General features: G+C 39.6%; 1 protein-coding gene across 2 annotated transcripts; it reads right to left on the reverse strand.

Moving 5' to 3' along the window:
- Positions 1–11393: 11393 nt before the first annotated feature.
- Positions 11394–56695, reverse strand: SKOR1 (SKI family transcriptional corepressor 1). Of its 2 annotated transcripts, none has more exons than XM_056569237.1 (9): positions 56427–56695; positions 49526–51110; positions 34171–34273; positions 32950–33060; positions 20953–21021; positions 19488–19562; positions 14443–14517; positions 13617–13682; positions 11394–12185 (listed from the first exon to the last, which is right to left on the reverse strand). In XM_056569237.1, exons 2-9 carry the CDS (start codon positions 51095–51097, stop codon positions 12076–12078), a joined length of 2181 nt encoding a protein of 726 aa, XP_056425212.1. In that variant the 5' UTR covers positions 51098–51110; positions 56427–56695; the 3' UTR covers positions 11394–12075. The 2 variants fall into 2 exon arrangements, with proteins under 2 accessions (XP_056425212.1, XP_056425214.1); XM_056569239.1 differs by lacking the exon at positions 56427–56695 and adding an exon at positions 51238–51309.
- Positions 56696–72089: the final 15394 nt, after the last annotated feature.

Raw genomic sequence — 72089 nt, forward strand, 5'->3', positions numbered from 1 at the left:
CTTGGCAACTTTTCTTCTGGACAGGTTTTGATAAATCTCCCACCATATGAACATCTAAATTCTAAATGTAGCTCAAGAAGACTAGATAATTGATTTCTATCTCCTCCAACTATCGCTCTCTCTTCTGATTGATAGATAGATAGATACATGCACGCTCACTACATGAAGACACTCACACTCACCACATTTATGCTTCCTACACACAAACATCCATATGTATACAGGATATATGGGCTTATCCACATCATCCCTGCACAAAGTACTCAAACATGAACAGCTCTACATACATGCACTCACATGCTCACTACATACATAGTAAATACATAAACTCACATACTCACTACATACATAGTAAATACATGCACTCACATGCTCACTACATACATAGTAAATACATGCACTCACATGCTCACTACATACATAGTAAATACATACACTCACATGCTCACTACATACATAGTAAATACATACACTCACATACTCACTACATACATAGTAAATACATGCACTCACATGCTCACTACATACATAGTAAATACATGCACTCACATGCTCACTACATACATAGTAAATACATACACTCACATGCTCACTACATACATAGTAAATACATGCACTCACATGCTCACTACATACATAGTAAATACATGCACTCACATGCTCACTACATACATAGTAAATACATGCACTCACATGCTCACTACATACATAGTAAATACATGCACTCACATGCTCACTACATACATAGTAAATACATGCACTCACATGCTCACTACATACATAGTAAATACATGCACTCACATGCTCACTACATACATAGTAAATACATGCACTCACATGCTCACTACATACATAGTAAATACATGCACTCACATGCTCACTACATACATAGTAAATACATGCACTCACATGCTCACTACATACATAGTAAATACATGCACTCACATGCTCACTACATACATAGTAAATACATGCACTCACATGCTCACTACATACATAGTAAATACATGCACTCACATGCTCACTACATACATAGTAAATACATGCACTCACATGCTCACTACATACATAGTAAATACATGCACTCACATGCTCACTTCATACATAGCAAATACATACACTCACATGCTCACTTCATACATAGTAAATACATGCACTCACATGCTCACTACATACAAAGCAAATACATGCTCTCACATGCTCACTACATACATAGTAAATACATACACTCACATGCTCACTACATACATAGTAAATACATGCACTCACATGCTCACTACATACATAGTAAATACATGCACTCACATGCTCACTACATACATAGTAAATACATGCACTCACATGCTCACTACATACATAGTAAATACATGCACTCACATGCTCACTACATACATAGTAAATACATACACTCATATGCTCACTACATACATAGTAAATACATGCACTTACATGCTCACTACATACATAGTAAATACATACACTCACATGCTCACTACATACATAGTAAATACATACACTCACATACTCACTACATACATAGTAAATACATGCACTCACATGCTCACTACATACATAGTAAATACATGCACTCACATGCTCACTACATACATAGTAAATACATACACTCACATGCTCACTACATACATAGTAAATACATGCACTCACATGCTCACTACATACATAGTAAATACATGCACTCACATGCTCACTACATACATAGTAAATACATGCACTCACATGCTCACTACATACATAGTAAATACATGCACTCACATGCTCACTACATACATAGTAAATACATGCACTCACATGCTCACTACATACATAGTAAATACATGCACTCACATGCTCACTACATACATAGTAAATACATGCACTCACATGCTCACTACATACATAGTAAATACATGCACTCACATGCTCACTACATACATAGTAAATACATGCACTCACATGCTCACTACATACATAGTAAATACATGCACTCACATGCTCACTACATACATAGTAAATACATGCACTCACATGCTCACTACATACATAGTAAATACATACACTCACATGCTCACTACATACATAGTAAATACATGCACTCACATGCTCACTTCATACATAGTAAATACATACACTCACATGCTCACTTCATACATAGTAAATACATGCACTCACATGCTCACTTCATACATAGCAAATACATACACTCACATGCTCACTTCATACATAGTAAATACATACACTCATATGCTCACTACATACATAGCAAATACATGCACTCACATGCTCACTACATACATAGTAAATACATGCACTCACATGCTCACTACATACATAGTAAATACATGCACTCACATGCTCACTACATACATAGTAAATACATGCACTCACATGCTCACTACATACATAGTAAATACATGCACTCACATGCTCACTACATACATAGTAAATACATACACTCACATGCTCACTACATACATGGTAAATACATGCACTCACATGCTCACTACATACATAGTAAATACATGCACTCACATGCTCACTACATACATAGTAAATACATACACTCACATTCTCACTACATACATAGTAAATACATACACTCACATGCTCACTTCATACATAGTAAATACATACACTCACATGCTCACTACATACAGAGTAAATACATACACTCACATGCTCACTACATACATAGTAAATACATGCACTCACATGCTCACTACATACATAGTAAATACATGCACTCACATGCTCACTACATACATAGTAAAAACATACACTCACATGCTCACTTCATACATAGTAAATACATACACTCACATGCTCACTACATACATAGTAAATACATGCACTCACATGCTCACTACATACATAGTAAATACATACACTCACATGCTCACTACATACATAGTAAATACATACACCCACATGCTCACTTCATACATAGTAAATACATGCACTCACATGCTCACTTCATACATAGTAAATACATACACTCACATGCTCACTTCATACATAGTAAATACATACACTCACATGCTCACTACATACATAGTAAATACATGCACTCATATGCTCACTACATACATAGTAAATACATACACTCACATGCTCACTTCATACATAGTAAATACACACACTCACATGCTCACTACATACATAGTAAATACATGCACTCACATGCTCACTACATACATAGTAAATACATACACTCACATGCTCACTACATACATAGCAAATACATGCACTCACATGCTCACTACATACATAGTAAATACATACACTCATATGCTCACTACATACATAGTAAATACATGCACTCACATGCTCACTACATACATAGTAAATACATGCACTCACATGCTCACTACATACATAGTAAATACATGCACTCACATGCTCACTACATACATAGTAAATACATGCACTCACATGCTCACTACATACATAGTAAATACATGCACTCACATGCTCACTACATACATAGTAAATACATACACTCACATGCTCACTACATACATGGTAAATACATGCACTCACATGCTCACTACATACATAGTAAATACATGCACTCACATGCTCACTACATACATAGTAAATACATACACTCACTTTCTCACTACATACATAGTAAATACATACACTCACATGCTCACTTCATACATAGTAAATACATACACTCACATGCTCACTACATACATAGTAAATACATACACTCACATGCTCACTACATACATAGTAAATACATGCACTCACATGCTCACTACATACATAGTAAATACATGCACTCATATGCTCACTACATACATAGTAAATACATACACTCACATGCTCACTTCATACATAGTAAATACATACACTCACATGCTCACTACATACATAGTAAATACATGCACTCACATGCTCACTACATACATAGTAAATACATACACCCACATGCTCACTTCATACATAGTAAATACATGCACTCACATGCTCACTTCATACATAGTAAATACATACACTCACATGCTCACTTCATACATAGTAAATACATACACTCACATGCTCACTTCATACATAGTAAATACATGCACTCACATGCTCACTACATACATAGTAAATACATGCACTCATATGCTCACTACATACATAGTAAATACATACACTCACATGCTCACTTCATACATAGTAAATACACACACTCACATGCTCACTACATACATAGTAAATACATGCACTCACATGCTCACTACATACATAGTAAATACATACACTCACATGCTCACTACATACATAGTAAATACATACACTCACATGCTCACTACATACATAGTAAATACATACACTCACATGCTCACTACATACATAGTAAATACATGCACTCACATGCTCACTTCATACATACATAGTAAATACATACACCCACATGCTCACTTCATACATAGTAAATACATGCACTCACATGCTCACTACATACATAGTAAATACATACACTCACATGCTCACTACATACATAGTGAATACATGCACTCACATGCTCACTTCATACATAGTAAATACATACACTCACATGCTCACTACATACATAGTAAATACATACACTAACATGCTCACTTCATACATAGTAAATACATACACTCACATGCTCACTTCATACATAGTAAATACATACACTCACATGCTCACTTCATACATAGTAAATACATACACTCACATGCTCACTTCATACATAGTAAATACATGCACTCACATGCTCACTACATACATAGTAAATACATGCACTCATATGCTCACTACATACATAGTAAATACACTCACATGCTCACTTCATACATAGTAAATACATACACTCACATGCTCACTACATCAATAGTAAATACATGCACTCACATGCTCACTACATACATAGTAAATACATACACTCACATGCTCACTACATACATAGTAAATACATACACTCACATGCTCACTACATAAATAGTAAATACATACACTCACATGCTCACTACATACATAGTAAATACATGCACTCACATGCTCACTTCATACATACATAGTAAATACATACACCCACATGCTCACTTCATACATAGTAAATACATGCACTCACATGCTCACTACATACATAGTAAATACATACACTCACATGCTCACTACATACATAGTGAATACATGCACTCACATGCTCACTTCATACATAGTAAATACATACACTCACATGCTCACTACATACATAGTAAATACATACACTAACATGCTCACTTCATACATAGTAAATACATGCACTCACATGCTCACTTCATACATAGTAAATACATACACTCATATGCTCACTTCATACATAGTAAATACATACACTCACATGCTCACTTCATACATAGTAAATACATGCACTCACATGCTCACTACATACATAGTAAATACATACACTCACATGCTCACTTCATACATAGTAAATACATGCACTCACATGCTCACTTCATACATAGTAAATACATACACTCACATGCGCACTGCATACATAGTAAATACATACACCTACATGCTCACTTCATACATAGTAAATACATGCACTCACATGCGCACTACATACATAGTAAATACATGCACTCACATGATCACTACATACATAGTAAATACATGCACCCACATGATCACTACATACATAGTAAATACATGCACTCACATGATCACTACATACATAGTAAATACATACACCAGGGGTGTGGAAATTTTATAAAAAACTACTTGTCCACGGGACTAAAATGGAGCAAAATCTACTTGTCCCTCATGACGATCCACTTGTCCGGGCCAATTTTCGCTTTTACGCTCTCGTTTTTTTCCTCCGCGCCCTATAATAGCCATAACTACCTACTATAATGATACCTTTTAATTTTTCAATAACATATTCTCCGAACCAAATATATATATATATATATATATATATATATATATATATATATATTCAGGGAAGTGAAATTGAAATAGTAAAAGATAATTTTGCAGATTTGGTGGTTTACTTTTCTGCGCCATTTACCTTATGGTTGAGGTAACATGTTAGTTTTATACTTTAGGCGCCTGATTACAGCAATACCAGATTTGTATCGTTTACGTCATGTTTTACTAATTCTGGACTTTTTCAAATTTTTTTCATTGCCATTTTTTAACCCCTGTAGCTTTATTTTTTCCCGCATACCAGGCTGTATGAGGGCTCATTTTTTGCGCTATAATCAGTTTTTTGTATCGGTACCATCTTGGTATTGATCTGACTTTTTAATCGCTTTTTAACTTTTTTTTCTGGGATATTATAAAAATTGCAAATCTGTGGTTTGGTATTTTTTTTACATTTACCGTAAGGGATACATGATGTTATATTTTAATAGGTCGTACAATTACGCACGCAGCGATACTAAATGTTTATTTTTATTATGTTTACGTGTTTTTATATAGGGAAAGGGGGTGATTGAAACTTTTAACATGGAAGGGGTTAATGCAGCGGTCTTCAAACTGTGGCCCTCCAGATGTTGCAAAACTACAACTCCCAGCATGCCCGGACAGCCAACGGCTGTCCTGGCATGCTGGGAATTGTAGTTTTGTAACATCTGGAGGGGCACAGTTTGAAGACCACTAGGTTAATGTGTGTCTTTCAAACTTTTATTAAAACTTTTTTATTTTATTTTATTTATTTATTTTTTTACACTTTATTACACTTATAGTAGGAATCATTAGATTCCTCAGACAGATGAATAGACAGATGAATAGATTCTATTGAACTCTATTAATCTGTGTGCTCTGTGATCCATTGATAGAGCCTGGTCCAGCCAGGATCCATCAATGACAGAGCCGGGACAGGAGGAAGCAGAGGTAAGTCCTCCGGCTACCTCCATAGTGGATCGCCGCCCTGCGATTGAGCTGCCGGGGGGCGATCCACCCTACTAGCCCACCAGGGAGCATTCACATCTCCCTTTAGACGCCGCTGTCAGCTTTGACAGCGGCGATCTAAAGGGTTAATAGCCAGCCGCGGCGATCGCCGCATGCTGGCTATTAGCGGCGGCCCCGGCTACTGAGAACAGCCGGGGGCTGCAGAGTATGGAGCGGGCAGGAATCCCGAGCCCGCTCCATACATACTGCAGAGCGCCACATGCATCTCCCCGTGCAGACGCGCCTCCTCCCCTCAGCTCTCCGAAGCTACAGCTGGGGGGAGTGAAGGCAGAGGACGCAGGTCTGCACAGGGAGCAAGAAGCCACGCCCCCTCATCTCCCCCCGCACGTCTGCAGAGCAGGGGAGAGAAGACAAATACACGGCTTCTCATCTCCCCTGCTCTGCTTTGGAGGACACAGGCTGCAGAGTATGGAGCGGGCAGAAGCCGGGCTAAGGGCCGGACAAATTCACCTGCCCGGCGCCCAAAACTGCTAGTCCCGGGCGTCGGGCGATAGAAATTCCACATCCCTGATACACTCACATGCGCACTACATACATAGTAAATACATGCACCCACATGCTCACTTCATACATAGTAAATGCATACACTCACATGCTCACTACATTCATAAGAAATACATGCACTCACATGCTCACTACATACATAGTAAATACATGCACTCACATGCTCACTACATACATAGTAAATACATACACCCACATGCTCACTACATACATAGTAAATAAATGCACTCACATGCTCACTTCATACATAGTAAATACAAACACTCAAATGCTCACTACATACATAGTAAATACATGCACTCACATGCTCACTTCATACATAGTACATACATACACTCACATGCTCACTACATACATAGTAAATACATGCACTCACATGCTCACTACATACATAGTAAATACATGCACTCACATGCTCACTACATACATAGTAAATACATACACTCACATGCTCACTACATACATAGTAAATACATGCACTCACATGCTCACTACATACATAGTAAATACATACACTCACATGCTCACTACATACATAGTAAATACATGCACTCACATGCTCACTTCATACATAGTAAATACATGCACTCACATGCTCACTACATACATAGTAAATACATACACTCACATGCTCACTACATACATAGTAAATACATACACTCACATGCTCACTACATACATAGTAAATACATGCACTTACATGCTCACTTCATACATAGTAAATACATGCACTCATATGCTCACTACATACATAGTAAATACATACACTCACATGCTCACTACATACATAGTAAATACATGCACTCACATGCTCACTACATACATAGTAAATACATACACTCACATGCTCACTTCATACATAGTAAATACATGCACTCACATGCTCACTTCATACATAGTAAATACATACACTCACATGCTCACTACATACATAGTAAATACATGCACTCACATGCTCACTTCATACATAGTAAATACATGCACTCACATGCTCACTACATACATAGTAAATACATACACTCACATGCTCACTACATACATAGTAAATACATACACTCACATGCTCACTACATACATAGTAAATACATACACTCACAAACTCAGTACATATGAGCGCTCACACATATAAATGTGCACTACATCTCCCATTCCAGCTGCTGTTGGATTTGTAAGCAATTGTCCTGCAGATTTGCTTTATAAAAAATAACAATATAAATAAAAATGGAATCAGCAAAGTGCTGTTCTAGGCACGAAACTATTATTGCCTTGTTATAGATAGGACACTGCTCATGTGTCTCTGTACAGTGCCATAAAGCACATATATAATATTGCCATACACTGCCAAAATAATAATGATAATGCATAAAAAAAATACTGCCATAAGGTACATACATAACACCATTGTGTAAACATTACACCTTACAGTGCACAAATTAGCAACCGACTTACTACCAGCAATGCCACTTTATTGAAGAGCCGAGGTAGGTGCTCTTGTGTCACCCAAGTGCAAGTAAAAAGTGTAAGTGTTCACACAAAAAAATGTGCATGAGGATGTGGTCCATCGCAAGCCCTTCTCCAAAAGGAGAGAGCCCCCCCCCCCCAACAAACCAGACCCTTCACCTCTGGGCCAGAAGGCACCTACAAGGTTCCAGGTACAATGTCCCCTTTTGCTGAAGCTACTCAGGGACCAAAAAGTGTTCCAGGCGAAATACCAGCAATGCCACTTACCTCAGCTTCCAGTATAATGGAGTTCTTTCTGGGTCCCCCACAGACAAAAGCTGCAGTCTGCTACCTGAGGCTATCCAGCTTCTACTGTCCACAAATCTCCATTGCAAGTTTAGTTTTAATATATGTTCACATGTAGCAGCTACTGAAATGATTCCTCTATATGCTATTTAACCATGAGATTGTTATTTTCTAATACTGAAATTATTTATTTTTTATTACTTACTATTGAAAACTCACATGATGCAGTTTCGAACTGCAATGCAAATGCAACACAACCTGAGTGTGTTTTTTTTCCCCCCAGAATATCCATTGCCTGCCTTATTGACAGTCAGCTGGAAGCTGAGCCCTGTTTTTCAAATAAGATTTAGAGGGATGGGAAGGGGAGCAAGGAGTTCCAGTCCTCAGCACTTCAGGATCTTGTAAACGCCTCTTTGACACTTGACACCACATAGGATATTAAGCCATTACTTATTGCCCAGTTATTATTAAAGGAGTAGTATTGTGAAACATTGTTTCATTCTATTGTGCCTGAGCTGGAAAAAAAACATTAACTCCCCTTCCCCTGTTCCCTCGTTGCGCCGCTATAGCTCTTCGGTGCAGTCTCCTTCCTTCTTCCGTGTGCACGGATCGTCACACTGCAGTCAGCATACGCTGACTGCAGTGTGACGATCCGTGCACACGGAAGAAGGAAGGAAACCGCACCGGAGGACCGAAGAGCTATAGCGGCACAACGAGGGGAATGGAGGAAGGTGAGTTAATGTTTCTTTTTCAGCCCGGGCACAATAAGGTGATATCCCAGTACGGCATATAGTCCCGTACAGTACTTAGGCCCTGTCAGGTTGACTCCCTCTGTGTCCTAGGGGCTCTCCTGCAGCGTCTCCCCCATAGTGTTAGTCACATGATAATGTGGTCACATGTTAAAGTCACTTGTTTTGTTACCCAGAGAGCACCAGCTGACCAGGTGACCTGCAGCTTGACCTATGGGCTCCTTGCTCAGCCCTATTTATAAGAGGGGGAGGTTCTACATTCTCTCTCTCTTTCTCTCTTCCACCACACTTTCTGCTGAGGTCAAGTCCAGTCCAGATGTCTCAGAGCCAGTGTCCAGCACATCTGGAGGCCTCAAGCCTAAATTACAGCCACAATCCAGTAAGTCAAGTCATCTCTGTCTGCTGTCACTGTCTTCAGTCAAGTCAAGTCTATTATAGTCAGCGTGGCTGTCCTAAAGTTTGTCAAAGTCACTACAATTAAAACAAAGGAAAGCGCTCCATAGTGTGAAACCGTATATGTGAAATTCGGTAAACGGTAATGAATAATGCTCAACCGCGGTGGTTGTACTCAGCCAAGCACAACAATGGTAAAGGCATGTAGAGAAAATGAAATCTCAGATCAGGCAGCCGCTCCCAGGATAGTGCAAATATCACAGAATTCCTCCAAGGTGAACCACAGGATTAAACAGGCGCCAAGACCTTGTGCAGAGCAATCAGTTTATTTTACCCACAATGCAACGCGTTTCGCGGTGAAGACTGCTTCATCAGGCTTCATCTAGTCACTACAAGTCCCAGCAAGCTGCGAGGTCCCCTCCGTGTTACTGGCCACCTCTCTGGGATCCTGGCCTAGCTGTAAAGACTGTACCATCTGTCTACCTCAGTAAAGCTACCGTTAACCCTAACCTGGCCTTGGACTCTTATTTGCCCTGCCTAACTAGGACTAGCGGTGATACCATCAGGTGGTTCTCGGTAAAACCATGCCCTGACGTCATGAACATTTAGGGTTTAACACCATCTGCCTCTGGGCTACAACATCTGCCCCATTGACTTCATCTTCACACCCCGTGGCGCACCACAATAGGATGAAAAAAATGTTCACAATACTACTTCTTTAACTGCCTTGATCACTAAGATTCATAAAATGGATGGGTTCCTTGACTCATCTTTTGTAGGGAACTACAAAACAAAGGTCTTTGCACTACAGGTATGGAGGGGGGTGCCTATGTGCATGAGAAGTGCCTAGAGAGCATCGGATGTCCCAGAGGTTGTACCCCCCACTGATTAGATTGGTATGGCATACATAAGCCAGAAAGAATAACATTCTAAGATGGATATATCAATCAATTTCAGTGTCACAATATTATTACAATTCTGTAAATATACAGTATGAAACATACAAAGAACACTGCAAAATCTTTATGATGATTGGTCTCCTACAAAAAAAAAACATCTCTCGTAACCTCTGAGGTACAAATGCATAATATGCAGCAAGTTTGATTTATTTAAGAACAAAATTTACTTATACAGATTTTTTTTTCCTTTAGAACAAACTGGGTTTTCTGTTTTGTACACAAGTTGGCGGATTTCTCCTTAAAGTGCTGTTATTACATCATCCAAAATACAAAAGATGGTGAAATCAAACAAATATAGAAAATAATTCAAATAACTTAAAAAAATACTGCTTTAATAAGAATCACAGTACATAGATATCCATTGCACGTGGCCACTCTACCACCGATAACCTCTAGTGTAACACTTCTGGTGCCGGGAGGACACCCCACACTGGTTCTGCTGAGGTGAAGTGGAAACATCCAGAATAAGAAATAAATTGTAAAACAATTAATACATTGGACCTTTTTTTTTTTTTTTTTTGCAAGAATTGTTCATATATATATATATTTATATTTATATATATTTATATTATATATAGGTGTTGGATATTCACAAAAGCCGTATAATACACCGTCGATCTATGGATCATTCCTGGCTCAGATTCCTCAGTGCACAGACATCCTGTTGCTCATTTTACAATATATACAAGTTCACCTATTGTCCCGGGGGAGAAATCTCCCATATGGTGGCTCATACTTGTGCTTTCTTTCCAATGGAAACAGGGAATGGATTGATTTCTCAGAGGCTATCCCCTGTGCTTCTCTCATGGAGCTGGAGGGTACATTAGTTTCCTTGGTGCCCAGATATAGCTAAGTGGTGTGGGATTAGAAGTCTGAAGGAACAGTTCTCTGTGCAAGGTCTTGGTGTCGGCATCTTGAATACAAAAAATACAGCAAATGTTAGAATGTACAATTACCTGAACAGACACCACGTACAGTAACAAGGTGGCACTTTTGCCACAGGAGAACCTGAGAGCAATATGTATCTCTAGGGTTCTTTAGCCAGACTGCATATTAAATTATTCAGCAGCTCTTGGTTTCAGTTTAATAGAAAGTATACAACATTGTAGATAATGGTTTCTGGACCAAATGTAGGTTTAAAGCAGCGCACGAGCAAAAGTGTGCAGTGCGGACACTGAGTGTCTTATAGGGATCCATAGAGATAATAACTTCCAGTCCACACAGCAGTTGTTGGAACCAGACAGAACATGAGTGGTGACAACAGGACCAGTATGGCATTATATTAGGGAAAAGCCGGTAAGAGAAGGATCATCATGGCTATTATAATGTTACAACAATCCCTAGATATCTTTATGCAATACTGTCAGCAGAATACGGCATGTCTCTAAGGCTTGTTCCTCCAGGGCATGGATATGTCAGAAAAATGTCAAAACGGGAAGGAGTTATCTGTGTACAGACATATATTGGTGCAATTGATTCCAATGTATTAAATGTGGTCAGCTAGAGACTACATCCAAGTTATTTTCTGAGCATATACATATTTTGTCTCAAAAGTGCAGCAACGCTCCGAGACATAACACACATATGCTTGGTAATTGACCTGAACATATCCTCTAGCTGTGACAATGGGGCCCGTGCCTGTCTATTCATGGACTCGTTGGCATCCCCCTTTTGACATTTTGCCAATGTATATGTGCCATGGAGTGTCCAATCGTAATGTGAATCTAACTTAAGTCTGAACTGTCCCTGAAACAGCTCCAATCTGATAATGGTTTCGGAACTTTCTTCCTCAACGAACAAACAACATCTGTTCATAGAGGGAGCAATTCTATAAATAATACTGCATATTAGGGTATTCTATTGTAACCATACTCCTTGTAATACATATACCCAGTGACATATTTAGAGGGCTCCCTGTCTGGTACTTCATATTATCATTTCCCATGATCAAAGGACAAAAGACATTGCACCCCAACCATCTTCCCATCTTCTTCCTATTCCCTGTATCATGACCCTTTGGCTATTAACCCCCCCCCCCCCCCCCCCCCCCCCAAAATTGTTTCCTTATGTTGCTATGATAGAAAATAGGCGGGTGTCCTGCAATTTTTCCCCAAACCTGGGACTATTGTGGGCTGAACCCCCTTTTTAATGGGACTCATACAGATGCACTGGTTATATCCATGTCATGTACACCCTTGTACATGCCCAATATTGCTCCCTCTCTAGTAGCACAGCACATATGCTCAGTATCTATACAGCCACTCTTGTTCAATCTGTATACACAGATTTTATTCCGTTGAAATTGCTCGGTGACACACTTTTCTCTTGTCTCCTTTGCTAATACCTTTTAATTTCTGCTGGATGGCATAGCGTGCTTTCCTCTCTTGATCCAGTTCATTACACAAGGTGTCTGGGGAAAGAAAGGAGACTTTAGCTTCTCATGCTCAATGACAGGCTCTTCTCCAAATGCTCAACCCATTCCTTGCCAGTAAGGACACTCTCCTTAATTCTACATCTACCAGTCTGATCGGAGCCCCTACACCAGTGTCTTTAAGGGGTGCACTAAACCTCTTCACTGCTAATCAAATACAATCGTCATTTCTGAACAATTCCAACATTCAATTCATATTTCTACATATGTTTTCAAATATGAATATTATATTAATATCTTTATAATTATTTATTATCTATAATACATTTAGACCAGGATGTAGATGTGTAATAATATATTATAACATAAAAGAATGCAAAAAAATGCACAAATGTGCACGTTCACAGCCATGGAGGAAGACACCGGCGCAGACAAGACTGGGTTAAAAGCAGAGCAGTTTGTTAGAAGTGAGTTACAGTAAGGACACTGCCTGTGATTTTGCGCTGGGAGGCAGATGGATACGAGTAGAATTAAACACAATCGTAGGCATTAACACGCAGGTAATTTTACGCCTCGATTTTTAATTTAGAAACCCATGCAAATTAGTGTGCAGAGGAGTTCAATCACTGTTTGGTAATGGTGCCTGCAAGGCCCGAGCGAGGCTTGTTTGCTATGTTCAGGCTAATCAGAGGATATTAAATAAAAAAAAATAATTGTTAAATTACCTTGCGTTTAAACCTCGGCGACAGAGCCGATTGTAAAGAGCGTCAGATGACGGCAGAACGGCGGGAGAGCTTACCTCTGACAATCTGCAGCTGCTGGACCATCTCTTCTCTGTATGCCAACTCTCTCTTCATCTGGTCCTGGAAATTGTCTAAAAAAAATACAGGGAAATTAAACAAACACATATTTCCCAGCAAAAACAAGCGCAGGATATCAGCAGAATGACTACATTATTCCCATGCCAGTGTGGAGCTGTAAGCCACCTGACACTCCTAAGCTGTTCCAGTCCATCAAGCCACTGCTTTCTAGGAGGCATAAAACCATAAGGTCACATTGTAAAGGCGATAATCGCACCTTTTACTTCACCTTGTCTACGAGATTGCCAGGGGATGTCTCAATTACATTCTTGAAAGTCTGCTTCTCAAGTCAGATTTAGCATTTTAGTGGCCTGACTGTGATTTCCGTAAAGATACCAGGTAAAGAAGCCACCATTGTCATATTCACTACCTATTATGGCAACTACCGTATATACTCGAGTATAAGCCGAGTTTTTCAGCAGGATTTTTCGTGCTGAAAACGCCCCCCTCGGCTTATACTCGAGTGAACTCTCCGCCTGTCAATCCCTTCTCAGTGGTCTTCAACCTGCGGACCTCCAGATGTTGCAAAACTTCAACTCCCAGCATGCCCGGACATGCCCATCGGCTGTCCGGGCATGCTGGGAGTTGTAGTTTTGAAACCTCTGGAGGTCCGCAGGTTGAAGACCACTGCGGCCTTCGTCATCATCCAGACACCCCCTTTAGTTTTCTACTCACCTCCCCTTGGTGGGAAGGAAGGGTGAGCTGGTCCGGGCCACCTATGCTGCAGGGATCGTCCGGTGGGGAGGGTTAGTCGTTCCAGGCTGTCCATTTTCACCGGGGGAGCCCTCTTCTCCGCACTCCGGGCCCGGACCTGGACTAGTGACGTTGCCTTGATGACGATGCACAGGGGGGGGGGGGGGGTATGATGACGGGGGTCTGGATGATGATCAAGGCCGCAGTGGTCTTCAACCTGCAGACCTCCAGAGGTTTCAAAACTACAACTCCCAGCATGCCTGGACAGCCGATGGAGCTGATGGGTTTTGGTCCGGGCCATCTATGCTGCAGGGACCGTCCGGTGGGGAGGGTTAGTCGTTCCGGGCTGTCCATTTTCACTAGGGGGGGGGCCTCTTCTCCGCGCTCTGGGCCTGGCCCTGGACTAGTGACGTTGCCTTGATGACAACGCACAGGGGGGAATGATGACGGGGGTCTGGATGATGACGAAGGCCGCAGTGGTCTTCAACATGCGGACCTCCAGAGGTTTCAAAGCTACAACTCCCAGCATGCCGGGACAGCCGATGGCTGTCCGGGCATGCTGGGAGTTGTAGTTTTGCACATCTGGAGGTCTGCAGGTTGAAGACCACTGATGAAGGAATTGACAGGCGGTGATGATGAAGGGGGGGGTGATGACGGGGGTCTGGATGATGACAGGGGTCTGGATGATGACGGGGGTCTGGATGATGACATGAGGGGATGATGTATTTCCCACCCTAAGCTTAAAGTCGAGTCAATAACTTTTCCTGGGTCTTTGGGGTGAAATTAGGGGCCTCGGCTTATATTCTGGCCGGCTTATACTCGAGTATATACGGTAAGTAACTGGCCTTTAAACCAGTATCCTCCAATCTGTGGCTCACCAGCTGGTGTAAAACTACAACCCCAAGTATGCACTGAAAGACATGATAGGAGCTGAAGTTTTGCAACAGCTGGGGAGCAGTTTTGCAATAGGCTAGGTACAGCAGAATAGGCTCAGTTTTTATTGTGTATTTAAAATCTAAAAAACTGAAGAAACTTTGTGATGGTCTTCACTAAAAATGTTATTTTAATTAAATTGTGTGTTTTTTTTAGTTTGAATGCAGATCTATGTGTCTCCATGGTGACAGACTACAGTCAATTGTAGTCTGATCCTACAGTAATACTACCTCCCCACTGGTTTTGCTAATATACATTTTGAAGGTTACCAAAAAGCAGGAGACAAAAGAGAGAAAAGAATATAACTGAAAGATCAGACTACAGTGGTGTAGATATAATTATAATTGTTATTTTTATAATTCTTTATTTTCCACTATATATACAAGCAAATAACAATCTCCCTCTGCTTCAGATTCAGTAGTATGGAAGTGCCATCCGTTTTATTATGTGAGGCTTACAAATCCTAGTTTATGGCTGTACGCTATACCACATATACTTTTTGTCAGCATTTGTTCATTTCTAACCAATTGTAATGATAACTGGCCATATGAGCACTAAAACTCATTTATTGGTGTTCTTGATCACACTGTCATAAAAACCTGGATTACTGGTAGAGCAATCTGTGTACGTAAATTTAGCACATTTACGATAAGCATTACTGCCCAGCGCAAGAGCAATTGCTAAGTATGGCTATGACTACATGCCCCCCCCCCCCCCCCCCACACACACACACAAAAAAAAACTGATATTGGCACTAGCCTAAGTGTTAATGGGGAGATTACATATTTTATTATGTAATATATTCCTTATAATAAACAGGAGAAATGTATATTTGCCCAGTGACTTTAATAAGATCCGTACAGCATACATACAGATTACAGGTCTTGAGGGACAGATTAGCTGCTTGAAGTTTACATTACAGCCCAGGCCAGAGGTGATGGGGCCCATGTATACAACATAAAACACTTCTGGGATATAGGCCGCATTTATCATTGTAGGTGTAAGTGAAGCATTTTTCACACTTTTTTTTGTTTGCTGGTAATGTGTAGGAGCGCCCAATGTATTAAATGGTCACAGAGCATTTGATACATTTGATAAATTTCTCTCTTCACATACACCATAAAGCTAAGATAAGTCTGGGCTGGTGTAGTTTTAGGAACTTTTCAGTGGCTTTGCGCCTTTTTTGCGCCATTTCCCAAAAAGGCGCAGTTCATGAAACCCTTCCAGATCATGTGCATTGCCAAAAACAGTGGATTGCCACTCAAATTCAGCAAAAAATGTGTAAACCAAAAGGCGCAAATAAACCCTGCTTGCGCCATTTTTGCGCCTTTTCTAGACACAAGAAACTGTCTAAAGACAATGATAAATGTCGGCCATATTGTCATATACATAAAGTTTCAATAGATAATTGTCGTGTACTGGTTTTGGCCCCACTGCAGGTACTGTTGAGGGTTTTACCCCATTGTCACTGCAGTTTAAAAAAAAGTTTAAAAAAAATCTACAACCTCAGACACCAACTAAAAAGCACCTAAAATGTGATCACTGCAGAATGAGAATGGTAAGGCCTCGTTCCCACATTAGGGTGCGTTCACACTGCGGAATCTCCGCTTGCTGAACAGCGAGCGAAGATTCCGCAGTGTGAACGCACCCTAATGGAATTTCCAAGCAGAATTTTTCCGCCTAATTCCACTTGGAAATTCCGCCGTGTGAACGAGGCCTTACCATTGTCATTCTGCAGTGATCACATTTTAGGTGCATAGTTGGTGTCTGAAGTTGTAGATATCGTCTGGCGGCCGCCGCCGAAAATACTTTGGCGCTAGGGCCGCAGGGCACTGAGCCGTCACCATTGACGGCTATGCAGTGCTTGCGGAATCCACGCAAAGAATGAACATGTTCTTTCTTTGCGTGGAACAGTTTCAGCGGCGCCATTGTCTTGCGGAGACCCATTCCGCGGGAATTCCGTAGTGTGAACGTACCCTTACATTGTTTTCAAAGGGATTCTGCTGCACTGTGCACACAGCTACATTTTTGCGGTGGAAACATCTGCCACAGAAATTCCAATTCCAGCCTCCGCAGAAAGAATTGAACAGTCATTTTTTTCTGCGGAGTCTGCTCTGAAATGCATTGTTGTCTAGCGATATGGCACATTCATGAGCAGTCCTAGCACCTTCATGTTCCACAGTGTTGGGCCGGAAATTTTTCGGGCGAACATCCCGCCAAATGAACATGGTCTAATTCATAAATTCCTTTTCACTGATAAATACTATATAGATTTATTAAAACCTGTGTAGAGGAAGAGTGGTGCAGTTGCCCATAGCAACCAATCAGATCGCTTCTTTCATTTTCCACAGGCCTCTTTAAAAATGAAAGAAGCGAGCTGATTGGTTGCTATGGGCAACTGCATCACTCTTCCTCTACACAGGTTTTGATAAATCTCCCCCATTGAAGGGATAATAACAGCAGTACAAAACTTCCTTGTAAGCAGGAACCACATCTTGCAACATACATTCCCTACAGACTGGCGGGTAAAGACTGTGGCATTCAGTTTTGCAGCATTTGTCTAATAAATGACCAAAACCGCTCTAAAAATGGTGCATTTTACCTTGACTTGCATAATTGTTGTAAAATTGTAAAATGTTTACAGCAAATTGTGAAAATCACGGTAGAAACACGGCGGTACTGCAACAGTAACGCTAATAAACGCCACGTGTGAACATAGCCTAAGGGTGCATGCACACCACGTTTTTGCAATACAGTTCCCGTATCAGGTTTTTGATGAAAAACGGATTCCTCAAAAACTGACTAAACTGTCTCAATAAGTGTGTACAAATTTTAACCCATACACAGTTTGAAAAATGATGTCCGGTTGCATACGTTTTTTAAGAAAAAAAAACATACGTTTTTAACTTTTCACTCCATTTTGAATAAAGTTTCACTTGTTTGATTGAAATTCCAAGAAAAAAAACTGTGCAAAGTCAAAAACCGTAAGGTGAAAACCTGATGGAACCGTACACACATACAGTTCTGTACAGTTCCCATTGACTCCCATGTTATAAAAAAAAAAGGTATACGGTTTAATACAGTTTTTCACCCGGACCAAAAAACGTGTTAGACTACAGTTTTGGGTATGGGTAAAAAATGACAAATCCGTACAGGATGCAAAACGGACTAAACCGGATGATGCATTTGACATTCGGTTTACAATGTTACATCAATGCATACAGTTTTCTATACAGTTCCATACGGTTTTTAACTTGAAACCATATACGAGAACTGTATAACAAAAACGTGGTGTGCATGCAGCCTAAGAGATGAGGAAATGATGACAGGACGGGGGTTCCATCCTATAATAGCATACCTTTCAGGCTTTGAAATTCCCTTTCCAGCTTTTTCCTCAAATCCATCTGTTCCACTAATAGTTTCTGCAGCTCATCTGTAGGAAAAATGAGGAATTATAGAAGAAAGACCTAAACACATGCATGCACAACATTAAAATCCCGATATCAACCTATGACTGTCAGCGGGGTCTCCTAGCAACAGACACCCCATACCATTCCCCCTCGCCAAAAAACGAACATGATACATCTGTCGCAAAAAACAAACAGTTGTATTGTTGGTCACAGGTCGCAGGTAGCACTTGACTTTTCCAGTACTGACTTCCATGTGAGTTGCGTGCAACCTGCTCGTGACTAGGGATCGACGATATAGATTTTCTAGAGCCGATACCGATAACCTGTGAACTTTCAGGCCGATAGCCGATATCTTATACCGATACTCTGTGCATTTTAATATACCCCCCCCCCCCCCAAATATCCTTGGTAAAATGAGGGTGCGTGTGGTGCAGGTAATTATAAAACTGGGGATGGGGGAGGCAATGGGGCAGCGGCGCCGGCGGTCTCTGGCCAGAGGATAGGCAGGGGGAGGCAATGGGGCAGCATCGGTGGTTGGACTCAGGACCCCAGGACAGGCAGGGGGAGAGAAGCAGTTGTCGGTGGCGGTCTCTGGCAGCTGCAATACATTGATTTAAAGTGCCCGCATTATCGGCAGGTTAGTTGCCGATACCGATAACTTAGAAAATCGTGAATATCGGCCGATAATATCGGCCAATCCGATAATCAGTCAATCCCTACTTGTGACTTTACTATTTATTCGCAATTTACTATTATATTTTACAGCTAAATTGCGCACCAGCAAGTGGCACAAATATATGTGATTTGTTGTAATGTAACCCCTGCCTCTGTGTAGCCCTAGCCAACCTGTCCTGGGGAAAAGTCTGTAAACTTGCATTAGTATATTCTGCATGCACCTAAAGCAGTGTTTCCAAACAGGGTGCCTCCAGCTGTTGCAAAACTACAACTCCCAGCATGCCCGGACAGCCGAAGGCTGTCCGGGCATGCTGGGAGTTGTAGTTTTGCAACAGCTGGAGGCACCCTGGTTGGGAAACACTGATTTAGAGCAATGTGATCAATTGTGGATTTGTTTGTGTCCCTATATACGTATATTTTTCTCATATTATTGCCACCTCTGTGTATCAAAGTCTCATATAAGTATGTAAATTAGCTAAGCTAAGGAGAGCTAATTTGCATAGTTTTATTTCCCATGGAGCCCTGTCTGGAAAATAAGTCTCTATACACTACTGATCTCTTCAATAAGAGTCAGTACCGTTCCTAAAAAAAATAAAAATAAAAAAATAAAAATAAAGACTCTCTTCTGGTTTACATGAACGCAGTCTACGTTTGGTGTTTCTGTCATGCGAATCACATCAAGACATCATGGGTTAAAAAAAAAAAAAAAGATGGTGATCACCAGAAAACTGCACTAACCTTTCGCCATGTTCTCAATGTCTTTTTCTACAAACTGGGTCCCGGTGACATCGATTGGACTGTCTTCCCCTGTTTGTAATAAGCAAGAACTGTAAGGCTAATGCTTCCCATAAAAATCACCTTTATGATCCACATAATAATACATGGAAGGAAAGAACAAATGTAATTGTATCCCGCAGCACATAATAAAACACAATATTCCCTCCTCGGTTCTTCCAATGCATATTAAGTGGAAGCTATAGCGTCTTAAAATAACTGTGGGAACTGATTAATAGTGATGTGAATGGGGATTCGTCCCAGTCCCCAGATATGGGATAGACGAAAACCAGCTATATTTAATAATACATGGTAACATTTGTATATACACATAGTAACATCATGATGCTACACTGAGAACGTTTAAATAGAGGGCTCAGAAATGGACAGGACCTAATAGACTAAAAGGGGTACTCCGGTGGAAAAATTTTTTTTTTTTTTTTTATCAACTGGTGCCAGAAAGTTAAACAGATTTGTAAATTACTTCTATTAAAAAATCGTAATCCTTCCAGTACTTATTAGCTGCTGAATACGACATAGGAAATTCTTTTCTTTTTGGAACACAGAGCTCTCTGCTGACATCATGACCACAGTGCTCTCTGCTGACATCTCTGTCCATTTTAGGAACTGTCCAGAGTAGGAGAAAATCCCCATAGCAAACATATGCTGCTCTGGACAGTTTCTAAAATGGACAGAGATGTCAGCAGAGAGCACTGTGTTCCAAAAAGAAAAGAATTTCCCATGTAGTATTCAGCAGCTAATAAGTACTGGAAGGATTAAGGTTTTTTAATAGAAGTAAATTACAAATCTGTTTAACTTTCTGGCACCAGTTGATTAAAAAAAAAAGTTTTTCCACCGGAGTACTCCGTTGGAAAACTATATATATATATATATATATATATATATATATATATATATATATATATATATTTTTTTTTTTATTTTTTTTTTTTTTTAAATCAAATGTTGCCAAAAAGTGAAACAGATTTGTAAATGACTTCTATTTCAAAATCGTAATCCTTCCAGTACTTATCAGCTGCTGTATGCTCCAGAGGAAGTTGTGTAGTTCTTTTCTATCTGACCACAGTGCTCTCTGCTGACACCTCTGTCCATTTCAGGAACTGTCCAGAGCAGAAGCAAATCCCCATAGCAAACCTCTCCTGCTCCGGACAGTTCCTGACATGGACAGAGGTGCCAGCAGAGAGCACTGTGGTTAGAATGAAAAGAACTACACAACTTTTGGCGCATACAGCAGCTAATAAGTACTGGAAGGATTAAGATTTTGAAATAGAAGTAATTTACAAATCTGTTTAACTTTCTGGCACCAGTTGATAAAAAAAAAATGTTTTCCACTGGAGTACCCCTTTAAAAGAGTACTATTCCCTATCCAAAATATAGGGCATAAGTGTCTGATCGCTGGGGGTCCGACCGCTGGGACCCCCGTGATTTCCTGCCCGACACATTACGCTCCTTATACAAAGAGTAGTCTCGTCTCTATGTAAGGAGACTGTCCACCCCAGCACAAATCAGTGGTCAACATTCCCATAGAGATGAATGGAGGGGGCATGGAGGCCTCTGCTTCGTGCGGGGGTCGACACTACTCCGTTCATGAAAATAGCAGGGCGCAGGAGGGTCCGAGCCGTCAGACCCCCTCTCCCCCACGATCCGACACTTGGATAGGGGGTAACTTGTTTAGCACCACAGTACAACTTTAAGATCATATATTTATTATTAATAACTAATAATGTGTTAACTTTACTTATATAGAGACAACATAGTATGCCCCACAAGGGGTGTGGTCACTTTAATAGGACGCTGGCTAACCTAAGCATGAATTTGGAGGAATCTTGGGAGAACCCATGACATCAAAGTCAATTTCACATTCATGATCCCAACAACGCAAGACCATAGTATTACAGAACGGCCCTACTGTTAGATTTAGATGCCAATTGCAGCCAATGGACTGGGCAGGTAGTGGGGGAAGATGTATTTTGTATTTGGCACCTGAGCACAGAAAATTGCGTAGGGAACAGATCTACTGAAATAAAACTGATGGTTTATTTTATGGTCCATTAAGACATTGCAAAGAAGCCCATACACCTTAGACTAAAGATGTCTGAACATGCCAAAGTTGGGTGTCTGGAGTGGATGACAGCCTCCTGCTTCAGTTTTTTATATATCGTCATACAATGTCATAAAGTTATAGGATATATTCAAAGAAACGCATCGTTTTAACCAGGATTCGTTGCGCTGAGTGGAGCAAGGAATCACAGAACCAGGATAAAATCCATCCGATTTAATACCAATAATGCAACGCGTTTCGCTGCGCATGCGCAGCGAAACGCGTTGCATTATTGGTATTAAATCGGATGGCTTTTATCCTGGTTCTGTGATTCCTTGCTCCGCTCAGCGCCATGAATCCTGGTTAAAACGAAGCTTTTCTTTGAATATATTCTACACGTGTCCAGGAAGGCTGCAGACGGTTCTTATCCAACTACACACCTTTACCATTGTTGTGTATGTTGTTGCACAACCTCCTCTGGTAAGCAGTATTGAATCTGCCTCTTTCTTTACCCCTACCATCTACGTTACTCCACAAGGAGTGCCTTTTCGCCTTTTTTTATTTCATAAAGTTATAGGTTAAAGCCTGGAACTGCATCAGAAAGCAATGGCAGACACTCCAACACGCATGCATAACTCGTGTCTCGAAGTTCACAGCCGTTTGTAAACTTTATCACACCGGCACCAAAGCTGCAGCTTACCCCTCCTCTCTTCATAGAGAAGTCATGATTGTTTGGCTATGCCCAATGTTCATGTGTATGTGGAGGTCGGGAGACATAGCTATGGGCTAGGAAAATGTTTGGCCGACAGTTATTGAAAGTGTATGGCCACCTCAGAACAGTAAAGACAAAGCTTATCCGCAGCATACGTCTTATCATAGAGGAACTTAAGGTGTCCATACACATGACACCACCCAATTTCAATGGGACTGGTCAACTGTCTAATGTTTGCAGGGGACTCCCAATTCTCCCCAACAGATGATGTTGAGACCCAAATTGATCTCAGTTTATCTCCCCAGGAGCAGAAGGATCGGACTGGTAAAATCCAACATGCCCAATCCTTCTGCTTTTGGAGAGATAAGCTGCTGCCAGAGGAGTCTCCATGCAGAAAACATGGATGCTTGGTGAAGCCAAACATTCCAATGTATGGGGGAGTATCAGAAAACAAAGCTAATGACTGTTGTATGTTCAGTGACAGCTATTGTATGTACATGTGGGATGATGTGCCAGTCAGTTTAGTAACCAAAACAAAATTAGAAGTATTTTTTCTGTTTTTAACATCAGCATATTTGTCAGGAAGGCATCATCAACTAAAAAATATTTCCCAATGGAAAACAGTTTGTATCATCTGTAATACTGTACATGTGCATTGCCCCTGAAGTATTTTTCGTCTGACCACAGAAAACTAAATGCTGACATATAACCATCTAATGTTACCACTAAGGGCAATGGAAGTTTTTTGAAGCATGTACTATATATTTTACAACCAATGGAGCACAGTTGGAATCAATCACTTATGTACAATTGACATTACAATTATCATTAATAATCATAAAATGGTTCCAACTGTTAATGATAATCGCTCAGTCTATGGCCAGCTTATGACTCAGTCCTCAGTTTCCTGCCTTTAATGTAGTGATGGATGTGTTACTTCCTGATACATCGCATTCTCATACAAAAATTAACTCTCCTCCTTTAGAAGGGAGAAAACTCTACAATGCCACCTACTGGAGGTAGCCACGCTGTCAGTCAATGTCTGACCCACAAAAAACGATTGAAACGTGACTAAGGATTATCAGTGAAACTAGAATCTCTTCTGAAAGGAAGAAGAACCATCTGTGGTGGCCCCGTACCCTTGCTGTCCTGTCAGGCAGCCTCCCTGCAGTGTCCCCTGCCCCCCCCCCCCCCTGCATCTGTTCTACTGTAATTCTATATTATCCCCTATGTTATGTATATAAGAATGTTGTATCTTTAAGAAAGGCTAACATGTGATCACCAGTTGTCATGTGAGTTGTCATGTGATTGTTACCCAGGAGGTATCAGTGACCAGGTGACTTAAGGGTGACCAATGGGACCCCACCAGGGTTTCCACCATAAAGCCCTGGGAGGAGTCTCTTCTCTCTCTATGTGAATGCAGCCTTAGTCCCTGAGTCTTTGCTGAGGTGCAATCAAGCCTTAGAGTGTGTCTGGAGTCATAGGAGGCCTCAAATCAGTCCTGCAGCCACAAGTTACAAGTCTACAAGTAAGCTAAAGTCACAGCTTAGTCTCTAGTCAAGTCAAGTCAGTCACTGTCATCTATTGTCAAGTCAACGTGGCCTGTACTAAATTGTCCAAAACCACTGCAAGTCACAGCAAGCCCTAAAGGTCTCTGAGTTACTGGTCACTTCCGTGGGCCCTGGCTGAACTTTATAAACTTGACCATCTGTCTACCCTCAGTAAAGCTACTGTTATCCGTAACTTGGCTTCGGAGTCATTATTGCCCGCATGCCTAGCCCAAGATCTAGCGGTATACCTTTGGGTGGTATCAAGGATAAACCAAGCCCTGGTGTCAAGAATACAAGGGGTTAATGCCAAGTATTGCCTGTACATGAAAGGGTTAAAGATGTACCAGAGAAGCGCGTGAAAATGTCCATTGCCGGTCAGCGTCCCGCCCCTGGGCGTGGAAACCATGTCCTGTATTGATGCAGAAGTGGAACTGTAAAGATCCGCCCCTTGTTGCTGGGAGACTGGAAGTCAGTGCGGCACTGCTGACTCACTTACGGCCAGCGGCCATTTTCCTGAAGCCCTGCATAAAAGGAGCAGCGCCGCCGGATCCTCTCAGTTTGCTGGAAGTCTGCAAGTGGAGCAACATGGTGGAACAGACAAGCACAAGGTCGGAGAGTCCCAAGATGGCGCCAGAAGGCCCGGAAAGTGGCTGCAAATGTTTCAGGAGCTGGCAGATCGTCTACAGTGCATCTCCATCAGGGCTGAAGAGGCCTGCTACCAAGTCTCACTGCCCAAGGACAATGGAGACTCGCCAGCAACCCCGGTGGAGGGAATGCCGGCATCTTCCCGAGGATCATCGCCGGTGAGGCTGTCCCCTCACCACCAGACCAGGGGATGCTGGGCCGAAATCCATACAGAGGAGTCAGAAGTGAGTACTCCAGCTGAGGCCACTTTCTCTACCCCTCCTTCTACCCCTAGCCCTGAGCAAACCAACCAGGTCCAGAAGTCTGCAGTACGTCCCCGGTCACCACCGTTACCCCGGTGGCTATTTGGCGATGAGCCCGGACTAATCCAGTATATGAGGGAGCACCTTCTTCCCCTGCCAGGGAAGCCCCATCCCTCAGTTCTGACAGACTAGTCATCTACAGATGTGCTCAGGCCTACTCCTATTGTCGAGGAGGTTTAGCCTAACCAGCGGGCACCAACTAAAGTGCCTCGGCCTACTCCTGCAGAGGAGGTCTGGCTGGCCCAACAGGCACCAACATCTATTCGCCCAGTGGCGCAAGCGGCTGCTGTACAAATGGCTGCTGTACAAATGGTGGTCACCATCAGCCCCACTATTACTGGGTCTACCTTGTCCCGGGTGAACTGGAACACCCCGTTACATGTCCCAGCCTCTGAAACAGTCCGACAGGCAAGGTTGGGATGGCAAATATCCAGGCTGAAGAAGTCTACCAGTGATAAATTTGCTATCTGTCACTAACTTTGCTTTGTGAAGTACTTTTGTTACAAGTTATGCAATGTTCAAGAAGAAGTGCCTGACGAACTTGTCAAGAAGTTTATTCGTAACCATATACGTAAGCATGTGCCCGGCTTTTAGCCGTGATTCTTTACTGGGAACTCAGAACATACCAGAACTGTAGAGCGGTACTAGAAAAACATGTATATACTGTCACAGTAATATATTTTCATTTATATTTTTGCACAAGTGAATGCACATGTTGGTGTACTATAATGTTTATGGTGTGCTGTAATAAAATGTATATAATGTGTTTGTACGAAAATGTTTAATTGCACAGGGTCTTTTGTTCATGGCAACTTATATAGGAGGTATCATGACCAGATCAGGAGAAGCGTAGCCACTACCTCACCGCCATGACAACTACAAGCTAGGTATAACAGGGGTGTGGAAATTTTATAAAAAACTACTTGTCCACGGGACTAAAACGGAGCAAAATCTACTTGTCCCTCAGGACGATCCACTTGTCCGGGCCAATTTTCGCTTTTACACTCTCGTTTTTTCCTCCTTGCCCTATAATAGCAATAACTAACTACTATAATGATACCTTTTAATTTTTCCTTTAACATATGTACCGAAACAGAAAAAAAAAATATTGGTGAAGTGAAATTGAAATAGTAAAAGATAATTTAGCAAATTTGGTGGTTGTCTTTTCTACGCCATTTACCTTCTGGTTGAGTTAACATGTTATTTTGATACTTTAGGCTGGCCTAATTACAGCAATACCAGATTTGTATAGTTTCTGTCATGTTTTACTAATTTTAAAAAAATTCTGAACTTTTAAAAAAATATATAAATTGCCATTTTCTGACCCTGTATCTTTTTTTTATTTGCATACAAGGCTGTATGGGGGCTACTTTTTTATGCCATAATCAGTTTTTTGTATCGTACCATTTTGGTATTGATCTGACTTTTTAATTGTTTTAACTTTTTTTCGGGGATATTATAAAAATTGCAATTCTGTGGTTTGGTATTTTTTTTTTTTACATTTACATCATTTACCGTAAGGGATACATAATGTTATATTTTAATAGTTTGTACAATTACGCATGCAGCGATACCAAATATGTTTATTTTGATTATGTTTATATGTTTTTATATAGGAAAACGGGGTGATTTTAACTTTTAATATGGAAGGGGTTAATGTGTGTCTTTTAAACTTTTATTAAAACATTTTTTTTACACTTTATTAGTCCCTTAAGGGAATTTTAGGAGGAGCCAATAGATTCCTCGTACAGATCAATGGAGGTCCATAGAACTCCATTGATCTGTGTGCTCTGCAATCCATTGATAGAGCCTAGTCCAGCCAGGCTCTATCAATGACAGATCCACGGACAGCAGGGAAGCAGAGGTAAGCCCTCTGGCTAGCTCTATAGTGGATCACACCCCCACACCCCACGATCGCCTCAACCCCATTAGCCCACCAGGGAGCATTCACATGTCCCTTTAGACACCTTTGTCAGCTTTGACAGTGGTGATCTAAAGGGTTAATAGCCAGCCGTGGTGATCGGGATCGCGGCATGCTGGCTTTTAGCGGCAGCCCCCAGCCACTGAAATCAGCTGGGGGCTGCAGAGTATGAAGCGGGCAGGAGTCAGGAGCCCGCTCTATACATCCCACTGAGTGCTGCCGTGCTTGTCGGGGGCTTTCAGGTCAGGGCTAAGGACCTGAAAAATTCACCTTCCTGGCACCTGGAACTGCATGTCCCGGGTGCCGGGCGATAGGAATTCCACATCCCTTTATAAGGAATAACGGTAGTGCTATGTACAAAGTTGTCAGTATAACACATAGTCTAATTCAGTTAGCTTACATAATGTATTATATAAGCTAGTGGAATGTCTAGTTAGGACTGTATCTAATATGTACATTTCAAGTCCATAATTCACCTGTCTAACATTTTTCCTGTCCACATGTACAGGCTACACTCCTGGCCAGAGGGTTCCCCTGAAAATATAAAAAAAAAACACGTAGAGCGACAGAGTTGCTGTGTATAAAGGTAACACTGGTATGTTATATAAAAACATGTATAGAGTTCTGGGGAGAAGTGGTTAGTGCCGAGGGGCCCCAGTAGCTAAGGCATCAGGTAGAGAGCCTCAGGCAGCCTGATCCGACTCATGTATAATAAATGTGATAAAAATGTAATTATAAGGGTAATAAATCCCACATGTTGATGTCCCGTTATTGAAAGGAACATATATGGACATTTTCACAAAAATGCTACATTGACTTGTCTCAGTTCTTTTTATTCAGACCTGTGAAGGACAATTGACAATAATTCCCCAGGAACTGTCAGTCTAGGCCCCAGTGGCCACTTCCAGTCGTCCGCCCTCCAGGACTGGGAGCCGAGGACGGCTGTGTTTAAGAGGGGGAGTTTGTGGTGGCCCAGTACAGGAGTTGTTACCCTGTACCCTTGCTGTCCTGTCAGGCAGCCTCCCTGCAGTGTCCCCTGGGCCCCCTGCATCTGTTCTACTGTAATTGTATATTATCCTCTATGTTATGTATATAAGAATGTTGTATCTTTAAGAAAGGTTAACATGTTATCACCAGTTGTTATGTGAGTTGTAATGTGATTGTTACCCAGGAGGTATCAGTGACCAGTCTACAAGTAAGCTAAAGTCAAAGCTTAGTCCGTCTTCCGTCAAGTCAGTCACTGTCATCTATTGTCAAGTCAACGTGGCCTGCACTAAATTGTCCAAAACCACTGCAAGTCCCAACAAGTCCTTAAGGTCTCTGAGTTACTGGTCACCTCCATGGGCCCTGGCTGAACTGTATAGACTTTACCATCTGTCTACCCTCAGTAAAGCTACCGTTATCCGTAACTTGGCGTCAGAGTCATTATTGCCCCCGTGCCTAGCCCAAGATCTAGCGGTGGTATTGAGGATAAACCACGTCCTGGCATCATGAATACAAGGAGTTAATGCCATCTGCCCCTAGGATAACAACATCTGCCCTCATCAAACCCTGTTACTACACATCTGTAGACAGCTGTTTCGGGGGTTCTTGCCCCTTGTCAGTGTAGAACATGGTATTGGTTGCCATAATCTGATGTCATGCAGGATGGCCCCCAGCAGAGTCACTCTACTATGTATATTAAATAATAGAATTTGGATCTATGTCTAGCAGTTTGATTTATTTTATATTTTGTATTTATGAAAAGGGATAATTCATCAAAACTGTCACAGCAGAAATAAAACAGTAAATAATAGAAGCAAAGAGTAGGAAAATCCCATAAATAGATGATACAAACAATCGTGTACTGAGTTTCCAAAAAGTTTTTAAAAAATCCTTCCACAGGATTTACACAAACATTTTTTAATCACTTATTTGAGCCAAAGCCAGAAGTGGATCCAGCAGGAAGAAGTTTAAGTTCTTTCTGCATAATTCTCATTTCTTTTCAATCCATTCTGACATTGGCTTAAAAACTGCCATAAAACACCTTGTGTAAAACCCCCTAATAAACAGAGGTACAAACACCCAGCAAAAACACTCCATTTTTGTGCAGTTTTTGCTGGGTGTTTCTACCTGCACTTTTTTGTTTGTTTGTTTTTTGTTTTTTTTTGGGGGGGGGGACTACAGCTATATGTTGCTGGAAGTCAATAAGAAATTGATAAAATTCGTGAATTCCTTGGATTTCAAGATTAATGAATTGATTGATTGTATTAGGAGAAATGACAAAGAACAAATGCAGCCCAAAAATAATGCACGTCATATGCATGAGGCACACTAAAAAGATTTAATGGTGTTTTTTGGGGTGTTTTTTCAAACCAAGCAAATGCCACAAGGAAAGTGTGTGAAGAAATATTAACTAAATTCTACTTTCTCTTAAGAAAATCAGTCACAGTAACAAAATACTTAAAATAAAATGGCCAGCTAAAGCAAAATTCAGCACTCGCTTAGGCCTCCTTTACATATATGCGTAGTCAGGTTTTTTTTTCCCCTCCGGCACTGCAGAAAATGCACCGGAGGGAAAATAAAGCAAGAACTGATCCCATTCATTTAAATGAGACTGTTGACAATCATCCGGCGTCTCATCCGGCACAGACAGGGGAACCCATATTGCTGTCTTACCCTGTCTGGTGATCGTGAACAATGGACACCAGATGATGCACAACTAATGCACTTCTGGCATCAGTTGTGGCATCAGTTGTGGCAATTTTTGCCCAATTTTACCGGAGCCAGACGCTGCATATATGTAACTCTAGCATAAAAAATATAAGAGAAAGCCTAGTTACTTGTATTGTTTAACTAAAGTAAACACCAAAAGGGCAATGTGGTAACCAACCTCTGACAAAGGGAAAGGGTTACACAGAACTTGTGCATAGTGTGCAAAATATCTGTTAAATATCTATTTTCCAGTATCTATTTTATAGAATAAATACCATTAACATACTGCAGATTATTTTACTATAGGAGTGTGTTCAGAAGTTAAGTACAAAGCCGGGAATGGGATTATGGTGAAGAACATGTATAAAGGAAAGACTGAGACTTCTCCTCCTTTCACATCCATTCCAGATTTTGTATTCAATAACAGTAAATCTGAACACGGCCTGAAGCTTATAATAAAGACTCAAAAATGAACATGGAAAACATTAGTATTTTTTCACATTTTTATTAGATTGATATATTACATTGGATAATAAATTAGACAACTGGTGCTCAATTGTTCCATATGCTTTGTACCAAGTAAAAAAGCTATAGACAAAGCCTATACAAAACATAGCGAGGGCCTATTCACATCATGTTTGGCTATTTGGATGAAACATCCCGTGATTTTTGTTCCGTTTTTTTTAACCGGTTCTGTTAACAGATCCATTGGTTTCAATCTGTCCTGGTCAAAATTTTCTGACAAGTTTTCATCAAGATCTGTTTGTTTTGCTTTTGTTTGTTTTGTTGACAGAAAAATAACAGAGACTGTTTAAAGGAGATATCCAGTGCTGAAAAACTTATCCCCTATCCTAAGGATAGGGGATAAGTTTCAGATCGCAGGGGTCCGACCACTGGGGCCCCCCGCGATCTCCTGTATGGGGCCCCAGCAGCCTGCGGGAAGGGGGCGTGTCGACCTCCGCACGAAGCTGCGGCGGACACGCCCCCTCAATACAACTCTTTGGCAGAGCCGGAGCGTTGTCTTCTGCAATCTCCGGCTCTGCCATAGAGATGTATTGAGGGGGGCGTGTCAGCCGCCACTTCATGCAGTGGTCGACACCCGCTATCTGGCCAGTGAGCCGGGGCCCCGTACAGGAGATTGCGGGGGGCCCCAGCGGTCGGACCCCCGCGATCTGAAACTTATCCCCTACACTTAGGATAGGGGATAAGTTTTTCAGCACTGAACTACCCCTTTAATTATTCTGTCCTGTGGAAAAACAGGATTTTGATGGATTCATTATTTTGTACAGGGCAAGTCTATAGCAACAGGATGCTGTAGGATGGGAATTCTGTTAATGAACCATCTTGTTAATGGTGCGATTTGACTTTAAAACCTCTAAAAAGGCACAATAAAAAAATGGATCAGTTTAAAAACAGAAGCAAACTGATACAATGGATCTATCTAAAAAAAAGCTTTCTGATGCTTCTCGTAAAACACTGATTGTTTGTTTTTTAATGGAGAAGAAAAAGGACATTTCGACAGAATACAAAAACATGATGTGAACCTAGCCTGAACAAGACTACATTTTGCATCAGTCTTTTCCATCAACAAAACTTGTTAGTCATAATATACAGTTTTTCATATTGTAAATTTTTAATACAGGATCGAAGGGTACTGGCTGGTGTTGACCCCCCAGTCTAGACCTAGTCTGTTATTACAAACAAAGTCCAATGGATTTGGTGCAGCAATGTCTTGTAGCAAGCAGCCTGCTCAAGTAAGATCCATATTCCCACGAAAGGTTATTCTTTAAACAATTGAGTTAGTTATTTAAATATTTATCCAGTAAAAGCTGGAGGGGACAAGCTGTTTTACTGCTGATTTAAATCTCCTTCCATCGATTGTGAATAAGAAGTGCCAAAGATGTATTATTAATGTGGGCATTAAACAGGAAGATGGGGTAATGCACACATTTTATGGGACTGGTAGGTAGAGCACAAACTGCTCATTTATTCGACAAGTGGGAAAGGAACATTCGCAATGTGCGAGGATGCTACATTAGCAAGAAATACTGCATGGGGCCAGAGATAGCACCTACCTCTGTCAGTGTGTACAGGGCTCGTGTGAGATATATGACTCCTTTGGTCTTGGAATGACTTCCTGCTTTCCAGATCCTCAGCAGTTGAATGACTGTCTTCTGAATCTTGCTCTTAAAAAGCAATAAAGAAGGTTTTAACTCCAGCAGTCGATATAGATCTGACCTACATACAATTGCTAAAAGCCAATACACTGCAGTGCTTATGTCTGGAATATATAGTGTTAAACCTGGAACATATTGATGAGGGTCTGGCGAGTGCTCTGTACCTGTGCTAGTATAATATACATTGTTCTGTATTTTCCACTATGGGACAGACTTTATTTATTCATTAATCTGTATTTGTTTTCTTTATTGTTACACTTTATTGCTGTGTGATATATATATATATATATATATATATATATATATATATATATATATGTATAGAACATCTGCATCTCCATATTTCTTTTTACACTACTAGAAAACCCCTTTTTAATTACAGAACAGATGATGATCAATGGAGATTTAACTATAGTACATTGTGCCAAATTATAAGAATTGTTTTTCAATATTACACTTTACAAACAAAAAAAATTTCTGTTTCGCCGTGGATTTTTGGGTAAAATGACTGATGTCAATGCAAAGTTGAATTGGTGGCGCAAAACATAAGCCATAATATGGAATTTTAGGTGCAAGATTGAAAGGGTTATGATTTTTAAAAGGTAAGGAGGAAAAAACAAAAGTGCAAAAACGGAAAAACCTTTAACAAGAGTCCTTAAGGGGTTAAAACTGGAGTATTATATGCCGTCTTGAAGTACACTGCCATATGAATTAGTTGAGCCAAAATTTTATGGCTTCAGTATTAATAAATGTCCATAAAAAAGAGAAGAAGAGAAGACTATGTCCACACTAGGTGAGTGTTTCTACTTTTCTTAACACTTTTTAACACTGGTGAGTCCTGACAACTTAAAAACGTGGCACGTACCTTAATTTTTTGGGGGGGGGGGGGTTTAGGCTAAAAACCAGCGTAAACTAAAAATAAATGTAGACTGCTGTATTGATTCACTATGACATGGTCTGTGGCCCCACTATTAATGACTGTATCCCATTCACCAGTGTATAGGGTAAAGCAGGTGGCCAGGAAAGGTGTACACCCCTCATTCTCAACAGTAATTATTTTTAAGTGCTGGATGTAAAATAAACCTGGATGAACTTAGTAAGTGAGGTTGCTAGGCTTACCATTTGGGTCTAGGCTGCAGAGATAGGATGTTGGGAGGCCTTGGTGTGGTGGAGCATTTGTCTTCAGGGTCTGGGGAACATCTGCCATCTGCTTAGTGTAAACCTGCAGAATACAAGACATACAAGAGTTATTGTAACAATTTTTTTTAATACTTTACAGATAGTATCACGGTTGGTCTGCAAGCTTGCTAAAACACATGGCAAAAGCCTATTGTGAATATGGGCATCTACAGTATTGTATCTTGACATTAGCGCTGATGATTATAAGGACCAGTTCACCTAGTGTCTCATAGTGGTTATGACAGGCGGGTCGCTCTTCTCTGTGACCATTTCAAATTCAATATTATTTGCAAATGCATTCTATATTATTAAACAACCTGGAAGAGTTGGGCTAGGTTTATTCTGTGTGTCCGCTACAGGTATCCTTTCGCATCACATTCTGAGAACAGGAGGACGATCTATACTGTGACGGAGAGCAGTGGGTTCCATTCATATCAATTCATACGCAATTTTTTATGCTAGATTATTAATATTAAGAGTATGGCTGTCTGAAAAAAGTTCAGGTTATAAAGGAAAGGGAAAACATGATAAAGTTAGTGAAAAATTAGGAGAAATATTAAATGGGCACTGTCACCAACTTTATTTTTTGATATGATGTAGTACTTATGTACTACAACATATCTCTAATATACTTTTATTATTATTTTTTTTCATTAAAAAGGTTTAATTTACATTTAAAAACCGGCCACTGAAAAAGGACTGATTTTGGAGTGGCAATCAGTCCTTTTTCAGTTAGGCTGCACTCGCTCCCTGCCTGTCAATCAGACAGGCGGGAGCGAGCGCATTGGCTCCCCGGCCACTGGCTGGAAGACCACTCCTCCCACACATCGCCGCCGCCGCTAGTGCCGTAGCGGGGGGGGAACGGGCTAGCAAAAAAAATATAAATAGGATGGTGGGAGCTACCCTTTAAACAAAAATAAGTGAAACTGTTTGGAAAACTAAAGAGGTATTGCTTCCTATTTGAAGGGGAATATGTTAATGTGTTATATTTATTTAGTTAATTTTAAGAATTTTTATGTATTTTTTTTTCCCTCTTTCTCCCTCATCTTAACAGCCGGGCTCTGTAATGGGTGGGGTGGGGGGTTTGTCATGTAACAAGTAGTGAATTATTTATGATATTGATGTTTTATGGGGAATTTGTAATACTGACTTCTTCTTCTGATTCCGAAAATGCAAAGGAAAATGTTAAAAAATGTATACGCTATTTTAACAGGACTCATTAGGGTCTAGGGCTTTACTGAGTCCCCTTAAATTGGCGCGTACATCCTGCACGGAGTCACTAGGTGACTTACTTAGGCAACTTAAATAAATAGCACTCACTGCTCTATTTAAATTGGAATTGTCATAAAAGTAGTAAAAAGGGTTCATATTTATGGCATCTTTTTGGCCTAGCTTTCCTGTGCCTGCAGACTTAGCGCACATTTTTTTTTCTAGTCTGTCATTTTGTGCATTTGTGACAAATTTATAATATGTATGCAACCATTTGATAAATGTGTTGCAAAATATATATAAAAAAGTTACAACAAATTATTTAAAACCAAACCATCCTGATAAATAAGCCCAAAGTTATTTCTGTAAAATAAATAAATAAATAAAACATTTTTACAATGATTGCCATTAAAAAAAGCAATGCATTTTTTGTTTAGGGTAGTTTTCTTCACAATTGATACGTTTTTGGGGGGGTCTGTGGCAAACTTGGTATGCTTTACTGTGCTTTTCTTTTAGGGCGTGTTCAGGCTTTTTCAAATATACTTGAAAATTTCCTTTAAAAAAAGGCTACAAAAAAAATACATAAATAGTATAACCTCTAAAAACACTACGAAATTCATGGTGTCTTTACAAAAACTATATAAGAAAAAAAATCCTTTATGTTTAGGCTCCGTATTTACTATTTTTCTTGAGCCCCCCCTCGTGGTTTTGCAGCTGTTAGGTATGTAGGATCTCGATGTCTTGGTTTCTGTATAGATACCGTATTTTTCGCCCTATAGGACGCACCGGCGTATAAGACTCACCCAATTTATAGGTGCAAAATCTAAAAAAATAAAGATTTTGAACCCAATAGTGGTCTTCAACCTGCGGACCTCCAGATGTTGCAAAACTACAACTCCCAGCATGCCCGGACAGCCAACGGCTGTCCGGGCATGCTGGGAGTTGTAGTTTTGCAACATCTGGAGGTCCGCAGATTGAAGACCACTGCATAGGAGGTAATACTCACGTGACCCCGCCGCTCTGGACCCGTCACCGCTGCCCTGGATGTTGCTCCATCGCTGTCGCCGTGTCCCCGTCGCTCAAACGTCTCTGCTGCCGGCCGGGTATCCTCGAGGAAGGAGAGCGCCGGCCATACAGGGGATCCCTGAACGGAGAAGACACCGAGGAGGCAGGTAAGGTCCCTCCCGGTGTCCTGTAAGCACTAACCCGGCTATTCAGTGGGGCTGTTCGCGGCGGTCCTGAACAGCCCGGCTGAACAGCCGGGTTAGTGTCACTTTCACTTCAGACGCGGCGGTCAGCTTTGATCGCCGCGTCTGAAGGGTTAATACAGGGCATCACCGCGATCGGTGATGTCCTGTATTAGCCGCGGGTCCCGGCCGTTGATGGCCGCAGGGACCGCCGCGATAGGGGTGTATTCGGCGTATAAGACGCACCGACTTTTCCCCCCCCCCAGTTTTGGGGAAGAAAAAGTGCGTCTTATACGGCGAAAAATACGGTACTTCTTTTTATATTTTGTCTCAACAAATCCCAATCGTGGCGTCTAGATCCGGCTATATTAGTTATATTTAACAGTATTATGGGGGAGGCTGCATTATGAGATATCATAAATGCTTGGGTCAAGCAAGTTTTTCCCAACTTCTATAGACACCCCCAGTTGACAGGAACCTCCCGCACCCAGTCCATAAAAGGCTGACAAGGACCCCTCCAGCCCCCCACAATATCATGCACCTTTGATAGCTGATCATGCAGATGTAAATAATACGAGATCTTAAAGAGGACAAGCATTTTATTATATATAATTATCAGTGCTTCAGAGAAAATTGCCCACATTAGAAGAGGGCCAATATGCACAGTCTCTTCAAAGGGCCGCCCCGGTACACCGCAGCCTGCGAGCATGAAAGGACTTTCTCTAATCAGGATAATTAACTCTATGGTAATGTGCTTACATGGAACCTTACAGGTGTTCTCAGCCGGCAGGGGGGGACGGGCGGCACAAAGCAGGATTAAACTCCTGGGGTCTCACTGTGTATTTCCAAAGTAAATGTTATGGTCTGTAATTATCCTCTCTTCAGAACTCAACAAATACAATTACACACAAAACATCAGTGATGAAAAAGCAATAACTATTAATGCAGGCTATATGACAGTATAATCATCTAAGTAAATGACTAGACATAAGTGACATTTACAAGATGGTCTCTGTCACTCATGTGCAGCATCAATCGTATAGGAGAAAGAGCACAATACACTTATAAATGATACTTGGTAATTGTGGCAAAGTGGGTTGTCCGACCAACGGAGCCATTTATTCTAATACCTTTGTTATTTTCTACAACCTGATTTATACAGAACGTGCCATCTGCTTAATATTGGTATCTACATGGTACCTATCATTAATGCTTTGTATATATCATCCTTCAGAGCATTACTGGTGTGTTTATATATACCACTGACCAGTATATACACTATAATCATTGTACAAAGCTAGAGAAAGAACACTGCACCCTACTGGTGGATTATATACTAATCATAGCACATGAAATACAGTCATAGAACTGCACTAGTAATGAGAAAGAGAACTCTGCACCCTGCTGGTGGGTTATATACTAATCATAGCACATGAAATATAGAAATAGAACTGCATAAGAACCAAGAGAGAGAACACTGCACCCTACTGGTGGGTTATATACTAATCATACCACATGAAATATAGAAAGAGAACTGCATAAGAACCAAGAGAGAGAACACTGCACCCTACTGGTGGGTTATATACTAATCATACCACATGAAATATAGAAAGAGAACTGCATAAGAACCAAGAGAGAGAACACTGCACCCTGCTGGTGGGTTATATACTAATCATACCACATGAAATATAGAAAGAGAACTGCATAAGAACCAAGAGAGAGAACACTGCACCCTACTGGTGGGTTATATACTAATCATACCACATGAAATATAGAAAGAGAACTGCATAAGAACCAAGAGAGAGAACACTGCACCCTACTGGTGGGTTATATACTAATCATACCACATGAAATATAGAAAGAGAACTGCATAAGAACCAAGAGAGAGAACACTGCAATCTACTGGTGGGTTATATACCAATCATACCACATGAAATATAGAAAGAGAACTGCATAAGAACCAAGAGAGAGAACACTGCACCCTACTGGTGGGTTATATACTAATCATACCACATGAAATATAGAAATAGAACTGCATAAGAACCAAGAGAGAGAACTCTGCACCCTGCTGGTGGGTTATATACTAATCATACCACATGAAATACAGTCATAGAACTGCACTAGTAACGAGAGAGAGAACTCTGCACCCTGCTGGTGGGTTATCTACTAATCATACCACATGAAATATAGAAATAGAACTGCATAAGAACCAAGAGAGAGAACACTGCACCCTGCTGGTGGGTTATATACTAATCATACCACATGAAATATAGAAAGAGAACTGCATAAGAACCAAGAGAGAGAACACTGCACCCTGCTGGTGGGTTATATACTAATCATACCACATGAAATATAGAAAGAGAACTGCATAAGAACCAAGAGAGAGAACACTGCACCCTGCTGGTGGGTTATATACCAATCACATCTCATGAAATACAGTCATAGAACTGCACTAGTAACGAGAGAGAGAACTCTGTGCCCTGCTGGTGGGTTATATACCAATCAAATCACATGAAATATAGAAATAGAACTGCATAAGAACCAAGAGAGAGAACTCTGCACCCTGCTGGTGGGTTATATACTAATCATACCACATGAAATACAGTCAAAGAACTGCACTAGTAACGAGAGAGAGAACTCTGCACCCTGCTGGTGGGTTATATACCAATCAAATCACATGAAATATAGAAATAGAACTGCATAAGAACCAAGAGAGAGAATACTGCACCCTACTGGTGGGTTATATACCAATCACGTCTCATGAAATACAGTCATAGAACTGCATAAGAACCAAGAGAGAGAACACTGCACCCTACTGGTGGGTTATATACCAATCAAATCACATGAAATATAGAAATAGAACTGTATAAAAACCAAGAGAGAGAACTCTGCACCCTACTGGTGGGTTATATACCAATCAAATCACATGAAATATAGAAATAGAACTGTATAAAAACCAAGAGAGAGAACTCTGCACCCTACTGGTGGGTTATATACCAATCACATCTCATGAAATACAGTCATAGAACTGCATAAGAACCATGAGAGAGAGAACACTGCACCCTACTGGTGGGTTATATACCAATCAAATCACATGAAATATAGAAATAGAACTGCATAAGAACCATGAGAGAGAGAACTCTGCACCCTACTGGTGGGTTATATACCAATCACTTCTCATGAAATACAGTCACACTGAACTGCACTAGTACCAAGGGACCAAATTCTGCTCCCTGCCGGTGGGTTATTTACCAATCAAATCACATGAAATACAGAAATAGAACTGCATAAGAACCAAGAGAGAGAACACTGCACCCTGCTGGTGGGTTATATACTAAACACATTACATTATATACAGTGATATAAATGCATTAGTACGAAGATAGAGAACACTGCCCCTTACTGGTGTATTTACTCATCCCATTCACAGTCACATATAACATCATTAATACTGAGAAACAGAACACTGCACTCTACTGGTGGGTTATATACTAATCATATGTCATATAGAACACAGTCAAATACAACTGCATTAGCACTTGGAAAGAGTATACTGCACCCTACTGGTTAAATGATATACTAACTACATCACATGAAATACTGTCACACATAACTGCACTTTGGGGAATTACAATACTGCACCCTACTGGTGGGTTATATACTACCACATCATGTGAAATACAGTCACACAGAATTTTATTAGCACTAACAGAAAGGACACTACACCCTGCTGGAAGGTTACATACTAACCGTGACACTCAATAGTATACAAAGACAACAAACGAATGATCATGTATGTGGTATTAGAATTGGGATATTAAAATGTACACGCACAGGATTTGCTATAATCACTACAATTCTCCGCTTACACATTATTTATTGCCCCACAAGTCTTGACTAATGATTTAACATTAACCACATAACTTCAGATTCCCAATGCTCGCAAAGACCTATATCACCAGCATAAACACCAAGATCATTGTGCCAACCTTTAAACATCTATGGCACTGGCCAAACTCAAGTCACCTCTATGCCAGCCATAGCCAGTCCAGTAGATGTTGGACCCCAGTAAGTCAATCCTGCTGTTTCTGATACATATACATATATATATATATATATATATATATATATATATTCATTCATTGTCAATGTAAAAATCCAGCGTTAACTACAATAAAAGCTTCTCACACCATATGATCCCCCAATCTAGGTGCTTTACTCTTGGGGTGCAGAGGCAGAAATAAAATCCAGGTGCTTGAACCATATTAGTACAGTCCTTCAGCCATATCAGCGGGGCTATAAATGGCATGTGATATTATGGGACCTAATACAGACTGAGCATCATGGCCTCTATAACCAGCCCAGATTGCATGTCATACTGTCCTTTCATGTAAGTGTACAGTAGATGTGCCCTACCTGTATATCATGTGTTTTTTATACGTGCCCCACATGTATACTATGTGAACTGTATATAATGTGTGTACTGTGTGCCATTTATGTATAGCACAGTGCACACATGTTTGTTAAGTGTGTAAGGCAGAACGATATGTTGGTCATATGTGCATTTGGGCTTTCATTTTATATTTGACATCTGTATATTGTATGTATATTATGTATGCACATATTTGTGTGTTTGTGTGTAAGTGTGCACATACTTAAGGAGCTTGTTCCATAGTTTGTAAGGCTGAAAAAGACACATGTCCATCTGGTTTAGCCTATAGCAATATACAGGGTTGTGGATATTTTATTAAAAAAAACTACTTGTCCCTCATGACGATCAACTTGTCGGGGCATATTTTAGGTTTTACACTCTCGTTTTTTCCTCCTCGCACTATAATAGCCATAACTACCTACTATAATGATACCTTATAATTTTTCAATAACATATTCTCCGAACCAAAAATATATATATATAATCAGTGAAGTGAAATTGAAATAGTAAAAGATAATTTAGCAAATTTGGTGATTTTCTTTTCTACGCCATTTACCTTGTGGTTGAGATAACATGTTGTTTTGATACTTTAGGCCGGCCTGATTACAGCAATACCAGATCTGTATAGTTTCCATCATGTTTTACAAATTTAAAAAAAATTCAGAACTTTTTCGAATTTTTTTAATTGCCATTTTTTGACCCCTGTAGCTTTAAAAACAATTTTATTTTTTTTTTGCATACCAGGCTGTATGAGGGATCATTTTTTGTGCCATAATCTGTTTTTTGTATCGGTACCATTTTGGTATTGATCTGAATTATTTTTTTTCTGGGATATTATAAAAATTGCAATTCTGTGGTTTGGTATTGTTTTTTTTACATTTACGTCATGTATCATATGGGATACAGAATGTTATATTTTAATAGTTTGTACAATTACGCACGCGGTGATACTAAATATGTTTATTTTTATTATGTTTACATGTTTTTATATAGGAAAAGGGGGTGATTTGAACTTTTAACATGGAAGGGGTTAAAGTGTGTCTTTTAAACTTTTATTAAAACTTTTTTTTACACTTTATTATACTTTTAGGAGGAATCATTAGATTCCTCATTCAGATCAATAGAGTTCTATTGTACTCCATTGATCTGTATGCTCTGCGATCCAGTGATAGAGCCTAGTCCAGCCAGGATCTATCAATGACAGAGCCACAGGACATCATGGAACATAGGTAAGCACTCTGACTACCTCTATAGTGGATTGCCCACTCACAATCGCGCTGCGGGGGGGCGATCCACCCCAATAGCCCACCAGGGAGCATTCACATGTCCCTTTAGACGCCGCTGTCAGCTTTGACAGCGGCGATCTAAAGGGTTAATATCCAGTTTAGAAGCAAATCCCCATAGCAAACCTCTTCTAAACTGGGCGGTTCCTGAGACGCGTGTCATCAGAGAGCACTTAGACAGAAAAGAACAACCTTAACTTCAGAAGCTCATAAGTACTGAAAGGATTAAGATTTTTTAATAGAAGTAATTTACAAATCTGTTTAACTTTCTGGAGCCAGTTGATATATAAAAAAAAGTTTTTTCCTGGATAACCCCTTTAATGAAGCATTAAACTGGAACTGAAGGCAAAACATGTTACCAAAAAGAAAGGGTAAATAGTGTCAGTAACTTTGCAAGGACACAAGATTGAAACTTATGAAACATTATTATGATTTTTACATTGTTTTAAAAAAAAAATTTGGCAACACAGTTAGTTAGTTGCCTTTGCCTCCTCCTAATGGCATGAATTGGCGTATTATTTTTAGGAAAAGGCTTAGTTTTTGAACAGAAAATAAAAATGGGTTAGGCTGTGTATTTTAGGAATAGTCCAGTCTAGACTATTTTTAGCCTATCCTGCCCGGCCTGCCAAGAACTAGAAACTAATCTTTCACTTACCTTCCTACCTTCCCGAGGAGTGCCGCTACAGCTGATCCGTCAGTTGGGCTGTCTTCTTCCTACCGTGGAGCCAGATCGTCACACGGCGCTTCAGCCGATCACCGGCCGCAGCAATGTCCCACCTCGGCCGGTGATAAGCTTAAGCGCCGTGTGACGAGTCGGGTCCACGGAAGTAGGAAGAAGACAGCCCAACCGAAGGATCAGCTGTAGCGGCACTCCTCGGGAAGGTAGGAAGGTAAGTGAAAGATAAGTTTCTAGTTCTTGGCAGGCCGGGCAGGATAGGCTAAAAATAGTCCATACCAGACTATTCCAGAAATCATCAGTTTTATGTTTTTAACATAAATATAATATATATATAACATAAAATTGGCATGGTAACCTTGGTAATCTTAAACAAAAATGTATGTTGTTAAAGCATCTCCAAACAGACCAAAATTAATGTGATTGGTTGCTATTGGCAACTCAGCAACTGTTCATCAGGACTTGTAAGGTTACCATTCCTCCGTGTTTTTAAAATATTTACAAAACAAAAAAAAAGTACAATATTAAATCAGCTTTAAAAAGTAGCCAACATTATTAATAACATTAAGACAGACATTCTTCATAAAGAGGATTATGCTAAATTTGTTCTGCTTTCCACGGGGGACAATGGATATCGCTGAAGTCGGTGGTTGTGTACTCCTTATTTAAATGCCCAAAGACATGCAGAAACAAGATTTAACAGGGCGCATAAACGACGTACCCGCTGTATGATCGAATGTACTTTTGGATTATTAAAGAGTGGCTTTTGCTGTCTGGACTGCAGTGGGGGAGCACGTCTGTATGAACCAACACGTGTATGTGAGATCATTATTGCGTGCTGCATTTTGCACAACATTGCTGAAAAGCATAACATCCCAGGGGAGGCTGAAGAGGACCTCAGAGAAGAAAGCCAGATCTCTACATATTACTAAATTTAATAAAATACTCTCTATTTATATATATATGTTTATACATATACGTATATACACACACATATAGATAGATGTATTAAAATGAGTATATATATATATATATATATTTTTTTTTTTTATTCCCCATTATTACTGAAACAATAAAAAAAAGAAAAAACATGTGAAAAGAAATCTAAAATGTTGTTTTTTAGTTAAAAAAATTAAAATTTACAAGTAAAAATCGGTTGACAAAGGCGAGGCAAGCAAAGGAGCAAAAAGACAGATCATTTACTCCGCTTTCTGAAACTTTATACATGCTTTAAATGGTAACTCTCATTAAAACTAATTTTTGCTATTGCACTCCTTATGGCAAATAAAAAATATTTGTAATATACTTAGTTTTAAAAAAAATGATGTTTTCTTTGTTTTATTTGTGCTTAAAAAAGCTCAAGAGCACATTTTCCCCCAACTCAAACATAGACTTTCGACCGAAGCCCAAAAACAGGAAGTGCAGCCTGGAGTGCTGAGGGGGGGGTGTCCAACCAACAGCATATGGGAGTTAAGTGTGAGAGGAGCTATGATTGGATGAGGCTGGACAAGCCCCGCCCTCAGCACTCCAGGTTGCACTTTCTGTGTTTGGACTTCGGTCCAAAGTCTGTGTATAAGATGGAGGAAAATGTGCTCTTGAGCTTTTTTAAGCTCAAATAAAACATAGAAAACTTCATTTTTTTGTAAACAAAGTATATTAGAAATATTTTTTATTTACCATAAGGAGTGCAATAGCAAAAATTAGTTTTAATGAGAGTTACCCTTTAAAGTGTCGGGTTTTCTTCCCAGAAAATTCACATGATTTTCGGAGTGGTTTTCAGAAAAGACAAGTGATTTTGGATGAAATGTAGGGAACACGCCCCTTTTCCCCAAAACAGCGCCCATTTGGAGGGTTTTTGTGATTCTGATTCTGTCAGGTTTTTTCTGTCGCACATTGGCCCTGAGCGTAGGTTTCTTTGTGGGTTTTCATTCTGTACAATTTTTTTTCCACGGTATTTACTAAGGTTTCCCTACATTTTGCTTTTTTTACACATGTTCTGATCTGTACGGTTTTCCTCCACACATTTTCTGTGGAAACCTTAGTAAATATGTTGGGTTTTTGTGGAAATGTCGGGAACACGCCCCTTTTCAGCGAACAACACCCCCTTTTCCCTACAGCCACGCCCCTGTTTTGGCTTTTCTTAGTAAAATGGAGAGTTAGTTGGGTTTTTTCAATTCTAGCGCATATTCCGGTGCAGACAGAATTTCTGCGCACAACCTGACAAAACATGTCGGGTTTGCAATAGTAACTGAGGCCCATTGGCGATTGTCTGTGCCAGAATTTGTGCCAGAATTGAAAATACAGACTAACTCTCCATTTTGCTAAGAAACCCCGAAAAAGGGGTGTGGCCATCGAGAAAAGGGGCGTGTTCGCGACATTTTCACAAAAACCCAACATATTTACTAAGGTTTCCACAGAAAATGTGTGGAGGAAAACCGTACAGATCAGAACATGTGTAAATAAAGCAAAGTGTAGAGAAAGTGGAAAATGTAGGGAAACCTTAGTAAATACTGTGGAAAAAAATTGGAGGGAATTAAAACCCACAAAGACACCTACACAACACTCTTAGTAAATCAGGGCCATTGTGTATGTCTATTATGTATATATTATATGTATTTTATGTATATATTATATGTGACATAATTTTTTTTGTACATGTAAGTTCTATTTTAGCCTATGTGATATCTATGTGCATATTCTATGTGTCATATAAGTCTATGGGGAAGATGTATCATTGCTTTTAGAGCATTTTTTTGTCTATGTTTTGGCGCAGTTCAGGCGCAAGCAGCATATTTAGTGACTTTTATGCTCCTTTTGATATAGACGGTTTCACTCTTTTTACCTACCCGTAGAACTTTTTCTTTTTGACCATGCAGTGGTCACATATTTATCATTTGCGGCTTTTGTGAAAAGTTGCTATTTTGTGCACAAAGGTACTTATTTAGGCGCAAAGCTACTACCAGTAGGCGTGAGAATCACTTCTACCTTCCACAATTCAACCTTTAACCTCTTGTGGACGACAGTGTCCCACTCCCCTTCTATGACATGACATCAGGAGCTGAGCGTAGGTCATAGCTGGGTGGTCCTGGCCGCTATCTGCCACCAGGACCCATCTCTAATGCCAGACATCACCGATCATGATGATGCCCGGCTTTAACCCCTTAGACACCGCACTCAAATTTGATTGTATCGTCTAAAATGCAAGTAAAAATGTCCCGGCAGCTCTGTGAAAGTAAGTAAAAACACCTAACCTGCCAAATTCAGTACCCGGGAAAGTGTCTACTTCCCTCCCTCACAAATGTCTAGAAAAAGTGTATGTGGTAGAGCTTTTCCCACCACAGCAGAGCTGCGCAAAATTCATCATCCTGCTGCACCTTCTTGATAAATAAGATGTACACTAGTCAAACCCACCACCCAAATAAACGTGGAAAATAGCTCTACCGTAGACATTCTTTGATAAATCTGGGCCTATATGTATATTTATGTTCTATTTGTAGATTTAATGTGCCATATGTGTCTACACATCTATTCCTGTTCTATGTGTATACCTCATGTGTCATATGTATTTTTATGTGTACTATGTGTAGATTCCTTGTGCCATAGTTGTGTCTCTATTTATATTCTGTCTGCACTACATGCATGTTGTACCTCTATATGTGTATATTCTATGCATGTTCTATATGTATATTTGTGTATCTGTGTATATTCTGTCTGGGTGCACTACATGATGTTATATCTGTATATTTCATACATGTATTCAATGTGTGTTCTCATATATATATATATATATATATATATATATGCCATATTTAATCTGAGTATATTTGATGTGCCCTACACGCATGTTCTATCTGTATATTATAGGTATTATACCTGTTTCTGCAATTACTGTGTGTGCTCTACATGCAAAAGTATATGTTACAAAAGTATATTCTGTGTATGTTTTTATATATATCATAATGAATATTACACACATATTCTATATGTATATGTAACATAGACGTGTCCGTGTGCTTTACATGCATGTGGAATATAAATGTATATTGTACACATTTAAAAATGTACATACAAAAAATAAATATATATATGTATATATTATGTATAATTTATGTACATCCCACACCTATGTTCTATCTGTATATTATATGTCTATCCTACACATGTTCTATATGTGTAATATATATTTATATTCTACATGTGTTCTTTCTCTATACCATTTGTCTATACCACCCGTTTTCTATATGTATGAAATATAGGTGTATTCTACATCTGTTGTGTCTGTATATTATATGTCTATCTGTATATTATCTGCTTATCTTTATATTATATGCCTATCTTACACCTGTGTTCTATCTGTATAGTATACGTCTATCTGTATATTATATGCCTATCTTACACCTGTGTTCTATCTGTATAGTATACGTCTATCTGTATATTATATGCCTATCTTACACCTGTGTTCTATCTGTATAGTATACGTCTATCTGTATATTATATGCCTATCTTACACCTGTGTTCTATCTGTATAGTATATGTCTATCTGTATATTATATGTCTATCTTACACCTGTGTTCTATCTGTATATTGTATGTCTATCTGTATATTATATGTCTATATTACACCTGTGTTCTATCTGTATATTATATGTCTATATTACACCTGTGTTCTATCTGTATATTGTATGTCTATCTGTATATTATATGTCTATATTACACCTGTGTTCTATCTGTATATTATGTCTATCTGTATATTATATGTCTATATTACACCTATGTTCTATCTGTACATTATATGTCTATATTACAACTGTGTTCTATCTGTATATTATCTGTCTATTATATGTCTATCTGTATATTATATGTCTACCTGTCTATTATATGTCTATCTGTATATTATATGTCTATATTGCCCCTGTGTTCTATCTGTATATTATAAGCCTATCTGTATATTATATGTCTATATTACACCTGTGTTCTATCTGTATATTATATGTCTATATTACACCTGTGTTCTATCTGTATATTATATGTCTATCTGTATATTATATGTCTATCTGTTTATTATATGCCTATCTGTATATTATTTGTCTATCTGTATATTATATGTCTATCTTACACCTGTGTTCTATCTGTATATTATTTGTCTATCTGTATATTATATGTCTATCTTACACCTGTGTTCTATCTGTATATTATTTGTCTATCTGTATATTATATGCCTATCTGTATATTATTTGTCTATCTGTATACTATATGCCTATCTTACACCTGTGTTCTGTCTGTATATTATATGTCTATCTGTATATTATATGCCTATCTTACACCTGTGTTCTATCTGTATAGTATATGTCTATCTGTATATTATTTGTCTATCTGTATACTATATGCCTATCTTACACCTGTGTTCTATCTGTATATTATATGCCTATCTGTATATTATATGTCTATCTGTATACTATATGCCTATCTGTATATTATTTGTCTATCTGTATACTATATGCCTATCTTACACCTGTGTTCTATCTGTATATTATATGTCTATCTGTATACTATATGCCTATCTGTATATTATATGTCTATCTGTATATTATATGTCTATCTGTATATTATATGCCTATCTTACACCTGTGTTCTATCTGTATATCATATGCCTATCTGTATATTATTTGTCTATCCGTATACTATATGCCTATCTTACACCTCTGTTCTATCTGTATATTATATGTCTATCTGTATAGTATATGCCTATCTGTATATTATTTGTCTATCCGTATACTATATGCCTATCTTACACCTGTGTTCTGTCTGTATATTATATGTCTATCTGTATAGTATATGCCTATCTGTATATTATATGTCTATCTGTATAGTATATGCCTATCTGTATATTATTTGTCTATCTGTATACTATATGCCTATCTGTATATTATTTGTCTATCTGTATACTATATGCCTATCTTACACCTGTGTTCTATCTGTATAGTATATGCCTATCTGTATATTATTTGTCTATCCGTATACTATATGCCTATCTTACACCTGTGTTCTGTCTGTATATTATATGTCTATCTGTATAGTATATGCCTATCTGTATATTATATGTCTATCCGTATACTATATGCCTATCTTACACCTGTGTTCTGTCTGTATATTATATGTCTATCTGTATAGTATATGCCTATCTGTATATTATATGTCTATCTGTATAGTATATGCCTATCTGTATATTATTTGTCTATCTGTATACTATATGCCTATCTGTATATTATTTGTCTATCTGTATACTATATGCCTATCTTACACCTGTGTTCTATCTGTATAGTATATGCCTATCTGTATATTATTTGTCTATCTGTATACTATATGCCTATCTTACACCTCTGTTCTATCTGTATATTATATGTCTATCTGTATAGTATATGCCTATCTGTATATTATTTGTCTATCCGTATACTATATGCCTATCTTACACCTGTGTTCTGTCTGTATATTACATGTTTAGTCCTCACCTCGTAGCCTGCCGTGCTCCGCGGGCTGTCCCCCGGGCTGTGCTCCCTCCTGTCCTCGGTGTCCCGGGCTGATGCTGGGGAGGAGGCGCTGGAGCAGGGCCCCGGTACCGCGCTCGGTCCTCGCTCCTCCTCGGGGAAGCGGCTGGACTCCACGTCTACTTCGGGCTCGTCTGCGGTGTCTGGCCCCGGGGAGACGGAACGGTAACTGGAGGTGTCGCTCAGTAGGTCCGGGGAGCTGTAACCCGGTGGCCGGCTGGGCCCGTACACCTCTCGGCTCCCGTATAACTTTGCCAGACTCTCGGCGGCTTTTACTACCGGCCTGAAGGCGGAGATGTACCGGAGCTTCCTGGGGGTGAGCGGTTCCCCCGGCCTGCCTTCATCCCCGGAGCGCTCTTCGTCCCGGCTCGGCTCCTCCTGGGTGTCTCCGCTGCTCTCCGGCTCCTCCGCCTCCCCCGCGGTCTTGCCCGCTGCCTGCTGCTGAGCTAAACCTGGGTAGGAAGGGACAGGGAGCGCACCTGCCGCGGGCCAGAAGACCGGGAAGGGCGGGTACACAGAGTCTTTAGAGGCGGGGGTGGCGGGCCAGAAGACACCGGGCAGTGCGCCCTTCTCCCCCAGGCCGCCGTCATCCTTCTTGGTGCACAGTCCGAAGGCAGGGAAGCCATAGGGGGGCGGCGGGAAGAGCGGCGGCGTCATCTTGTGCAGCACCCCGGAGAAGCCCTTGCTGGGGACCGGGATGAGGGGGAAGCTGCGGGCCGTCTGCTCTTCGTCACCCCGCAGGCTCTTGGCCGGGGGCGGGGGCGGCGGAGGGGGGAGCTCCAGGCGCTGATGTCCCGATGAGCTGCTGGACGAGGCCGGGGAGGGGAAGGCTCTCTTGCGGGTGCCGCCATTGAACATGGCCTTGACGTCCTCCCAGGAGTGCGCCAGCTCGTCGGAGGCGGTCGGGTCGCTGAGCCGCAGGTGCCGCCTCCAGCTGTTGAAGTTGGCGGCGTCCGGTTGTGTGTACTTAGACTCCGGGGTGCGGTGCGAGTGGAAGATGAACTTGTTGGGGGAGAAGTAGAGGCCGCAGTAGCCGCACTTGATGCACTTGGCCCGGGAGCTGTTGTACCGGGCGGGGATGAAGCTTCCCCGGCAGCCCCAGGCGCACTCGTGCGCTACATCGAAGGCGAAGTTCTCGGGCAGCTTGGGCGGGCGGTGCTCCCCCAGAAATGACTTGCACAGGCGCTCGGCCTCCCGCTTGGTGATCATACCGCAGCGGCGGGACGAGATGGGCATGGCCCCGGCCCGGCGCAGGATCTCCAGCTGTACCGGGGTGCACTGCACGCAGGTGATGCCCAGCGCCACCCGCCGGTTGTGGATCTCGTTGTAGCTGTAACTCTTCAGCAGGGTGTTGGAGATCTGCGCCAGGCACAGGCGCTCCTGGCCGTCTATCACCAGGGACACGATGGGCACCCCGTACAGGGACGTCTCCCCCACCTGGTTGGGCTTCAGGGGCGGGAAGGGCTGGCTGTCCTGGCCGGGGGGCTTGGAGCTGGGCGAGGAGCCGGGCTCTCTCTGGGCACTGATCCCCTCCATGCTGTCTTCTCCCCTGCAAGAGAACAACACAGGAGCCATGTCAGTAGTCACACAAGCACCAGACATTCACAACTATATAAATACTCTGCAAACAAATGTATCAAATAGTATAAAAACTATGTATAAATCTAACTACACACCTGCATAATACATGATGACCAAACACTATATATATATATATAATAGATACATATTTCTGTACCCTGGATAGACAATTGACCAGTATCGCTATCCAGGGGTAGAAGCAGAACTCCCAATATGGGGATTAGAACTTTAGTTTTTGTTATTCCCCCAGGATCTCCTCGTGGCTTCCTGAGCCATTGGCCCAATAAATAAAGTTTGTTTTCAGATGTTTCTGCTTTTTCCCTTCGATAGTGAGACTGGTCTATGGAAGCATTGGCACTGCGCCCATTCCATATATCTTCTATAACTGCCTGGGTATGAAATATAACGCCGATACATATGATTGAGATGTGTATATAAATATATATATATATATCCATAGACATATAAATATTCCATAGAATGTCTAATACAGTATGTAATACAATATATAATAGTGCCATCCCGAACAATACTACGCACCTCTATGTAATGACAGATCATGTGTGTATATATATATATATATATATATATATATATATATATATAACCATACAAACATATTATAAACGATATGTATATTGCTGTTAACTTGGATTACCGTGCACGCTATTTTACGTAGCTTTCTATACGTTTTTCCATTCTATTATCTATTTATTTAGATACTTTATGGCTAATATATAGGCAGTCCTGGATATTATGAAGAATAGACATTGTCTGAATATTCTACTCCATTATAAGTAAATATTTCTCATAACGTTTACTACATTGTAATGTAGAAGGAAAACCTACATTGTATGAGAATGTGACAACTGATAGGAAAATATTACTGAACTTTATTTATTTATAATAGTAGTAGCCGTAAAGATAAGTCATGATGATTATTATCATGATTATTATTATTACAACATTGTTGTTGTTTCATATATAAATATATATATATATATATATATATTATTATTATTATTAAATTACATAATTTTAAGTGGAATTTAACATTTCCACATATTGAATTAGAATTGTTTACTTCTGTACAGTTATCGCTGTGGATCTGCCCTCGATTTTCCTATATACTGAGTGTAGAAAGATATATAGATATATATTAGATAGATACATATATAGATAGATATGACATAGATAGATATGAGATAGATAGATATGAGATAGATAGATATGATAAATATGAGATAGATAGATATGAGATAGATACATAGATAGATGATAGATAGATATGAGATAGATAGATAGATATGATAAATATGAGATAGATAGATATGAGATAGATACATAGATAGATGATAGATAGATATGAGATAGATAGATAGATATGATAAATATGAGATAGATAGATAGATATGAGATAGATACATAGATAGATGATAGATAGATATGAGATAGATATGATAAATATGAGATAGATAGATATGATAAATATGAGATAGATAGATATAAGATAGATATGAGATAGATACATAGATAGATGATAGATAGATATGAGATAGATAGATAGATAAATGTGAGATAGATAGATAGGTGGGATGATCCAAACTATTTGGCCAAATGGTGTGTGAAGCACCTCATTTTTTCATTGTAGCAATATAGCATTTCATGTTTTATTAGTATCTTCGTGCTAGCAGTGTGCTGCTGTATTGTTCTGTTTTTGTAGATAGATAGATATGAGAAAGATAGATAAGAGATAGATATGAGATAGATAGATATTAGATAGATAGATATGAGAGAGATACGTAAATGGGTAGAGAGATAAATAGATGCCTATAGACTAAGCTGCTTGTGCATTGTTATACAAATATATGGCGGATAGATATCTGTTTTATGTATTCTATTATTTTTAGTTGAGGATACTAGTGTCCACAATAGTAAATCCCAGGCGAGCTGTGCTCTGTGTTCTGCGGTATATAAAGATAATATGGAGTAGACATGTATTATAATAACCGCTCTGCTGCTTTGTAGTCGGAGTCGTCGCACTATTTGCCCTAATAGAGTGTGAGCTCCTAGGATCAGGCCCCATCCCCGATGCTAATAATAACTGGGATTTATTGTCGTATTTCTAGCCATATTTTCTGGCCCCTGTGTAATGCAGACAACAGCCCGGATGTGTTACTATAAATAATAAATGACTGGAGGAGATAGGACAAACATATGAGCAGCCATATAATGTATGGGGTCTTTGGGACATTCCCAGAGGAATGAACACACAAAGAATCCCAAAGTCTCTATATACGGCAGGTGTGATATAAAGAAGGCTGGGGTGACAAATGGCCGTCATTGTCAAATACACTTTAAATGCTGGGTCCTGTTCACACTGCTGTAGAAAAGGATGTGTATCCTGCCTCAACTGATCACAACTGATCACAATGAGACAACTGAGCACTGCATGGAACCATCTCGCATTTGTGCAATTTCTTAACACACATTTTCTACAGACCTCACAACCACCACCACAATTTATGTTATAGAAAGACAAAAAAAACGTTTAGAGTACTAAGCTTGAGGAATTCACATGTTACCATTCTTAAAATAAGCCACTACATGCCCAGTGACTCTTGAAAATCCATGTACAAGTTGTTGTGTATAAATCCATGTAGCGGGTAGGTTCCTGTATGTAGTCATGGCTGTTGTGTGTCCCGTTTGTGTAGTTTACATAGGATGTTTTATTATATTATATATATTTATATGTTGTGTGTTTAATAATTTGTGGCAGTTCTATATCTCGCAAACCACCAGTGTAACAATCTATGGCTTATTCCAAAAATCCTCTCTCTCTCTCTATATATATATATAATTATAGTCGTGCGATGCTGCATTACCAGTCCATGTCCTTGCATGTAATACTTTTCTGTGTGTTTATATAATAATTTCATATCTGTATTATCAGATCCTGGATATTGTTTATTCACCTAATAATTTTATATTTGTATTATCAGATCCTGGATATTGTTTATTCACCTAATAATTTTATATTTGTATTATCAGATCCTGGATATTGTTTATTCACCTAATAATTTTATATTTGTATTATCAGATCCTGGATATTGTTTATTCACCTAATAATTTTATATTTGTATTATCAGATCCTGGATATTGTTTATTCACCTAATAATTTTATATTTGTATTATCAGATCCTGGATATTGTTTATTCATCTAATAATTTTATATTTGTATTATCAGATCCTGGATATTGTTTATTCACCTAATAATTTTATATTTGTATTATCAGATCCTGGATATTGTTTATTCACCTAATAATTTTATATTTGTATTATCAGATCCTGGATATTGTTTATTCATCTAATAATTTTATATTTGTATTATCAGATCCTGGATATTGTTTATTCACCTAATAATTTTATATTTGTATTATCAGATCCTGGATATTGTTTATTCACCTAATAATTTTATATTTGTATTATCAGATCCTGGATATTGTTTATTCATCTAATAATTTTATATTTGTATTATCAGATCCTGGATATTGTTTATTCACCTAATAATTTTATATTTGTATTATCAGATCCTGGATATTGTTTATTAATCTAATAATTTCATATCTGTATTATCATGTCATGTATGCCCTCTTCTGTATAGGATCATTTCATGTATGTAGTTTACATATAATTCCATGTATTTGTGAGCGGCTTTATTCTTATATAATTCATATTTTTCTATTGGAGCAGTCTCTTCAGTATAGTTCGGAGGTTTGATGGTAAAGCTCTGTTCACACTGACAGGTCTTTCCTTTAGAAATGTAGAAATTCTTTGAAAAATCCTGTTCCTCTCTATTCTTTTGAAAAGGAATCAACATCATATAATAGAAATGAATGATACAATGTGGATACACTTGTGTGTTCGTTTGGGCAGCATGAATTATTTGAGAACATAAGAATGTATTATTCCTTATCTATTCAGATGGGTTTAAGACAGGAAAGAACTAGTGTGAACCTTATCCGGCTCTGAACCAGGTTATATGTACAGTAGAAACTTAATAACCTCTCAGATTACACAGGTCCAGGACTACAGAGCAGGTCCTGACCCTCTCCCAGCATTATACCCTCCCATCCCATTGTCTCCCAGTGCTGAATACTGGGATGGCTGCTTATTAGTACAGATACTGAGTCCTGTTCACATTGCACTCTACATCACACAAGTCACAGTCCAACATGAACTTCTTCCCAGGACTAGATCAGCCTCCTGTCTACAATCCTTTGCTTTATTGTATTTGCACAACCCTGTGTAGGTGCCTGGATCCCTGACAATGTATGGTGGTCTGTCCAGTCACATAACCCCATGACCTGACTGGGAATTATTCTTGCACCAGGACAACATACAGCATCTGCTCCAACTGCCCTCCACACAGTTCTGATGTCCCAAAATAACATCTTATCTTGTCATCCCAAATCTTATCTTTCTGACAATCTATCTATGGCACAATAAATATTCAACATAAATGTTATTTCTACAAAATAATCAGTATACTACATAGTCCAGTGGTCTCCAACCTGCAGACCTCCGGATGTTGCAAAACTACAACTCCCAGCATGCCCGGACAGCCAACGGCTGTCCGGGCATGCTGGGAGTTGTAGTTTTGCAACATCGGGAGGGCCGCAGGTTGAAGACCACTGCTATATACATTGTGTTAGTTTTACATATTGCTCAACTGCTGTGTCATTGTAACTATTCGCTTCAATTAACCTGTTTTAGTTTATTTACAATGAATTGTAACAAAACGAATATTCTGTTGCCTCTCCCATGTAAATATTCAATATTGGGAATCCTGGTCCTCCTGTAAATATTTATTCTCTCTCTCTCTCTCCTAATAATCCTTTTTGTGCTTTTCCAAATCCAGCTCTTGGTCTTTGGGTAAAGTCTTGACATGGGATAATCCTGGGGCAGATTAGTTTATTTAACTGTACCAATTGTAAAAGTACGCCACACGGGAAGCAAGGAAAGCAGCTTATCCTAAAGAGATCACCTAATGAAGGAGATTGCATTGTAATTACACAGAATAAGAAGATGGGGGGAAGCGAACAGGGGTGTCCTCTGCCTACCCTGACATGAGTCCTATAGAGTGGACGATGTCCCCATGAAATTGATACATTTAAGATTGAATGATGTGTTACTACGCCACCTATCATACAGGATAAAATGACTTCCATAGACAATCAGCTAGATAGATATTACACAAAATGCTATAGGTAGAGTTACTTACCCTCGTGTAGTGTGGGTTGCTGCTGCCTCCTCCAGTTTAGAAGCTTGCTCTTGTTCTGTTCCCTACTTATGGGCTCAGAGGGTGGCAGGACATGGAGGCTGAAGCTGGCACCATGGGCTTGGGGTCCACACAAGCACTGAGGATGCGGCTGATCTGAGTGCTCCCAATGATCCAGTGACAGCTACAATAATAGGGAGGCGACTCCACTTAGCACTGACATGTTCCCATTAACCCCTTGTGTGCAGCACAGCACTGGCTGGTGGGCTCCTTCCTCCAAGAGATTGAGATGTGCAGAAGATAGGAGAGGTAAGTGGGGGGATTACTCTTCACCTGTGAGTGTTTATTATTATTACTACTAGCAGATACCACCCTCATCCTCCTCCTCCTCTCCTCCTCCAGCCTCCTCCTCTCTGGTCTGTGTGTGTGTGTGTGTGGGTGGGTGGGGGGCCTTTAAATCTGATGTGTGAGAAAAGTGTAATCATGAAGATGATAATTATTACTAATTAATTGCTGGATAAACATAAGAGGATTCGATCCATTTCCCAGGATCTCTCCCAGAGTTTAGCAGTGAGGGAAATGAGTTTCATATTTAAGAGTGGCAGCTAGAAAGTGGAGCCTGGTGGCACATTGTAACAGTGGTACAACTATAATGCATTTCTATAGTCTCTGTACTGTGCTGGCGGTCAGCGGGGCAATGCTATGGACATCTCTTTGGAACAGTAAGAAGCCACAACTTAATAATGTGCAAGTCCCAGTTGTAATATAAGTACTGTATGTTATATCTATGGATGTCCCCATCATGTCTGTGCAGGCACAATCCCACACGCACAATTTCCTCCCATCCACTTTACAAGTCTCTTGGATTTATACAATTGTCTGAGGGATTCTACAGTAGCCTCGTGTATAACCACCTACATCCCATCCTCCATATATAGAATAAAGCCAGCAACCAATACAAAGATATTAGTCTGTTATGTATATTTATAATTACAATATTCCACTCTATCTGTGCAGGTAATCAATCTAATATAGGTCCATCATAGCCACCTAATTGCTCTTTATCCATCATATTAAATCTGTCAATCTTAAATGTATCTATATTAAACAATCACATATGTGTCTTTCATATCTCTCATCAATTATCTATCTAAACATGTACTTTTATTATTTATTTATTTATGTAATGCATATATCAAATAATGTCATATTTACTTTCACAGCTATAAATGTATTTATTTATGTCCATCTATCTATATCTTATATCTATTTGTCTTTCCCACAACATCTATCAATCTCATATGTATCTATCTATGAATTTATCTATCTCCTATCTATCTATCTGTCTCATATGTATATATTACATGTCTGCTTATCAGTCTATCCACACCTTGTCTACCGCTTGTTTGTTTATTTATTTATTTTATTAATATTAAGATATCTCTAGAAGTCTATTTATTCCTATTTAATTTTTCATTATCTCCGTCCCCATCTATATAGTTGAGGTATGTTTGTGCTATATATGTACCGTCTGGGATGGTAATACATATATATATACAGTATATATAGGCCTTGTCATCTCCTCCTGTGTCCTGGGTGTTGTAGTGCAGTGGTCTCTATGAGCCCCCCAGTCATCAGTGCTGTCCAGCTTGAGGTTTCACAGAGTTGCCCCCCAGGCGTTCTCCACAACACTGTGGCATTAACAGCTCTTAATGGACACGTTAATTAAACTGTAATTAATCATAGTGTCCGGAGTAAATGCGAACAATTACACTAATCAAACACAAGTTAATATCGGTCACAGCATGGCCCCGGGCAGCACGGCTGTTACCTCTCCTGCCCCGATCTGAAGAATAGCACAGACTGGGGCCCTGAGCACTGTATAGATTACTATATGTAATGATGGGGTAACAGTACAGGTATGTCTGATAGTGTATAGATTACTATAAGAAATGATGGGGTAACAGTACAGGTATGTCTGATAGTGTATAGATTACTATAAGAAATGATGGGGGTAACAGTACAGGTATGTCTGATACTGTATAGATTACTATAAGAAATGATGGGGGTAACAGTACAGGTATGTATGATACTGTATAGATTACTATAAGAAATGATGGGGGTAACAGTACAGGTATGTATGATACTGTATATATTACTATATGTAATGATGGGGTATAGCATAGTACAGGTATGTCTGATACTGTATAGATTACTATATGTAATGATGGGGGTAACAGTACAGGTATGTCTGATAGTGTATAGATTACTATAAGAAATGATGGGGGTAACAGTACAGGTATGTCTGATAGTGTATAGATTACTATATGTAATGATGGGGTATAGCATAGTACAGGTATGTATGATACTGTATAGATTACTATATGTAATGATGGGGTATAGCATAGTACAGGTATGTCTGATAGTGTATAGATTACTATAAGAAATGATGGGGGTAACAGTACAGGTATGTCTGATAGTGTATAGATTACTATATGTAATGATGGGGTATAGCATAGTACAGGTATGTATGATACTGTATAGATTACTATATGTAATGATGGGGTATAGCATAGTACAGGTATGTCTGATAGTGTATAGATTACTATATGTAATGATGGGGTATAGCATAGTACAGGTATGTATGATACTGTATAGATTACTATATGTAATGATGGGGTATAGCATAGTACAGGTATGTATGATACTGTATAGATTACTATATGTAATGATGGGGTATAGCATAGTACAGGTATGTCTGATAGTGTATAGATTACTATATGTAATGATGGGGTATAGCATAGTACAGGTATGTATGATACTGTATAGATTACTATATGTAATGATGGGGTAACAGTACAGGTATGTCTGATAGTGTATAGATTACTATATGTAATGATAGGGTATAGCATAGTACAGGTATGTCTGATAGTGTATAGATTACTATATGAAATGATGGGGGTAACAGTACAGGTATGTCTGATACTGTATAGATTACTATATGAAATGATACAGGTATGTCTGATAGTGTATAGGAAGGAATACACTGTGTGCTGTGCAGTATAATATATTACATAGTATAATGCAGAGTAAAATATCTTATAACCCAAAAGAGTATAACAAAGTATTATAATATGACTTAGTAGGACATGACTATATAGTATGGTTTACAATAATATAATACACTACATTATACATGACTATATATAAATGGCATCTATTTCAAATCTATATATATATATATATATATATATATATATATATATATATATTATATATTTTCTATTTATCTATCTATCTATCTGTCTATCTATCTATCTCATAAGTCTGCCTATCTATATATCATTTCATATAAATCTATCTATCATATTTATCTATCTGTCTGTCTATCTTTTTATCTATATCATTTGTATCCATCTAGAATTCCGTAGAAGCAGCACATTCGTTAGGTAGCAGTCAAAGGTATAAAGGTGCACCCCATCATAGGAGACTTGGTTAGGGACCCCAACTTCAATAGAGTAGAAAAAACTCTATATCGATCTTCTATTTATCTATGTCTGTCTATCAATCTATCTATCTCATATCTATCTATTTATCTGTCTACATCTATTTATCTATTTCATATCTATCTATATATCTCATATCTATCTATTTATTTATCTCATATCTATCTCATATCTATCTATCTCATATCTATCTATCTATCTCATATCTATCTATCTATTATCTATCTATCATCTCATATCTATCTGTCTATCTCATATCTATCTATAATTATCTGTATGTCTGTCTATATATTTATCTATCCCATATCTATCTATCTATCTATCTATCTATTTTCTTATATCTATCTCATATCTATCTATTTATCTGTCTGTTTATCTATTATTTATCTATCTAATATCTATCTATATATCTCATATCTATCTATTATCTATCTATCATCTGATATCTATCTATTTATCTATCCCATATCTATCTATCTATCTATCTCATATCTATTTATTTATTTATTTATCAATCAATCTCATATCTATCTATCTGTCTGTCATATCTATCTATCTATCTATCTAATCTAGCGACTCCGATCTGTTTATTTTCCCAGCCTGATGATAATGTTTGTTCTCTCTACCTGGAAACTAATGGCAATCAATGGGAGACTACGAGATGACATCCACTATGAGGTGTATTTATTATTACAGTCTGTAGGATATACAATGGGCCATTACTAATAGATATCACTACAGCCTGAGTGGGGGCTGATCTGCACCCCCTCCGTTTATTTTGGGTTCCACCAGGGGAGGGAGAAAGGGGGTCACAGGAGGGGCCATGTCCTCTTCAGACTGTCACATACACCCAGCGCTGGATGCAACATTTATATGGAGGGATAATGGTGAACTTGATAGTGATCTTGTGTTCAGGTTACAGAGCAGCCGCCCGGCGTCCTCCATCCTTCCTTCCCCATCATTACAATGTTATTCTGTAATTATGCCTGTGCTGTGAATTATTCAGGGCTGTGTGAGGCTTGTGTCAGGCTGGTGACAGGGGGCTGGAGCCTCAGCCCTGCTCCTCACACCTCACATGTCTGTAATTAGACTTCACCTCCCTCTCTCTCAACTTTCTCCTGTGTCACCTGTCTGTGCCCTGCACCATCACACCCTGCTCACTGTACCATGTGTTCTGGGGGCCCTGTGACCATACTAAGTAACCTCCTGAAATTATATCAGTCTTCCCCAACCAGGGGGACTCCAGCTGTTGCAAAACTACAACTCCCAGCATGCCCGGACAGCCGCAGGCTGTCCGGGCATGCTGGGAGTTGTAGTTTTGCAACAGCTGGAGGCACCCTGGATGGGGAACACTGCATTATATCATGTACTTATGGTTATTTATGGTGCAGGTAGTCAGAAAGTTCTTTGGGTTGTCTTAAAGGGTTATTCCAGGAAAAAACTTTTTATATATATATATATATATATATATATATATATATATATATATATATATATATATCAACTGGCTCTAGAAAGTTGAACAGATTTGTAAATTACTTCTATAAAAAAATCTTAATCCTTTCAGTACTTATGAGCTTCTGAAGTTAAGGTTGTTCTTTTCTATCTAAGTCCTCTCTGATGACACCTGTCTCGGGAAACACCCAGTTTAGAAGAGGTTTGCTATGGGGATTTGCTTCTAAACTGGGCGTTTCCCGAGACAGGTGTCATCAGAGAGGACTTAGACAGAAAAGAACAACCTTAACTTCAAAAGCTGGTTAGTACTGAAAGGATTAAGATTTTTTATTAGAAGTAATGTACAAATCTGTTTAACTTTCTGGAGCCAGTTGATATATATATATATATATATATATATATATATATATATATATATATATATATATATATAAAGTTTTTTCCTGGATAACCCCTTGAACACTACAGCCTCTCCAACCACAGGGAATAGTAGGATGAATATTTCAGATAAGGTAGATAAGTTCCATGTGTATTAATATACCCTATATTTTATATCCTGAGGCTAAGTTTCCACTAGTTTTTTTTTTCTGGTGTGTTTTTATTTTATTTTTTTATATATATTTTTTTTAATACTGCCACTGCAGTTTTTGAGCCATAGCCAGACATGTATTCAAAAGGAATAGGACATATAGGGGGATATTTATCAAAGGATTTACACTGGTTTTTCCTGTCTCTAAATTTGTCGCACACAAAGTCGCAGTCTAAATATGTGCGACGTTTCTGCGATTTTTGCTGTAGAGGATTTTTAGAACGTGATGCATGCAAGTCTACTTTAGACTGAAATGCATTGAAAAATGCATTGGTGCTGAATTTATCAAAAGCAACTTTTCAGCGACAAGTCGCATCGGCTGAAAATACGCCGAAATGTCAGACCATGTTGGAGCAGGTTTAAATACAGTCTAAACCATAGATCCCGAAATCCGTGCACAGAATTTATCAAGAGCCGTGCACCTTTTGATAAATTAGGCGCAGAATAGACCGGCCTAACCCTCTGTAGTTTGGTCTATATTGATGCGGGACATAGACAGCTTTGATAAATATCCCCCATAAGATCCAAATGTAGTGATATCCAGCTCCTTTTAACAGCCCGCAGCGTCTCGGACGGAGACAGACCAGGTTCGTGTACAAATAGAAAAGAAAAGACGGTCCAGCGCTGTCAAGTCGCTGAATTACGAGGACTTTATTAGATAAAAAACACACAGGTACAGGTAAGTGACGCGTTTCGGCTGCTAGTGTGCAGCCTAAGGCTGCACACTAGCGTCCGAAACGCGTCGCTTACCTATACCAGTGTGGTTTTTATCTAATAAAGTCCTTGTAATTCATCGACTTGACAGCGCTGGACTATCTTTTTTTTTTTGTATATAAAGGAAGGACTTACACTTCTCCTCCCTTATGGATCCACTTCTGACTTTGGCTCAAAAACTGCAGTGGCAGAATTCCAAAAACTGCCATAAAAAAAAGTGGAAACTTAGCCTGAATTTGACTATGATAACTGGATGGTGGTAGCAGTGGTGAGGTCAGCCCTGGAGGTCCCCAAGGGACTTATCACTCACACAGCTCTGAAGTCCCCAAGCTTGTCCCCAGACTTTACCCATATTGTTTCAGGATCTCAGCAGCACATGGTGTTACTTATCTTCACTTATAAATGGCTGCGACAATCCTGAATAATGGCAGCACATTCAATGTGTGAACTGACCCCTTACTTTAGATCTCATGGTCACCTCTGTCCCCCATCCAACTATAGATAAACATTTATATCATAAAACCTCAACTGGGAACCACAGATGAACAAACTCCAAACATTAAATATACATAGCAGCCACACATTGTGCTGTTTTAATATTTTTATCTTTTCATGTTTATATTTAGTAAACAACTGATGATGATGATAATACTTAATAATCACGTTACACCTGGAACTGAATCTCCTTGGCAATTATTTCTCATATCAATAATCATAATCATACTAATAATCATTTTATGTTACTGTTAAGTATTGTTCTTTTATTAAAATACTTAATAAAATGTATTTGAAAAAAATATGTAATAAAATAATAATAATCATAATAATATTAATAATCATTTTGTTACTGTTATGTATTGTTCTTTTAATAAAATACTTAATAAAATGTGTTTGAAAAAAAATTATAATAATAAAATAATAATCATAATCATAATAATATTAATAATCATTTTATGTTACTGTTATGTATTGGTCTTTTATTAAAATACTTAAACTGTATTTGAAAAAAAGAATAATAAAATAACAATCATAATAATATTAATAATCATTTTATGTTACTGTTATGTATTGTTCTTATATTAAAATACTTAATAAAATGTATTTGAAAAAAAAAATAATAATAATAATCCTAATCATAATAATATTAATAATCATGTTATGTTACTGTTATGTATTGGTCTTTTATTAAAATACTTAATAAAATGTATTTGAAAAAAAAAATAACAATGAAATAATAATCCTAATCATAATAATATTAATAATCATTTTATGTTACTGTTATGTATTGTTCTTATATTAAAATACTTAATAAAATGTATTTGAAAAAATAATAATAATAATAATCCTAATCATAATAATATTAATAATCATGTTATGTTACTGTTATGTATTGGTCTTTTATTAAAATACTTAATAAAATGTATTTGAAAAAAAAAATAATATAATAATATTAATAATCATTTTATGTTACTGTTATGTATTGTTGTTATATTAAAATACTCAATAAAATCTATTTGAAAATAATATATTATTAATCATAATAAAAATAATCATAATAATATTAATAATTATTTTAAGTTACTGTTATGTATTGTTCTATATTGTATTAAGTATAATAAAATACTTAATAAAATGTATTTAAAAAAATAAATAATAATAATAATAAAAAATTATAATAATGATAATAATAATTATACTTAAAATAAAGTCGATAAATGACAACACATCTGTCAGCTCTCCCAGGACTTCTATAAAACCTCAGCTCAGTTCTATACAAATATTGGTCTGTTCTCTATCAGGATCCCCCAAGCTTTACCCATCACTGCCTGCAATGACATGTAGATTTAATACTCAGCAAATCCTGGTTATACCCACAACCCATAATCATTATCAAGGCGATAGAATTTTTACAGAAGAATAAACACCGAAACTGAAAATATCTTTTGTAATTTTTATTATTCGATTATGCATTTTATAATTCTGTTTCATCATTACTGTATGTCATGGTTTGTTATTGTTAGGATTCTTTGTACTGTTGTTTTCATATTATTACAATTATTTTTCTTTGACATTCAAGTCCTGTTTTTTTTTATGTTATTGTAATTATTAATCTATTTAATATATTGCATTACTGTGTTTTTATCCATATAGTATATGATCGCTTATATATGAATGCAAAGAAGTGTGTAGGATATGATCGTTTGCAGGGAGATTACCAAGCAGATATTAACATCTAGCCTTATTTTTTTTTATTTTTTTTTATTTTTTTTTCAATATTTCTACTATAATTTTATACTTTTTTTTAGGCATATGTATTAAGTAGTTCCCTGACATGCCCTGAACTGTACTCGCTGGTAAGGTATTTTATTCCTGCTTTTCTTATTATCTTTATCTCAGATGAAATCAATGTTTCCCAACCAGGGGGCCTCCAGCTGTTGCAAAACTACAACTCCCAGCATGCCTGGACAGCCTACGGCTGTCCGGGGATGCTGGGAGTTGAAGTTTTGCAGCAACTGGAGGCCCCCTGGTTGGGAAACACTGGATAAAATATGCATTATTATTATTTATGCATTAATTATGACAGTGCTGCTGTTGTCTTGCAGGGCTGGTGTGGGCAGCAGTCTCCCTGGGCAGAGACCTGTCAGCAGGCATGGTGGTGATGGTAGTGATGGTAGTGATGGTGGTGGTGATGGTGGTGGTAGTGATGATGGTGATGGTGGTGGTAATGGTAGTGATGGTGGTGATGGTGATGGTTGTGGTGATGGTGGTGGTGATGGTGGTAGTGATAGTGGTGGTGATGGTGGTGATGGTAGTGATGTGGTGATGGGGGTTGTGATGGTGGTGATGGTGATGGTGATGGTAGTGATGGTGGTGGTGATGGTGGTGGTGATGGTATTAATGGTAGTGGTGGTGATGGTGATGATGGTAGTGATGGTGGTGATAATGGTTATGGTGGTGGTGATGGTGGTGGCGGTGATGGTGGTAATGGTAGTGATGGTGGTAGTGATGGTAGTGATGGTGGTGGTGATGGTAGTGATGGTGGTGGTGATGGTGGTGGCGGTGATGGTGGTAATGGTAGTGATGGTGGTGGTGATGGTATTGATGGTGGTGGTGATGGTAGTGATGGTGGTGGTGATGGTGATAATGATGGTGATGGTGGTGATGATGGGGATGGTGATGATGGTGTGATGGTGATGATGGTGATGGTAGTGATGGTGGTGATGGATATGGTGATGATGGTGATGGTGATGATGGTGTGGTGGTGATGGTGATGATGGTGATGATGGTGTGGTGGTGTGGTGGTGATGATGGTGTGGTGGTGATGGTGATGATGGTGATGGTGATGATGGTGACGATGGTGTGGTGGTGATGGGGATGATGGTGATGGTGGTGATGGTGGTGATGGTGATGATGGTGACGATGGTGTGGTGGTGATGGGGATGATGGTGATGGTGGTGATGGTGGTGATGGTGATGATGGGGATGATGGTGATGATGGTGTGGTGGTGATGGTGATGATGGTGTGGTGGTGATGGTGATGATGGTGATGATGGTGATGGTAGTGATGGTGATGATGGTGATGATGGTGATGGTGGTGATGGTGATGATGGTGATGGTGATGATGGTGATGATGGTGATGGTGATGATGGTGGTGATGGTGATGGTGGTGATGGTGGTGATGGTGATGGTGATGATGGTGATGGTGGTGATGGTGATGATGGTGATGGTGGTGATGGTGATGATGGTGATGGTGATGATGGTGATGATGGTGATGGTGATGATGGTGATGGTGGTGATGGTGATGATGGGAATGGTGATGATGGTGATGGTGATGATGGTGATGATGGTGATGGTGATGATGGTGATGGTGATGGTGATGATGGTGGTGATGGTGATGATGGTGATGGTGGTGATGGTGATGATGGTGATGATGGTGATGATGGTGATGGTGATGATGGTGATGATGGTGATGATGGTGATGGTGGTGATGGTGATGATGGTGATGATGGTGATGGTGGTGATGGTGATGATGGTGATGGTGATGGTGATGATGGTGATGATGGTGATGGTGGTGATGGTGATGATGGTGATGATGGTGATGGTGGTGATGGTGATGATGGTGATGATGGTGATGGTGGTGATGGTGATGATGGTGATGATGGTGATGGTGGTGATGGTGATGGTGATGATGGTGATGGTGATGATGGTGATGGTGATGATGGTGATGATGGTGATGGTGATGATGGTGATGGTGATGGTACATGTGGCTTGGCACATGTGGCTTGCAATCGTCTGCTCCGTCTCTAGCAGAGGAATGAAGTGCAGCGCTCTCTGATAATTAGCGTTCATTTACATAATTAGTACAGTATACAGAGTAGTGGGGATAATCACAAGGTAAAGACGGATTTTGCTTACTGTGTAAACACGAAGTCTGAATGAAAAAGCAAATGTAATTACAACATTGCCTTGTGTTCAGACGGGGCCCTAATTGTAATGAATTTCTAATTAACATCCAATGATTAGTACAGGCAGCAGGCAGTAAATGTGCGGATATATATATATATATATATATGTATATGTGCTGCCGTACAGACCGGGACCGGGGGGGAGACCGGCGGCTGCTGCCTGAGGACCCGATCATCTCCATGTAACTGACCGGACCCGGGGCCGAGATAAGCGGCTACTACCCGGATATACTGCTTCTAGTGATGGCTGCTGCAGCCTACTCACTGCCGGGGTGACTACTACATTTCCTGGGGTCTACACACCAGTGTGTGCAATGTGAAGGGTGCGCAGTGTGAAGGGTGCGCAGTGTGAAGGGTGCGCAATGTGACGGGTGCGCAATGTGAAGGGTGCGCAGTGTGACGGGTGCGCAATGTGACGGGTGCGCAATGTGAAGGGTGCGCAATGGGAAAGGTGCGCAATGTGACGGGTGCGCAATGTGAAGGGTGCGCAGTGTGATGTGCAATGTGAAGGGTGCGCAACAATGTGATGCCTGAAGGAAGATACAATGTAACTTTCATTGCCTGTAGGCGGAATACATCTATACTTACATTACATTTAACTCCTTACATTACATTTAACTCCTTCTTCCCTTACTCCTCCTCCAAGTGCAATCCTGAGTGGATACTTTTCTCTAATTACATCTGTGATCAATGTTTTCAATCACTAAAACGTCTATCTATCCTTTTATCTATAATCTCTCTCTATGCTTTATTTCATACTTTATTTACTATTTCATATCTATTATCTATTATCCATCCATCCATCCATCCATCCTTTCACTGTTTATCTTACTTCTATCTGTTCCATACTTTTAGAATAGTCATCCATTTATCCCCATTAATATCATTTTATATATAGATAGAAAAATACTTCTTCTTCATGAAACACAGAAGTGAACCCGACCTCCTCTATAGGTGAGTGTTATGGAGGGGTTAATTCAGCAAGTCTCCCATTGATATTGTCCCTTAACCACAGACTATCCATCTCTGCCAGAGCTTATCCCGGGGACATGGTGGGAGATGCTGGGACACACTGGGAGCTGTGGGAGCCGCCTCTGACCTTCCCTTTGTCACAGATTGGGAGATTAGCTGCAAAAATCGCCATTTAATAATTCAGGGGAGGGAATTATTTATCTAGCAGGTGTCAGGGGTCAAGCACATGGGCACTGTCCCTTTCCAATAAATAGTGCCACCTCTAATAGTGCTGCCTGATTTACTGCACTCAATATAATGAAGAGGAAGAAGCCTCTGCTTACTTACATTACACTCCCCACCATGTGCTCTTATTACTCTCATATCCAATTTAAAGGGAATTTTATCCCTAAGTATATATATATATATATATATATAAATAAAATCGCCACTAACTATATATATAATCACCACTAACTATAAAAAGCCTTTTTTTTTGTAGTTCCTAAAAAAAAAAAACAAAAAAAAAAAAATCACCACTAAACTATATATATATGTATATATATATATATATATATATATATATATATATATATAGTTTAGTGGTGATTTTTTTTATTTTTAGGAACTACAAAAAAAAAAGGCTTCTTATAGTTAGTGATATATATATTTATTCAACTATATATCTTACTGGTAAAATACAAATTGGTTAGTAAATCCCTGTTTAGAAGCAAAATGTGCAGTCATTTATATTTTTTGTGTAGCTTGTCCCAAAAGTTGTGCTAAAAGTGAAGTCATTTTTAATTAATGAATCCATCAGAAATACATAAATCCCTCATGTTGTGCCCCCTTTTCATGAACTAACCCTTCTAACAATAACAAAAAAAAGTCAATGTACATAAATGTGGCACATGGGGAATAGTAAATTCCCCCCAATGTGTGTAGTTATGCTGTGATGTATCCCAGACTGCATAGGGCAGACCTGTTCAGGGACAAACCAGCAGAACTAGATTATGTCTTAAGGACCATAACAGGGTTGAGAGGGTAGAAGGGAGCAGAAGTTACTTTATAAATAGACAATGACTATATCTGGCATAGCGGATACAATCGAATTTAATATCCATAAAAAGTGCAAAATTAGATTTATTATTACATTTTTATACGATCATTTCAACATACGATGGTCTCTCAGAGGCCATCGCATGTTGAAGGCAGCATCAACATACGATGCTTTTGTATGTCGGGGCCATCGCATAAACGGCTATCCGGCAGCGCAGACTGCTTCAGCTGCCACCGGATAGCCATTTACGGTGCCCTGTGTGGTCCGGTGACGATCACTTACCTGTCCTCGGGGCTCCGGCACGTCCTCTTCGGGATCCCCTGCATTGCCGGCGCTCTCCATCATCGTCATCACGTCGCCGCGCACGCCGTCCTGTCATCCAATAGGAGCGGCGTGCATAGCGACGTAATGGCGGCGACGGAGAGCTGGTTGCCGGGGAAGCAGAGGCCTTGCCGGAGCGTTAGGGACACCCCAGGGACGCATCGACAGCGATGGAAGGCGACATCCAGGGCAGCGGTGACGAGTGATGACGGTCCGGAGCGGCGGGGACAGGTGAGTATAACCTCCAATACCAGTGGTCTTCAACCTACGGACCTCCAGATGTTGCAAAACTACAACTCCCAGCATGCCCGGACAGCCGTTGGCTGTCCGGGCATGCTGGGTGTTGTAGTTTTGCAACATCTGGAGGTCCGCAGGTTGTAGACCACTGTCCTATACTTTACATTGCACGGATCCCTCAACATACGATGGTTTCAACAAACGATGGTCCATTTGGAATGGATTACCATCGTATGTTGAGGGACCACTGTACAGAGGTCCTAGAAAGGTGAGTGCAGAGGTTATAAACTCCATATAACTGAGCTCAGAAGAGTTGTGAGGCTGGAGAACTGGACTGGAGATCATTTTAATGATATTGACAAAGAAATGAAACCATTTGGGCCAAATATTGGTAGAAACTTCAGCACGACATATTCCAAACAGAATATAGAGGTTTGGATAGCCGAGCGCTTGAAGCTTATTGGCCTTCTTTGCATAGATTAGGTAAGGGGATTTTCCTTCAAGGGCTCAAAAGAAGGACCTTAACATTTTTAAAGAACCAATGGGTGATCCCATACAGGGACAGGTTGGCCTGTTAAATATTATCACTAGAATATCCTGGGGAAAACAAATTGCAAAGAAAGCAGATAATGCAGCAACCTGGTCTTGGATGAAAAAGGACCATTCCTACTAGGTATTTATGGGAGTTACCCATCATGCATAAAATAACCCTTTATTTCTGAAGGAAGCCTTACTAGTAGCAGGGTTGCTGGTCCAAAGGATTAGGGATAAGATGTCTGATCATGGTGGTCCCGCCACTGGAGACCCCTACGATCTCCCTGCTGCACCCAGCGTTCGTTTAGAGCGTCGGGTTCAACGCCAGAGGTTAGTAACATCATGGCTGTGCCCAGCTCGTGACGTCACTCCCATAGACTTGCATTGAGGGGGCGTGACGGCCTTCACGCCCCCTCCCATAGATTTGCATTGAGAGGGCATAGCTGTGACGTCACGAGCCTCTGCCCCACATCGCCAGTCATCCGGCATGGAGCGAAGTTGGCTCCATGCCCTGGACGTCCGGGGTGTTGCAGCCGAGATCCTTTGGATAAGGGATAAGATGTCTAGGGGCAGAGTACCCCTTTAAGTTATTTATTATGTATGAGACAGTTCCTTGGGTGTCAGTAGAGCAATACAAACCTCTTGGAGAGATTGACAAGTTTGGCTTAGGCTGCATTCACACCACGTTTTTGCAATACAGTTCCCATATCAGGTTTTTGATGAAAAACGGATTCCTCAAAACCGGACTAAACTGGATCAAAACATGTGTCCAAATTTTTACCCATATACGGTTTAAGAAAAAAAGCATATGTTTTTAATTTTGCACTCCATTATGAATAAAGTTTCACTTGTTTGATTGAAATTCCAAGAAAAAAACTGTGCAAAGTCAAAAACCGTATGGTGCAAACCGGATGGAACCGTACGCACATACGGTTCTATACGGTTCCCATTGACTCCCATGTAAAAAAAAACTTTAAAAAAACCAACACATATACGGTGTAATACGTTTTTTTCACCTGGACCAAAAACCGTGGTAGACTACAGTTTTGGGTATAAGAAAAAAAAACGGACAAAACCTTACAAGACGCAAAACGAATGCAACCGGGTGCATCTTTTGGCATACGGTTTTCAGTGGAGAGTCAATGCATACGGTTTTCAATACGGTTCCCTAGTGTTTTCACATTGAAAACGTATACGGGAACTGTATTGCAAAAACGTGGTGTGAATGCAGCCTTACATAGAACAAAAGACTGTCCCATTATCCATATACCTGTATGGAAAAATCATATTCTACCAGGCCAATATGGAATTCTGGTTATGAGGAGTTGATGTACTATGGGAGTTGCTATACTTTTACTACTGGAGGATGGACACTAGACTTATCTTTAGTGAAGCTAACATCACATCCACTGTGGAAAGACTGTTATTCCTGTATAGCAGTGATCTTCAACCTACGGACCTCCAGATGTTTCAAAACTACAACTCCCAGCGTGCCCGGACAGCCGATGGCTGTCCGGGCATGCTGGAAGTTGTAGTTTTGCAACAGCTGGAGGACCGCAGGTTGAAGACCACTGCTGTATAGGGTGAAAAATTGTCTTGGAAGATCTCTTCATCTGAGGGATCTTGGGAGATTTCCAGGTTTAGTGAACAGTCTCTGGAGTTGATAAGTCTACTTGAATGTGATAAAATAAAAGGTGTCTGAAATGTATTTGGATTAATCATGACCTTTTGATTCTTTTGATTGATCAGACCTCCATCGTTCATTAATCAGATTAATGCCACATTAAAGGGGTACTCCGGTGGAAAACAGATGTTTTCAAATCAACTGGTGCCA

This window comes from Hyla sarda, chromosome 4 (assembly GCF_029499605.1).
Source record: "Hyla sarda isolate aHylSar1 chromosome 4, aHylSar1.hap1, whole genome shotgun sequence".
Classification (NCBI taxonomy): domain Eukaryota; kingdom Metazoa; phylum Chordata; class Amphibia; order Anura; family Hylidae; genus Hyla; species Hyla sarda.

Excerpts from the sequence above, each read along its gene's own strand:
- SKOR1 (XM_056569237.1), bottom strand. The coding sequence starts at position 51,097 with ATGGAGGGGATCAGTGCCCAGAGAGAGCCCGGCTCCTCGCCCAGCTCC. Across the intron at positions 21,022-32,949 it reads CCCTGTACACACTGACAGAG|GGGAAGACAGTCCAATCGAT; the intron begins GTAGGTGCTATC and ends TATTACAAACAG. Across the intron at positions 13,683-14,442 it reads GCAGCTGCAGATTGTCAGAG|ACACCTTGTGTAATGAACTG; the intron begins GTAAGCTCTCCC and ends TTCTTTCCCCAG.